The 72089-nt window shown below is 36.8% G+C and overlaps 5 protein-coding genes across 7 annotated transcripts; 2 read left to right on the top strand and 3 right to left on the bottom strand.

Annotated features, from left to right (window-relative positions):
- The first annotated feature begins 5605 nt into the window (after positions 1 to 5605).
- Positions 5606 to 8402, top strand: LOC115967807 (F-box/kelch-repeat protein At3g23880-like). Its single transcript, XM_031086958.1, has 2 exons — positions 5606 to 6771; positions 7972 to 8402. The coding sequence occupies exons 1-2, from the start codon at positions 5622 to 5624 to the stop codon at positions 8106 to 8108; spliced, it is 1287 nt and encodes a 428-aa protein (XP_030942818.1). The 5' UTR covers positions 5606 to 5621; the 3' UTR covers positions 8109 to 8402.
- A 7380-nt stretch (positions 8403 to 15782) lies between these two features.
- LOC115966258 lies at positions 15783 to 19642 on the bottom strand. Its single transcript, XM_031085511.1, has 3 exons — positions 18386 to 19642; positions 18145 to 18253; positions 15783 to 16021 (listed from the first exon to the last, which is right to left on the bottom strand). Exons 1-2 carry the CDS (start codon positions 19555 to 19557, stop codon positions 18205 to 18207), a joined length of 1221 nt encoding a protein of 406 aa, XP_030941371.1. The 5' UTR covers positions 19558 to 19642; the 3' UTR covers positions 15783 to 16021; positions 18145 to 18204.
- Positions 19643 to 36283: 16641 nt separating this feature from the next.
- On the bottom strand, positions 36284 to 37687 carry LOC115967101. Its single transcript, XM_031086183.1, has one exon. The coding sequence runs from the start codon at positions 37685 to 37687 to the stop codon at positions 36284 to 36286; it is 1404 nt and encodes a 467-aa protein (XP_030942043.1).
- A 6156-nt stretch (positions 37688 to 43843) lies between these two features.
- LOC115967100 lies at positions 43844 to 45054 on the top strand. The gene is made up of 3 exons (XM_031086181.1): positions 43844 to 44176; positions 44264 to 44283; positions 44523 to 45054. Exons 1-3 carry the CDS (start codon positions 43844 to 43846, stop codon positions 45052 to 45054), a joined length of 885 nt encoding a protein of 294 aa, XP_030942041.1.
- Positions 45055 to 50193: 5139 nt separating this feature from the next.
- LOC115968970 (G-type lectin S-receptor-like serine/threonine-protein kinase At1g11300) lies at positions 50194 to 57514 on the bottom strand. Of its 3 annotated transcripts, none has more exons than XM_031088522.1 (9): positions 57271 to 57514; positions 56987 to 57129; positions 54021 to 55405; positions 53108 to 53278; positions 52764 to 52963; positions 52332 to 52542; positions 51919 to 52156; positions 51688 to 51835; positions 50194 to 50811 (listed from the first exon to the last, which is right to left on the bottom strand). In XM_031088522.1, the coding sequence occupies exons 3-9, from the start codon at positions 55267 to 55269 to the stop codon at positions 50503 to 50505; spliced, it is 2526 nt and encodes an 841-aa protein (XP_030944382.1). In that variant the 5' UTR covers positions 55270 to 55405; positions 56987 to 57129; positions 57271 to 57514; the 3' UTR covers positions 50194 to 50502. The 3 variants fall into 3 exon arrangements, with proteins under 3 accessions (XP_030944382.1, XP_030944383.1, XP_030944381.1); XM_031088523.1 differs by lacking the exons at positions 56987 to 57129; positions 57271 to 57514 and adding exons at positions 56581 to 56636; positions 56718 to 56904; XM_031088521.1 differs by lacking the exon at positions 56987 to 57129.
- Between the last annotated feature and the right edge of the window lie 14575 nt (positions 57515 to 72089).

Raw genomic sequence — 72089 nt, 5'->3', positions numbered from 1 at the left:
TCACTGAAGGTGGTTTGAACCAGTTGAAACCACTGAAAACGATGACGGGTCTATCTTTATATTGCCTCAATAGCCTTGACGTTGACAAACTTCCCTCAGCCATAGCAGTAGCAGGTAGCTTTTCTTTTGTTTTGATTGAAGATGGTACGTAAGGGTTTGGGTTGGGAGCTGGGAAGAGTTTATACATGTCTGACAATGATCTCCAATCCTTTTCGAATTCGGAGTAAGTATATCAGCCCTGTTCTTTTTCCAAAGCTGATGAAGTAGTATTGTTGGCAGTCATGAGACCCTTGAAATAGAGTTTAAATAATTTTGTAAAAAAATTTGTGTTAATTTTTGTTGTGTTGTACAGTTTTGATTTTATTTTATTTTATTTTTTTTAATTTTTATGGGAAAGGTTTTTGTGTTTTTTTTTTTTTTTTGGTGCTATTGGGGTTTTTGAGTTTTTGGTTTCACACTTTCACGTTTGTTATCTAGGTTGTTGGATTTTAAATCCTAATCCTAAAACATGAGTGTATTTTATATTGCAGTCTAATTAAAAAATAAAACAAATTATAATAAGGTGTAAATTTGTGAGGCTTGCAAAGCTAATATGATGGTTTTATGACTAAATAAAATAAAAGAATGTTGATAGCATTGATTATTTGTTGGTTATTCTGTCTATGATTCTACGGAATAAGAGTGATGCTGGAGTGGTTATCATAGTAATTTTGATGGGGAAATTAATATTTATTTTGATTTAGGACATTCTTTCTCTTCTTGGTGGCATGATTAGTGATTTTGATGATGTTGGTGTCCCTTCACTACGGTAGTGTTGATGCTCAATTTGGCAGAAAAGATCAATAGTAGGAAGAAACCCAACAATATGGAAAGAAAAGAGCTAGTAAATTAAGAGAATAACCATTAAGCCCGAATGGCAAGAATAATGGATCATAGGCCTAGAAAATAAGAAATGGGTCTCATAGGAAGCAAGCGGGCATAAAGGAGCCCAAAGAAAGAAGTAGTAAACTCATGGGTATTATGTGAAATGGAAAGCAAGAATGGGCCAAAGAAGGTCTGAAGTAATGAAGTAAGTGAGTAAGAGATTGATGAAAAAGCTCATGAACCCTAAAAGTAAAGGATATGGTAATTAGACCGGGAAAGCTCAAAAGAGTTAGTAAAAGCACATGGAAATGTAGAATTAGAATGGGTCGAGAATGCCTAAGGAGGAAGAAATGGGCCGAGGAAGCCCATAAGCAATAGAATGGGTCGAGAAAGCCCAAAATAGCATGAATGCAAGCCCAATGACAATACGGGGTCACTGTAATTAAGTGAAAGAAAAGCATACAACAGGCCCAAAAGAGGCCCAGTAAGTACGGATCAAATAACACTATAGCAGGAATAACAAAATGACATGGCAGAAATGCTAGCAAATTCACAGAAGGAGCAAGGAGTGGGTTAAGAAAAGCAAAACCCACAATCAAGCAAGGTCCAGCATTTGAAGGAAGCAAGCCATAAAAAATGAAGGCTCAGAATGAGCAACAAAACACACAGACAAGCCTTTAAGCCATGGCAAACACATAAGTAGCTAACAAGCTTTTGACACACATGGAAGTGGAGCACGCATAAGGCTCAAGTACCACCAATCTGTACCCAACCAATACAAGAGTGGTGGGCCATGGGTCAGACGTAAGAGAGGGTATGGTCTGGTGGTATGGAGAAGGGGGGAGTCTATTTAGGGTTCCCGCTTAAACTCTTTTGGGATAAATGTTCTGCTAAGATGACATACCACCCAAAAGAGGGAAGGATGAGTTGGAACCACTAGGTGCATGCCACGAGGGATAGTGAGAGAGAATTCCCACCCTTATCCAGATGGGAATGCCACAGTAAATAAGCAAATAAAATAGAATTCTTTGTCTGGTAATGGGATATGGCACGACTAGCACAGGTAAGTGGTGGTGGCTGGGCAGCTGACAAGCCCGCGGGTGGTCTAAAAGGACACCCACACCCAGACAAAAGTGGTTAAAGGGTAAAACAGTAAAAAAAGCCAATCACGACAGGCAGTATATAAGGAGTCTTTGTCGTGCACAATAGATCATCATCCCAATTACAAGAGTATCACAGCAACAACAATCACAACGAGAGTCATAATATCACAACATAAACAACACATCACAACATTACACAAGCAAGGACTAGAAAGAAAAGAGTGAAAAAGCAGAGTAGCAGAACTGAGAAAAAGAAAGAAAGCTAGAAAGAAAAATGAAGAGAGAGAATGGCAGGCATGCATTAATAGGCTAATCCCTTCTCTTCCTCTAAAAGCCAACCTTCTGTTAAGGATTAGGGATTTTTTTTTTTTTTTTTTTGGCATAAGCCATTAAGGCCCATTCTCTTAAAGTGGGTAATTTTTACAGTAGGATCTTCTTGTGAGGTTATCCACATTGAGGAAGTAGTTCCTTCCTTGGCCTTAGTTTCGTAATGCAACTAAGCACAATAGACTAACCATTTCTTTTTTGATTTTATTAATTGTTCCGTATTATTTCTCTTTTATCTATGCCATTTCATTTATAATGCGTTTCTTGTTGTTGTGCTGTTCTTTTCTTTATATTAATTGAGTATCATTTACTTGTTTTAGCTAACAGCAAGTGCGTTTTCTTTATTGTTGTTATATTATATTTACCTGTCGTAACTTTGTAATAATTTCATCTGCCATGGACATGTGACCAAAGATTCCAACAAAGGGCCTTTAGTTTGCGCACAAGCCGGTTTGAGGTTAGTTGCAATCAGACTAGTCCCGACTCTCCAACCCAGAACATTTGGGCCATCGTGTGGTAGAGGGTAGTCCAGCCCACAAATCTCAAAAAAGGTCCACCACAGGTAGTTTAAAACATCAACTAGTTTCTCTCTCTTTGTTCTTCTGCATTTAAATGTAGGTAAGAGTCTGGTCTTGCTAGGAAAAGAAGAAGAAGAGAGAATTAGACAAAAAAGAAAAAGATTATCATAGGAAAATCTAAGAGCATTAGCATGCGATGTCAAAAAAAGTTCTATTTTACTACCTAAAAACTTACTTTATCTATTTTGCGATCTCATTTTATAACTCTCCCAACATTCCAATTTCTATTTTTAGATACATCATAATAAAATAATATAAATTTCTTAATAAAATAAATATAAAACTACCCTCTCTCTCCTCTCTTTTTCATTATCCCCAAACCTAAACCTAGAATAGAACAACCCAGATCAAGCCAACCATCGAAGCTCAGCCACCACCACCACTAAAAACAACCACCACAATCACCTACACCACCAACCACGACAACCACAAATCACCACCAAAAAACCAAAACAAAAAACCACCACAACCTCACTATAGATTAACACCACAAACCCACCACTATAAAACCCACCCCAACCAACATGACAAACCCCCACCGCCATGAATCTATAGACCTATGGCAACAACACCACTATAAAACCCACCACCACGACAGCACCATATACACAGAAACTCACAAAAAAATCAAAGGAAAATCCACACAAAACCCACAAGCACTGAGCAAGCAAACCAGCAAACACCAAACCACCAAACACCACCTAAATCTGACCAAAACACCACCCAAATGACCAATCCAAACCCCACCAAACAACCGACCCAAACTCCACCCACAGCCACCGATCGACCAAAAACTCCAACTACAGCCACCACTGACCCAAACTCCGATTTATGCCAACACTGAAACCCACCACCTAAAATCGCCAGGATCAGGAGGGAGAGTTGTGAGAGAAGAGAGCTTCAGAGAGTTGAGAGAGAAGCGAGTTGCAAAGGGTCACACAGACACAGAGAGAGAGAGAGAGAGAGAGAGAGAGAGAGAGAGAGATGAAGAAATTAATATTATTTGGGTTTAGAAACTCGTGAACAGTGGGTTGTAAATATAGGTGCCTACTGTTTACAGGTTCTAAAATTTTTAGGATCTACATACTGGGTTGGAGCACTTTTTTGAGCTCTTAGTTCCTAAAATAGCAATTGGGGTTGTTTACAATCCCAATGCTAGTGCTCGCATATTTTGTATTAAAATATTTTAGATTGGTTTTATGAGTGATAATGATGTTGGCAGTTTGCCTTTTCATTTTGAAAATTTAGGATTACCCTAATGAGCCATATGGTTTGTCTTCATTTTTTATTCAGTCGGATGATACTATAGGAAAGTCAAATGTGTATTTTACTACATCTTAAGTAATTAAATTAAACATGAATATAACTTTCTAATCATTGTGCTCAAGTGATCAAGTTGAAAGGCTTTTCAAATTATTGAAGCTGTAGCTGCACTAGAGCACCCCCTTTGGGAATTTTAGGCTTTTCAAATGTAAATAGCTTCAATGCAAATTTTTAGAAGTCTACATTTCAGATCATTATCACTCATTTTTAGGGAATTATAGAAACTATTAATTGACCAATGGATAGGACTATTTACTTCAAGATCTAGCTCTCCACAAAGAAAAGCTACAGGGGTCTGGTCTCCTACCATTTGTTGTGTAAAGATCAACTTTAAAATTAGGCTCAAGAAATTAGTTATTTTGATGCAGAAATTGGTGGTTCATGAGCTATGTTGCAAACTTTATGATTTCTAAGGGGAAAAGCAACCTGTTATACCTTCCTCAAATGCAAGATTCTTCATAGCCCCTTAGGATTAATCTCATGGAATCTGTGAGTTTCAACTAAAGCCATATGTTCAGCCCCCTATGTTTCTCAATTGATTTTTCAAGTCTCTAACATAGAAGAGGGAGCTTAAAATATTACTTAGAAATTAGAACCAACATGACAATTCAATAATAGAACTCCACAAGCGAAGTCAAACACATCGTTTAATCAAACCAAGCCGTAGGAGTATACATATTAGGGACAATTATAATATATTGGAGCAATATATTTTTCCTCTTATAATCTATCCAAAAACCAAAAAAACATATTTATTCTTTTTCTTATAGCAATGCACTCACTATTATGTTGTTGGGGGGAGGGAGTTTGGTGTACTAAATAATTACTTATTACAGGTAACTTAGGTATTAAATGAATTGAGTTCTACATAGTTATTGAATTGATGAGTTCCACACTAAGTCAACTAATCCACCACCAAATTGGGAGATGTTTAAGCAATAGAGTGGCAATTTGGTAAGAACTATAGCGGGTTGAGAGTTTGATACCGAGTTTTTATAGTTTCAGAACTCATACAATCCTTACATGATTAAAGATTTTGCATTCGAACAAAAGTTTGACAAGTTTGAAATTTGTTTTACCAAGTGGGTTTGGCAAGCTCCACTCACAAAAAGATTATCTTCCCCACCCCTCCTCTTAATTATTACTACCTTACTTTCAACAAATAGGCAATTATTAATGCATATCCAAACTAACTTTGGTATTTTGAGAGTAAAAAATGGGGTTAAAAGTGATTCATTTCAGGTAAATAAAGCCTTCTTGGGCTTAGTGGTTATTCCGAGGCTTAGGCCCAATAGATTCACTCACCAAATCTCCATTTTTTTTCCTTCACTGTTCTCCTCCGTATGAGTTTTATGACATATATAAACATATTCCTCTAGCTCCCTCCTTCATTTCACTTCTTTTCAGACTTAGAAGTCAAAACACAATGGGTGAGCGTGTTCCAGACGACGTCGTAGAAGACATCCTGGCTCACCTACCAGTGAAATCCTTAACCCGGTTCAGGTGCGTTTCGAAATCTTGGAACTCCATTATCACTGACACCACTTTCATCAACAAACACTTGAAGCTCAACCTCAACCAATCCGAATCATCAATGTCCACAAACACTCACAGTGGGTATTTGCTGTATACTACAGAGGATAAGGATAGTTCATCATCTTCCAAAGAATTGTGTACGGTTGTTTGCAACAACGACCGCACCCTGACCCAGGTTTCTAGGTTTGAAATCCCCTCTTTTTTTGACAAGTACATGATTGTTGGTTTCTGTAATGGCTTGTTCTGCCTAGCTAGTTATGAGAAAGAACTTTGCCACATTATTTATTTGTGGAACCCAAGTATTAGAATGTGTAAGAAACTTGTAGCTACTCGCTTTAATCGCAAGCATAATGAAAGAGCTGCTATTGGATTTGCTTATGATTCTCTGAACAACAACTTCAAGATTCTGAGAATTGTGTGTAACGCGATGTTCAATGAATCAGAAGCTGAAGCAGAGATTTACACGTTAAGTTCGGATTCGTGGAGAAAGGTTGTAGTATCGATGGAGTCCTTAAGAGGGTATGAACCCAACATTGGGACTATTTGTGATGTTTGGGGACCTTTCAAATTTTATAATGGAGCTCTGCACGCTTTAGCTTTTACTGTTGGCTATTCTTTCATTTTGTCCTTTGACATTAGTGATGAGAGCTTCCATGAGATAATGATGCCTCGTAATCACTTAGATGAAGTGTCTATAAATTTCACTGAACTTGCAGTGTACAAGGGATTGACAGCTGATTTTGTTTTCGCTCATGATCATGGCAATGAGCGTGGTGGGAGAATCTTATGCCACATATGGGTTATGGAGAAGTACGGTGTGGCCAAGTCTTGGACTAGAAAATTTGTGATTCCAATGGAATGGGTTTGGATAGGTCATTTCTTTGGCTGCACTAACAATGGTGAACTTCTCATTAAGAATGCCACTGGGCTGGTTTCGATTGATCCTGAGAGTCAAAATCAGAACATTCTCGCCCTTGAAGATGCTAATTGGGTGGCTTTCTTGGCTAATTCAATGGAGAGCTTGGTTTTACTTGATGGGGGTAACTAAATGTGAAAATTAACTTCAGCTATAATATCACTTTCAGTTTTGCCACTATCATTGTGAAAATTAACTTTAGCTAGTATAGCTTAATTTGTATATAACTTTGGCAAGTACTTTCGATGCAGAAACTAAGGCTGTAATTGTTTATATCCCTGAGTTTAAGAAACTTCTCAATATGAATGGGTGAAGTTCTTTAAATTACATTTGAGGAATGATAGTTGGAAGTGTTGAAATGAAGTCAATCTTTTTTATTTTGTTTTTCTTTTTTCAGTGGGCATTTCTTATTAGCAAATTTACAGCTTGAGCAGAGAATGCTAGGCTTAGGGTTGCCTTTTGCTAATCCTTGGCCCTGTTCTAATGATTCTAACTTAAGTCGATTTTGGAGTTCAAACTATAACCTATGCTTTTTTTTTTCTTTTCTTAGGCTTTCTCAGTGGCCAAATGGTGATTGTCATTAGTTAGGATTTTGGACACAAAGTTTAATAATGATTAACTTTTTTGTTTGCTTGATTTTGTTCAATATTAGCTTTGTTTTGAGTCTCATTTTGTTTGGTTCTTTTTTTATTAGCCTGCATCTGGTTGCTGTAAAATGGAAGGAAAATGATTGTTAAGTCAGTGTTTATATTAGTTTCTGCACTATCAGTTAATTGAATTAGCATCAATAGGGACTAGAGAGAATGTGGAGGTTGCAAATATTAATCGTTTTGATGTGCTTTTGTACTGTCTACCGGCAGGAGGATTTTTTAGCTGTTTGTGCCTGTGCTTGGTGAATGTAATTGTGCGTAATCAACAGTGGAAGAAACAAAAAATTGCGTTAATATCATTAGTAGGTGTTAATGTTAAAATGAAGTAGGACATATTTGAAGAATTTGTCATATGCATGTGTGATTTTAGGATAGGAAAAATTTCTATATTATTATTGTTTTTGATAAATAATAAAACTTCATTGTAAGGAAATATCAAACACAAAGAAATGTCTTGTGTGCTGAGGAAAACATGAAAACCACAAAATTAAGGTGCACTTTTATTATTAACAGGTACAGCTTTTTATTATTATTGATTTATTAGAGATCAATGGTTGAAAAATACACCACTGGCCATGGCATCACTAAAAATTTGTTAATGGCCACGTCAACAGACCTATTTAATGGCACCTTATTTTTCTCAGGCTCATTCATTACTCAAAATGTTTACACAGATAGTGAGAAAGAGAGTGAGGAGGAGAAGAAGAACTCCAATGTTTGCTCCATGGATGACCTAGGCAGTGCTTCGGGCAGCGGTGGTGGCCTAGGCAGTGGCAGCAGTGGCGATGGCGACAGCAGGGCGACTTCATAAAAATTAATTGGAAAAATCCTTGGTCTCTTTTGCTTCCTTTACACTGGTGGTTAGTGGTTAAATTTCTGCTAGCAAGAGCAGTTTTGAGAGGCAAAGCTTTATAAAGAAGCTGCCACTAAAAAGATCAAGGATTATCTTAATCCTTGAATTTGCTTATATAGTTATATGGTTATCTATGTGGTTGGATAACACTCAATATAAGGATGAACACAATTTACTTACATACAATTAAGACATAAATTGTTGCTCTGTTAGTCATACATAATGGATGTAAAAATAGTATTTCTATCTAAATTATGGTCATAAGTTTTTTTGCATTGGAATTAGATGTTACTGTTACAAAGTTCATAAACCGAAACCAACTTTTTGTTCTTGGAACTTGATGTGCTCTAGGTAAAATAGTTCTTTTGAGAATATGTTAAGAAATACAGCTGAGCTAATGATTCTTTGATTTGCACATAGTAATGGTAAGCATCTAAAAAGGATGCTTAGTTTTGCTACGATTTTCTTTTGGTCATTCGCAAAATGCTTCTTGGACTCTCCTCTTATAGCAAACAAAACCAAGTCTAGGAAAGATTTGAAAACTAGAAACATGCTTGGTCTATGGTAGTATCATCACCCTAGAACACATCATACTTGGGTCTATGGTGATACTTCTGCTGAGCAATAGCCAATGCATGCTTTCCACGCTAAATATCTTAAAACCAAAATTAGTTCCTTTTATAAAGCAGTTTCTCCTTGATGTTAGTAAGAGAAATACAACAATGTAGGGCAACAAAACTCATCTTAGATGTGTCTGTATTTTGTATTGGTATCTTGGACAGGTAATGTTGAAACCAACCTATTCCACTTCCAGGCTAAAAGAGAATCTCCCAAATCACATACATGGTACAATTGTTATTTCATAATCTTGACAATCTTGCGAAATGTATGTGTTAGAAGGAGAAAACACTATAAACAGAACAATTTTCACAATATTTCTCACAAAAATTGAGTTGAGGTTTTTATTGATTTTTGTTTGGGCTCATCAATAACTTGCCACTTCAATATTTGTATATATTTTGTGAAAAAAGGTTGTCTTTAGAGCTCTTGAATGGGTAAAGAACCTTTCTGAGCTTAGTGGAAAAAGGCAGTTGGCAACCTCTTGGGAAAGAAGTTGCTTGTCAGGTACAAGGTTTTCCTTAAAGATCTCTCATCTATGATTTAACAACTTGTCACAGCAGTTACGAAAATAGTCTGTCACAACATTGTATCTGTAATGGGCCTAAATGTTGTAACATATAACAATTGCAAGATTAGTTATAAGAAATGGCAAGGATGGATAAATCATAATTTGTAAGGCCAACTAAACCTATACAAGTACTTACTCAAAAGTGTAAAACATTAACCAAATAATCAGGCATAACTTTCTTCATTCATTTCCTCTTACTTTCTCTCTTGGAGGCTGATTATCTCAAATCAATTAAGTTTGCATTCATTTCTCCCATCACCCTAAGTCATGAACTTGAACCATTGCAGTACGCCTTAACAGCCTAATACATGTAGAAATTTTTTAAAAATCATACATACCTATAAGAGCATCAAATATGATAGCTATACCCTGAGAAGGAAATTAGATCTACCACTGATACCTCTTTATTTATGTGCAATGCCATACAACTCGGGGAAATTCTCCTATATAGGAAGGTCCGATTCCCCCAAGAATCATGCAAGAATTTAATAGAATGTCCATCCCCACCTTAAAGCTAACAAAGCGATGAAAAATATCACACGCCTTCCTTATACTTTTCCATAGGCATACCCCATATGGTCCATGTATAGTATTTGATCACGAGCCCCCCACATACTAACATATTTTTTTGTCAACAATCTGTCTCTACGAAGCATCTCTCTTCAAAGCATTTTGCCACAACCATTTACCCAACAATGCTTTATAAAGAACCAAATCTGTATGCCTAACCCCACATTTTGAAGAGGTTCACAAACATTCCTCTAACGATTCCCTTTTAATGTAGGATCATATTAGACAGATAAAAAAGAACGTTTGATTCATAATTCTCATCCCTACTTCAATTAAAAGAACATCTGAGGCATTTAAATTTTATTGGGTCGATTATTAGTGTAGGATCTTACTAGTAACTAAATTGGCAACCTCTTGAGGCCAAAGAAGTTGCTTGTGCAAGTACCAAGGGTTTTCTCGAAGATCTTACGTCCCTTGATGGTTTAAGAAGGTTTTTTAGATGGGCAAAATACAATAGACAACTCAACATAATCTCAATTTTGAGCTTCAACAGAGTCTAGAAAATGGATATCCATAATGATTCTGTATAAACCAAAAGGTTCTGTTCCCTGAGTAAACTTGAATAATTCAAGGAACAAGAAAAAAAATTACAAAAGGAAGGATAGCCCTTTTCTTCTCTTTCCAAGTCCTCAAGGCAAAAATATGGGATGGAAGAGAAGGGAATGATTCCCTCAAAGATTAAAATTTGCCTAGATCTATATAATTACACAAAATTCCAAATAGAAGAAGCTTAGCCTTTGTCTCCCATGCATATAATAAGCATGCTGGAAATAGCAGCTCTTGCACAAGCAAAAACTCTGCTCTCATCCCTGTTGACCAAAAAAAAAAAAAAAAGCATTATTAAAAAAGGTACTGCAAAATCAAGAAGAAAAAAATAAAGGGAATATTCAAACACTCATACAAAGATCATCAAAGCACTAACATAAAAAAATAGCACTCTAGTTAATTCAATTTGTCAATGGTGGTAACAAGTTCATAATTACCATATAAGAATCTCAAACCCAAACCACTATAAGGTTTCAATAGTTGACTGCATTGACACTACTGCATGGTTAGTGTTAGTCTAACAAGAGAAATATATTTCCTATATTTACCATAGTTCACACCGGAAACATGGTTAACAGCGTAACATCAATCAACTAATCATGTCAAGTAAATAACCACATTAAACATAGAGCAAAATTGATGAGGGTACATAAAGGCAGATAATACCTATTAGTTCATTGGCCATTTTGTTCAGCCCATTAGCTATTATAAGACTAGTCTTTTAGTTGTCTATGTCATATTTCGTTCATTATTATGTCTTTAACATTTTGTACCCATCTGACTTACATGTGACTCTCAATGAAATTAGATGACCAAGAGATTTACTTGTTACATGCTATTATAATTAACCTGTTTTGAATCATTGTAGGTAGCTTAAGCCTATAAATTGATAATCTATTATTTCAAATTCAATCTTATTTTATTCCTTTTGCTATGATCTTATTTTGGTTCTGAAATTTCTTCCTAGACCCGTTGTAAACATCGATTTTCATGAAAAATGGCATCTTTTAGCTTGTTCATATTAGATCTATGTTATCCTTACTACACAATAAAAAGCCTTTGCTAATTGTTTTGTTCCTTATCACTAATCGTCATCATCTCATATACATGTGGACCTTGTGTGCTGCTCCCTATACCTATGCAAAATATGCGTCCTTTAACACCAGAAACCCTTATAATTTGCTAATGAAAAAACCAAGAGATGCTTAATTCATTCATCTTAATCAATCCTAATCATCCACCTCATAACACCCCCCACCCCCTTCAAACAACTGATGCAAAAACATAAGAAAAAAAACCAAAAAAAAAAATAAATTATCCCCATCACATTCATTGTCCAATAGGTGTACAAAGTGCAGCATTTGATTTCATCATGAAAATTTTCAGGTGTTACTTTACCCGTTAGGAAAGTCTCTTGAAGAATTATATTAGTACCAAATAAGAAAATCCAGCAAATCATTTATTTTTTGTCCCTCTCGCATCTTCAAATATGAAATAAACCTTGGCAAGGATTAACAATGATGTAGGAGCATCTAAACCCATACTAAAGAAGTACAATTAATCCATTTTTCTCAATGTTGTTAGCTATTACAAGACCAATCTTTTATTGGTCTATGTTATGTATTGTCTATTATTATTTCTTCAGCATTTTATAATGTCAGTGATTCATGTATTCATCTGGGTTACATGTGGCAGTCCTTATATCTTTATGAAATTATATATATAGACCACTTACGCTCAATTTATTCATCTTAGTCAATCCTAATCATCCCACTCAAGCACCCACATAACATTCACAACGATATAGTAGATGTGCTCTGTGAAGCATTTGAACACAATTGACTACATCATGAATGTATGTTACCCATTCCCTGTGTCATTGTTTCTATTGCATATAATCTCATTGTACATACTAGATGATTGGTTGATGGGGAATAAACTAATACAAACCCCTAACATATATGTATATATACTGTTCTGTTGGAAATATTTGACAATTTTCATCAATAAAGTGGCAGCATAAGAAGATGGAAAAGAGAATACCTGTTTTGTTAAGGAAGAGAATATGTTTGCTCGTTACACTTCTAACTTTGGTTTCTTTTGCCACCATCCCTGCAAGTCAGGGCTTACACATAAGTCACTGAAAGTAATGTTATTCTTAAGTGCATATAAGACAAGCGTTACATTTAAAAGGCAATCTTGTAGAGAGATAGAAACTTACAGCAACAGAGTATCCAAGATTTCTATATCATTCTCCATGGGATATTTCTCGTTGGACACAATGGAAATATTCAAATCCCTGAAACCACCCAAGTTCTGGTCTCGGCCCTGATCTTCCTTTAACATTGGAGAAACATCAATTGTGATACAATTCAAGTATTGAAAATCCGGTCCGCGTTGCTTATAGATGCAGGATTGCAAGAGAAAGCAGAACTTGCGATCGCGTAAGTGGATAAGCCGCAGAGGATCTCTATTGCTGAGATATTCATCCTTCACAAAAATTTCTTTGGGAACATTCAGGCTACCCTTGAACCACTCGTCCTCATTTAGATCATAAGCGTGCATAACCAAATCATCCGAATCATAAGCGTGCATAACCAAATCATCCGAAGCGAACCAAACCCAGTAGAGAGTATTACCGGCTGCTACAGCTTTACGATTCGAACTCCGTTCATCACGACCATTCCAACCGTTAGAAACCGGATAACCGCCACGTAGCTTGCGCACGAAAGGGTCAAGCTTTGTCCAAGAACGTTCTGTGACATTGTATGTCAAGAATTTACAATAATCTGCAGTCCCAGGAACGCGTGAAGTAACAAGAATCTGTTTAGTGGCCTCAAGAGGAGTGGCTTCCCAAACCATGTGAATATCAGATGGATGATCGGGTAACTGTTCCCATGTTCCTAAGATCGGGTCAAACTCAAAAGCCTGAAACTCAAAAGCCTCAAACTTAACACCATCCCTTAAAACATATAATTTACCATCCAGGACGACAATGTTTAGGTCGCGTCCAGGAAGATTCAGACCATCCTTCCAACCAATACTAGGGCAAGTAACGTTGAACGTTAAAGCCTGCGTATGATCTGGTCTAAAACAATAGATAGACGTGCCTAATGCAGCAAAGTGACTTGATCTTCGAAACCCCACTATGGAAATCGGATTGGGCTTTTCATTTTCTGAAGAAAAAGAAGAAGAAGAAGAAGAAGAACGAGCCTCTTCTTCTGCGTCTGGGTTTGGGATGCCTGGAACCTTAATGGAGAACCATTGCATTGATGGTTCGGCATCAAAGATGATACTATTCCTTGGATTATGTTTGTACCAGTCCAATCCATTAAACACGATGACTGATCCATCTTTGTTAGGACACAGTTGCCTTGAATTAGTAGAAACTGCATCCTCCATGGCGGGAGCTTTTGTTTTGATACTGAGCTGAGCTTTGCGCCGAGTTAAAGGGTTTTCGGCCTTTTTAGGGTTTTATCTGAGAGAGTATGAAACTATTCAAACCTAAAATTTATAATTGTTTGAAGCCGGGTCAAATCTGACCCAGACTCGACCCAAAAAACTTGGCCCAATGGGCCTTTTTCGAAATAGAGATTGGGTTTTCTATCCTAGGATTGGAGATGGCTGAGGCCCACTTCCTCTTCTTCTTTTTCATTTTTTTTCCCCATTTTTTAGTTCTCCATAAAATATTTATTCAGGAAAAAAAAAAAAAAAAAAAACAGCATGCTTTGCACACAAAATATTATAAAACTAATATTATTCCCAAGTGATACACGGCTTGATGAATATTCCCATGTAAGCTCACAAATTTTAAAATAATTAAAACTAAATTATTAAATAAATAGTAATAATACATTATAAAATAAGTAAATATTGTTAAAAAAATTTATTTTGAGTTCCGATGATTTACAGTTTAGAGTTTATCCGTGTTTATTTATTTTTATATTTTAAAAATATTTTTGTGCTTTATGTTTGTAGGAGCCCAAAAATGCTAGGCCCACTTAGAATAGTGGAATTAGATTTTTTTCAGCCTAGTGGAACTAATTTGTTAAAGTATGGGCTTGCAAGGTCAACTTTAATGCTCTTTATGATCTAGATATGAGGTCAGTGGAGTTAGGGCTTATAAAATAGTAAAAAGAAGTACGAAATATGGAAATAACATTTCCTCGAGTCTAGCCAAGGAGGCAATGTTCATAAAAAAAAAGTGCTCAAGTTCTTGATACAAAATGATGTTCTATAATTTCTACTCTTTTCTCAATGTTTCATCCCCCTTCTTGAAGGGATTCCTTTCCTTTATGTAGTCCCTCCCATTGCATTTAAGCCTTCCACCTATACAGCTCAAGGTATTAATTTGGATGCTTGTCCCATCAGGACTCTGCTAGAAGTGGTAGAGTGTGTTGTGAGCTATGAGATTACTGTTCAGGGGTAATTTCTTCATTAAAGTGGTTAGCTGAGTTGGTTTAGTACATTATATATGGAGGTGATGGCTACTTTACCCAGATATTTCATATTTTCTTTACTTGCACGTCTTTATTTTCTTCCTTAGTATCCAGTCCTTTGGTGCAAGTGGCTAATTGAAAAATTCCCGAAGAGCACTTGCTCTTCGGGCTCCTCGGTTGATATGGGCCTCTATGTTTTCCCTCCTCGGATTCTTATCCACGTGTCTAGCCCAAACTGGTGCGCGAATGAGCCTTTTTCCATCCTTAGTCTGGGCCCATAGGCTTTATGTTACGTTCAGATCCTACCCTCCCACAATGTTAATTTTTTTAATATGAGATATGAAATCAGTTTGATCATTCTTATTTGGGTTATGTATAATCTATGCTCGAACCAGCACAAACAATAATAAACAAAATAGTTTCTCACAAATTCAGTTTCTCAGAATTACACTTATGTGGCTGAGCAATAAATTTTGAATGGCCTGATCCACCCATAACATATTATGACCCTCCAACTGTGTTTTGCTTTGCCTTTAGGGATAATCATAGACCTTCAGGACACACCAGTTTTGAGTTCGGTCAATAGCAAAAAAGCACTAAAGGTGTTGGAACTTATTGAAGAGTGTATGCAATATCCCTCTCCCTAAATGTAAAAAATTGCTTGGGATTAACCCCAACAACAATGTGTTCGATATTCTTCATTAGCCATTGAGCCACATTCTTACTCATAAAAACTGAGTTCATAAAAAATTTGTCCCATTCAAAAATCCTTTACGAAAAAAAAAAAAAAAAAAAAAACGACTTCCTTCCTCTATCACCAATTGAAAGAATTTGGACTTAACAAAGAATTAATTCAAGGATAAAAAGAAATTATAAAAAGAGTAGCCCTTTTCTTCTCTTTCCAAGTCCTCAAGGCAAAAAAGAAAATAGAAAAAAGAAAAAAAAGAAGAGAGGATGAAAGAGATGGGAATGATTCCCTCAAAGATTACACAGAAAGGGCCACAAAATTTGCCTAGATCTATATAATTACACAAAATCTCAAACAGTAGAAGCTTAGCCTCTGTCTCACATGCATCCACATGTTAGAAATAGCAACCCTTGCACAAGCAAGAACTCTGGTCTCATACCTGTTGACAAAAAAAATATATATATATTATTAAAAAGTTTCAACAAAATCAAATGCAAGGAAAAAAAAAACAATATTCAAACACATCATACAACGATCATCAAAGAACTAACAACATCGAAAAAATGACGTTGTAGCTAGTTAGTTCAATCTGTCAATAGTGGTAACAAGTTCAAAATTACCATAAGAATCTCTAACTCAAACCACTATAAGGTGTCGATAGTTGATTGTGTTGATACTACTACATGGTTAGTGATAATCTAACAAGAAATAAATGCACCATATTTACCATAGTTCACACCAGAAACATGATTAAGAAAGCGACATATCAATCAACTAATCATATCAAGTAAGCAACCACATTAAACATAGAGCACAAATGATGAGGGTACATCTAAACCAAAGGCAGACAATGGCTATTAGTCCATTGTCCATTTTATTTGACCTCATTAGCTATTATAAATATTCTAGTCTTTAATTTTTTTTATTAGTATTATGGCTTTAACATTTTGTACCCATCTGACTTACATGTGACTCTCAGTGAAATTTTACTTCTTATATGCTATTATAGGCACACTTGAGCCTAGTATTTGATCTTATATTGTTTCAACTTCAATCTTATTTTCTTCCTTTTGCTATGATCTCATTTTCAGTGAAATTTTACTTCTTATATGCTATTATTGGCACACTTGAGCCTAGTATTTGATCTTATATTGTTTCAATTTCAATCTTATTTTCTTCCTTTTGCTATGATCTCATTTTAGTTCTGGAATTTTTTCCTAGACCCTTTGCAAATAACAATCTTCAAGAAAAATTGCATCTATCAATTGATCTTCATTTTTTTTTATCAACTGATCTTCATGTTTTCATATTCATGTGGACATTGTGTGATACCCCTATACCTATGCAAAAATAAGTGGTCCTAGAAAACCAGAAACCCTTGTAATTTGCTAAGGAAAAAAGAAAAAGAAAAAGAAAAAGATATGCTCAATTTATTTGTCTTAATCAATCCTAATCATCCACCTCATAACCCAACCCCCCACCCCCTTCCCAAAAAAAAAAGTAAAAACAAAAGAAAACGAACCAAAGAAACAAATTATCGAAAAAAATTATCCACATCACATTCATAGTCCGATAGGTCAACAAAGTGTAGCATTTGATTACATCTTGAACTTTACCTATTAGAAAGTCTCTGGAAGCATTATACTAATACCAAACCAGAGAACTCAACAAAACTTTTTTTTTTCTCTCTCTCTCTTTAGCATCTATAAATAGGACATAAATCCTGATAAGGATTAACACTGATTTAAAAGCATCTAAACCAACAACAAAGAAGGCCAATTAGTCCATTTTACTTGATCATGTTAGCAATTACAAGACCAATCTTTTATTGTTCTATGTTATGTTTCTAATCCACAACCCTTGCTAATTCTCACACCATTAGCCATATTACCAATATCCTCAACCATTCTATATCAAACAACACAAAATTATTCACTTTACCAAAGTTCACCATTCATCTTACTCATTACCTAACAATTCAACAAATTACATTAAGTTATAAAAAAAATGACTGCACAACAAAAATACTACCAGAGCATGTCTCTCTCCCACGTCTCAACTCTCAACCATTTATTAATCCAATGGAATTCCATAATATTGTCCCATAACATAAACAAACATATTTTCCAATCTTTGAAGTACAAAAAGATACCACATGCTACCAATATCCCACAACAAATTTACAAATCAATAGCCAAACTACCAACCCACGGCCATTCCATTCACAGAAAACACTCGAAATTATTTACTCTTCACATTATACCCAAGTCCATTCATCCTAATTCTTATTCACTACCCTACAATTCAACAAATTAGATTTTCAAATAATAAGATAAACACGTCCTAACTTCTTTTTTTCTTAATTGGTAAGTTCACACACACGCCAATGAATTTTGAACCAACAACCTTACTTTTCACACTTTTCTTCAATAAGGAGGAGATACTGGTTGAGCTAGAACTAATTGGCCTCATGTTTCAACTATTCGTTTTTTTCATTTACGAATACTTGAAAATGTCATCAATAAAAAGTGCATGAATAAAAAGATGGAACAAAGAATATACCCTTAAAGGAAGGGAGCCACTATCACAGTCATCTTTGCTTGCTACACTAGCTGCTTCGATTTATAACTCAGTCTTCTTCTGCATTGATGTGTAAAAGGCGCCGTCGTCCCTGCAAGTCAGGGTTTACACATAAATAACTAACAATAATGCAAGCGCATATCAAGTAAGTGTTACATTTAGAAGAATACGAGTTAGCTATTTGATAAAATGTAGCCTCTTAGGATTTAGGGTAGAAACTTACAGCAATAGAATATCCATGATTTCTAAGTCGTGATCCAAGAGATATTTTTTGGTGGACACAACCGAAATATCCAACACCTTGAAACCAGCAGAGTCCTCTTCCCCCTCTAATATTGGAGAAACTTCAAGAGTGACACAATATAAATAACGGCACTCGACTTCAGGTAGCTCATGATACTTACTGCTCCTTTTATCCTTGTTCCTATTTCTATCTAAATAGGTGACGGACGTAAAGAGAATGCAGAATTTCTGATCATATAGATGGATAAGACTACGAGGAGCTCTACTAGTGAGAAATTCGTGCTTCCCAAAAAATTCATTGGGAATGTTCAAACAGCCCTCGAACCACTCATTTTTATCTATATCATAGGCGTGCATAACCAAAACATCCTTAAGAAAATAATCATCGAAGGGCAAAACCAAGTAGAGAGTATTCCCAACCGCTACAGCCTTATTATATTCTGGATCACCACACCTCCTACGTAAATTGCGCACGGGAGGATTCATAAATTTAGTCCAATAACGATCCGTGACATTGTATGTGAGGAAAAAACAATCATAATAAGTATCATCCTGACCGCAATACTTCCTCCAATGCCTAGGATGGAATGATGTAACAAGAATCTGTTTTGTGGGCTCAAGAAGAGCTGTAACCATATCAAAGGCCGTCGGCGCATATGGAGGATCGGGTAAGGGTTCCCAAGTTCCTAAGTTTGGGTCAAAAACCTCCATACAGGGAAACTGATCTCCAGCATTAGATGGTAAACCACCACCTAAAACATATAATTTACCATCCAGAATGATTTTGTGAGGCTTCCAGCCACCAATGGCTAGAGGACCTAGCTTCCAACCATCACTAACACGAGTAAGGTCTAACGTCAAAACTTGATTGGTAGATTCGCTAAGACAATAGATAGATGAGCCTGAAGCTGCAAAGTAAGTCAATTCGTCTAGCTCCACAACCGAAAACGGTTTGAGCTTTTGCTTTTGATTTTCCGAAGGAAAGTCTTTGTCTGCGCTTGAGTCTGAGATCTCTGGGACCTTAATGCAATACCATTCCATCCTTTTGTTCATCCGGTGGTCATTCTCAAACCCACCGAAAAGGATGACTGATCCATCATCCTCTGTCGGCCTCAATCCTTTTGATGTTGTCGCTGAACCTTCCTCGGCCATAGCAGGAGCTTGCTTTTGTTTTGATACGAGGCAATAAGGGCTAATTAGGGTTAGGGTTGTGAATTGGATTGAGAGTTACTTGAGAGTTTAGACAAGAGAGAGGCCGGTTTTGGCTGAAAATTTAATACTAATATATATAAAAGCCCCTTTTTTTGAGAAAATATAAAAGCCCATTTAAATTTGCTTTACATACCTTTTTTTTTTTGGGCCCCTCATTATTTACTGTTATTCTTTGGGGCTCACATCCACACGTGAAATTATTTAATAAACAGCACACTTATTTTAAATTATACTCCAGTATTAATAATATAGTAATATAAATTATTAATATAAATAAATATTTTGTATTATATATATATATAATATTTATTTGATTTGTCTTATCTCAAATTTGGTATCAGAGCAAAATTTCAATCCATTTGAAAGCATAGCTCTGAGACAAGCCAAACCCAATTAAAACTCTTCACCACATGCTACAACTTACAATAAGTCTACCATCATCATTGTCCCAAATTTTTTTAAAAATGAGTAAACATTCGGTTAGGCTTGGTGTAAAACCAGTGTTTTATGCCAGCTAATAGGAGACTGCCACATCATCTTCTTTAATATTTTTTCCTCTCTCATTCTATTCACTCCCTCACTCTTTCTAAACATCTCTCTATCCCTCACTCTCTCTAAACTCTCCCAAAGTCCCTCACTCTCTCTAAACTCTCTCTCTATTTCTCAGTCTCTAACTCAAGCTTCTCAGTTCGACTTGTTGTGGAGCTCAGTGAACTCTCTCCAAGTCCCTCACTCTCTCTGAACTCTCTCTCTCTATTTCTCAGTCTCTAACTCAAGTTTTTCAGTCCGACTTGTTGTGGAGCTCGGTGGCGTCGAAGAAGATGAGGAGGTAGTAGGGTCTTGGGGTTTTTGTGGAGGTGAGGTAGCGAGAGATGGAGGGGTCGTCGAGGTGGATTATGCCGGTTTTGGATCGGTATTGGTGGGATTGGAGCTCTAAGACTCGATCCGAGTCGAAGGAGTTGGTTGAGGTTGAGATGAGAAGAAGGGAAATGAGGAGAAGGAGGGGGAGAGAGTGAATGGGAGACATGGTTGTGGGTTTTTTGGGGTCATAGAGAGAATGAGTTTGTTTGTTTTTTTTTTTTTTTTTTTGGATCTTTGGATTTTTGAATGGGTATGTGAATTTCATTGATGGTAGCTTGGTTGAATGGGATGGTGGCTGGGTTGTTGTGTGGCTTGATGATGGTGGTTGGATGATGGTGGCTGTGTGGGTTGTCTTGGGTCTCTGAGAGAGGTGAGAGTCTGAGGTGGAGGTTTGGGCAAGCAAAGATGGAAGAGGGAGGAAGTTTTTTTCTGAGGGCTGTGGGTATTTCTTTATTCGGTCTCTGTTTCAGTATGTTTCCAAGCTCCACGCATAGCTCCGGTGAACTCGGTGTGTGGTGTGGTGGAGGTTCGGGCAAGCTTCAATCTGAGGGCTGTGGGTCTTCTTTCTCAATTCGATCTCTGTTTGAACTCTTTGGAGAGGGATTTAAGTGAGTTAGAGACTGAGAAATAGAGAGAGATTTCAGAGAGAGTGAGGGATAGAGAGATGTTCAGAAAGAGTGAGGGAGTGAACAGAATGAGAGAGAAAAAATAATAAAATATTAAAGGAGATGATGTGGTAGCCTCCTATTGGTTGGCGTAAAACACTAGTTTTACGCCAAGCTTGACCGAATGTTTACTCAAATTGATAATAAGAGAAAGAGTAAACATTCGGTCAGGCTGTGGCGTAAAACCAGTGTTTTACGCCAGCCAATAGGAGACTGCCACGTCATCTCTTTTTAAAATTTATTATTTTAATAAAAATATCTCATCATTCTCTCTCTCTTCACGGTCACTCTCTCGGTCTCTCCCTCTCTCTCTTCTCTCACTTCTTCCTTTTCTCTTCTTTCTCTCTCATTCTCACTTTTTCCTTTTCTCTGCCGTTTGTCTCCACCGCCACCACCTTGAAGGAAACCCAGTCATGGATCGTTGTTGACTAGGTTTCATCAACTCTCTCTCAAAAAACTCAGACTTCTCTCTCTAAAAATTCAAACCTCTCTCATCAAATCAGGGCTCTCTCTGCCAATCTCTCTCGATGGTGGCGATGCTGTGCTGGTGGCTTGGTCGTGGCAATGGTGGCATGAGGGTTGTGGGTTTTGTGGCATGGGTTTTTGTTGGGTTGTAGGGTGGTCCGATGGTTGTGGCGCGGTGGTGGAGTGGTCACGGGCCATGGTAGCATATGGGTTGTGGGTTGTGGGCTAGGGATCGACGTCGACGGCGAGTGGTGTGTGGCTGGGAACAGCGGCCTCTCTCTCTTCTTTCACTCTCTGATTCTCTCTCTTCTCTCTTCTCTATTTCTCTCACTCCGATTTTGTCTCTCAGATTGGGTATTGGTTTTGGTTTGATTTGGAGAGGTATTTAAGTGACTCATTAAAAGCAAGCCAGTGTAGAGTAAAGCATAATCTTTTATGGAGAATAAAAAAAAAAAGAGATGGTGGCTACCGTCGCCTTCAAGGTGGTGGCGGTGGAGACAAACGGCAGAGAAAAGAAAAAAGTGAGAATGAGAGAGAAAGAAGAGAAAAGGAAGAAGTGAAAGAAGAGAGAGAGCGAGAGACTGAGAGAGTGACCGTGAAGAGAGAGAGAATGATGAGATATTTTTATTAAAATAATAAATTTTAAAAAGAGATGACGTGGCAGTCTCCTATTGGCTGGCGTAAAACACTGGTTTTACGCCACAGCCTGACCGAATGTTTACTCTAAGAGAAAAGAAGAGAAGAGATATTCAATGCGCGACTCGTTGCTATTGCCATAACAAGAGAAGAGAAAAGATATTCAGAGCACCCTTCATTTTGCTATGGATTTTCATTTCTAATTCTACCTTTTCTTCCATGTAAAAAAAAAAAAAATTAGGCAATTCAATTGCTCATTATCTAGCCAAAAAATTCAAGTCTAATAATGAATTTCGGGTTTGGATTGAATCCATCCCTAATGATATAACTCCCCTTTAACCCGTGACTCTATGAAGTCTCTTATCTTTTTTTAATAAGGTGACCTTTGGGTTTGAAATCTCAACAATAGAAAAAATTGAAATCGAAATTTGAATATGATAGAAAAAAGAAGTGTTCAATTGTGTACAAGAAAAGTTTCTCCCAAAAAAAAAAAAAAGTGTACAAGAAGAAAAGGAAAGGTCTCTACAACTCATTGAAGAGCTTAATTTTGTTTTTATTCAAAGTTATGTATGCCTACAATAATCTTCTTCTTCATTCTTCAATTAGAAGTTGGGCAAAGTATTTTTGACACCTTACATGCTTGCAATTAATATGAGAATTGATGAACATATATTATGTAATAACTTTTATTTTTTGATAATCTAATTAATAATTCTCAAATATAAATTTCATTATTATTATTATTATTATTATTATTAAAATAAAAATGGATTACCGAGTCCAAGTATTTATCTATATATACTTATATAGTCCTAATCGCTCTCACTAGTTCACGCTCTCCATTTGTTTTGTCCCAATTCCTAACCCTAACCCTATCTCTCTTCCCGAAACGCAGTTACTCTCCATAAGAAATTTCCTTTAATTCTGCTATGGAAACATCAACGACTATCTTCAATTCTACCATGAAAACTTCAATTTTTCCATGCAAACATCAATGACTATCTTCAATTCTACCATTGAAACATTAAAGAGGAGCTTGAGACAATTGAAGCGAAAGCGATCAAGGACGAGCCTCAAACCATTGAAGCCAAAGGACGATGCTTCAAAAATCATATTTGGGGCTATAACTAACCAGTAATGGAGAACGATTAGAGTGTCGGTGAATCAACGATGGAATGGTTTTGTATTACGGTGCCAGACTATAGACGCTGCATAAGGTCAAAGAAAAAGCTCAAGAAGCTCAAGGCAAAGCAAAACCAGGCAAAAGGAAAATTTCGATCAGTTGAATTTCTTGGGGCATTACTTAGCAGTGCTCATGGCAAAGGAGAAGCTCAAGGCAAAGGCAAGGCTCAAGGCAAAGGAAAAGCTGACTCCGTTGTTAGCATTGCAGTTTCACCAATTGAATCACTCCTACTTTGCAGCCGTGGGCTCATTTCTCTATTGCATTAGCCGAATAACAAACCAAGTTTGGACGTTTGATATTAACTCTCCTAGTGATGGTTGGAAGTCAGGTCTATTCCGAGACGAAACCACCCTCCCACTTACAGCATTGTCCTCGAAGGAAAGTCGTACCTCTTAGGACCAGGAGATACTCATTGGATGGAGGTTTTCGACCCAAGTTTAGGAACTTGGGAACTCTTACCCAATCTCCTCCCTTTGTGATCACCCCTCGTATTAATATAGTTACCACTCTTCTCGAGAGCAAGAAACAGATACTTGTTGCTTCACTCTTTCCTTCTCCCGGTCATGATTGTTTTTTCTTCACATATATTGTCAAGGATCGTTGTTGGACAACATTTGAAGTGCCTATCGTGCCTGAACTACATGGTTTGGGTGGTAGTCCGAGTAAATATAAAAATGTTGTAGCCGCCGGTAATGTTCTCTACTGGATTTTGTTCGATAATTGGAATCCAAAAGAGTTGGTTATGCACGCTTATGATCTTGATAAAGGTGTGTGGTCCGAGGGCCGGCTGCACATTCACCAAGGCATTGTCGAGATGGATGACCATATCTATGATATATATTAATCCTCTTTTTTGTATTTAGGCGATAATAATTTCTGCATTCTGTTGAAGGGTGTGAAGCTCAGTTAAATGTGTGTTGTGTCGTACTTGAAGTTGCTTACCAAATTTTAGAGGCCGAGCAGCAGTCGGAGCTCAATATTTCTGTTGTGTATTGTGAGAACTATCCCATGGATCACACCGTACTTGGATTGGATGCTCAGTTGCTGTAACGTTCTCTCTCTAAAAAAGGCTACGAGCTAACCCAATGAGAAAGAAGTTCACTTAAATAGCCATTTTGTTTCATTTGAGAGGTTGTCTAGAATTTTTTAATTTTTAATTTGTTTTTTCATTTCCATTGTACTATTAATGGACTAAATTTGGATATTGATGTTAAACTTCAACTTTTTTTTTTTTTTTTAATTGTGACACTGGTGTGTGAATGAAGTGGTTTTGAAAGTTTCATGAAGAAACTTTATCAGGCATTTTGAATATGCTTCTTTTGAAGACTCTTCTCCAACTTCCCTGGGCATTGTAATACCTTTTAAAAGCACTTCTTTATGACTAATTGTAAACACAAAATTTCTCAATTGCAGAAAATCAAACAATTGAAAAGAAATATGGTTTGCAAATATAAATTTGTATTGATAAATAATGAGTACAATCTCTATTTCAATTCTTTTACAAAAGAATATACTCTGATTCTATCTTCATTAAACTTGACTCGAACAAGGAATCTTCTTGACTTTAGTTGGAAGATGGATTGAACAATCTCTACAACAAATCTCTAGCTTTAAGCTTATTAGAGATTTATTGTTCTTCAAGTCTTTGAATGTGAAGGCTCTTAGGTTGAAGTTCTTCGGGGCTTTAGAGGTTTAATCATTTGAACTTCAAAGATTTGGGTTTGTGGAGGTTTATGGAGGCTTTTCAGCTTAATTCTAATAGAACTTCAAAGAACTCAAACAAGAGATCTTCTTGACTTTGGTTGGAAGATGGATTGAACGGTCTTCACAACGAATCTCTAACCTTGAGTTTGTTAGAGATTTGTTGTCCTTTAAGTTCTTCAAGCCCTTTGAATGTTCTTCAAGTTCTTCAAAGATGCTTCAAGTTCTTCGAAGATTCTTGAGACATAATTTCTCCAGAGCTTGGGCTTCTTCAAAACTTGGTTATGAAATTGAGAGGGGTTGTCCTCTATTTATAGTGATTTTAGAAGATAAACTCCACTTCGAATTGATATACTGGAAAGTATGTAGTAGATTTTTTATTGGCCCAAATTCTTCTTAGAGATAATTATCTCTATTTATCTATTTTGATAAAGATAATAATCAATAAAGATAAATAATTATCTCTATTTAATTTATTTTAATAAAGATAATTATCTATCAGTTTTGAATAGAAAATTTATCTTTATTTTATTTATTTATAAAGATAATTATTCATAAATTTTGAATAGGAAATTTATCTTTATTTTTTGGGCCAAATGACACATGGTGAATTTCAACATGTCAATGTAATATCATGAGTTTGGATGACACATGTCATCATGTAATTTAATTAATTTAATGACATTAATTTAGAATTTGCCACTAAATTTTGATGTGGCATTTTATGATTGGCTTAAAATTTTCGCCTCCTACACTAACAATGGGAATTTATAAAGGCTTGGTGAAGTGTCATGTTTTACCCATTAGCTCACTGGTCCTCATTTTTAATTGAATTAATCGCAACTCTTTATTTGAGAAATGAATGTTGTGTATTTTTCTTGCTCTAACTTCTTTAACTAGATTATTTAGCAAAAAAATTAAAAATAAAAAACTTCTTTGCCTAGATTACTTCTTTACTTAACAAAGAAGATCTTTTGAGAGAGAGATTTCAAGTAGGGATGGCAATGGGGCGGGACAGGGCCGAAGGATGGGGTCTTCATCCCCACCCTGCATGGTTTTGTCCTGTCCCATCCCCGCCCCACCTAGCATGACGAGGAAAACTTTCACCCCATCCCCGCCCCTTGGGGCCCCGCGAAGCCCCGCCCCACCCCGCATGAAATAGGTTTCATTAAAAAAATATATATTTGAAATTACAACTAAATTTATCCCATCAAATCAAATCAATTTTTAGAAAAAATTGAATAATATATTCAAGTGTTTAACAAGACAATCAAAAAAAAAAAAAATTTAAAAAAAAAATCTCATAGTATAACACAAAAAATAAAAGCAAAGAACCATATTGGATAGATAAAATAAACTAATATTGATATGTTTATTTAAATAGTAGGGTTTTAGGGTATGAAAAATTTACAATTATAACCCTTAGCGATGCGGGGCCGGGGAAGGGTGGGATGGGGTGGATCTAAAAAGTATAAACCCATCCCCACTCCGCCTTGTGGTGTGGGGCTAACATCTTGCCCCATCCCCGCCCCATCACCTTTGCGGGGCGGGGAAAACCCACGCGGGGAGGGATGGGTTAAGCGGGGCGGGACGGGACGGAGAAAAATTGCCATCTCAGGTCTTTGTTGAGTTATTTTTAATCGACCGATATTATAACTAAGAAAAGTGAGAGTTATCTAACAATATATTTGTGGGAATAAAGTTAAATTGACTGAATTCAACTTTGGTATAGTATATCAACAAGAGCAACACCTGGACAACATGAAAGAGTGTGCGGGGGGCTCATGCATGTTGGCTTTGTTATAAAGCTATTTCAGTACAATTATTAATACTAGTCTCATCACATGCGCTTTGCGCGTGCGATGAGGTTTTTTTTTTTTTTTGGGGTTTAGTGGTCTTATTTTATAGCAAAAAAAAAGTTTGTGTCTTTATTTTTTATATATAATTTATAAGTGGATAAAGCAATTTGAAAATTAACAAAAGAGTGACCTTATTTTTTAGGCAATGTTTTAGTGAGAGTTAGAGTTTTATTTTTATCAAATTGTCCTTTAATTTTGTGTCTACTTAAACATAGGTGTGTAGGGGCATTTTTGAACAAAAAAATGAGGATCTCAAGTAGATGAAACCCCTTAAATAGTAGTATAGAAATCATGGGAAACCCCTTAAATAGTATTGTAGTATAGAAGATTTATTATTTTCCATGAGTTCATTATTAACACAAATTTTATTATACACTAATCAAAATATACTACCTCAATATATATCAAAAAATTATAAAAGATATTTAGATAGGGGTATTTTTTGACAGTAAAAGAATAATAATTAACTTTTTTTTGCCAATTTACTATTTTAACCCCATTTTAAAGTTGTTGGTTAATTAATTTAGGGATATTTTTGACAAAAAAAAAAAGCAATAACTAACTTTCTGAATCCTCTTAATATATATAGATAATATATTAAAAAGAATTATCAAGATTGAAAATTCTATCATCTTACTTGACAAATACTGTACTAAAAAGAATTAAGCCCCAAACCTATATTTGTTGATATATAATGCCTTTAATTGTTTAAGACTTTAGGTGCAGCAGATATTCTATCCTAATTTTTGCTCAAAACTTTTTATCCTTGCCAAGCAAAAAAATTGTGAATTGATTAGGCTCAATGGCTCATGAAAGATTTGGAGCAAGTGGCTGTAAGAACATAATTAAAATACAAAATATCTTCTCCATTACCTAAGGAAAAGGGTATAAAAGAAATGGGAGGTGACTAGTTGGGCAATATATAGTTAGACGTGACAAAGACTCAAGTAAGCTTTCAAATGGAGATTACAGATTCGGAGAAAGAAAGTGCACAACCACGACCAAGTAAGTTAGATCCACTTATGGTAGTCGGTCTTCCTAGATCGGTCTTACAGTACTGCTTCGAATATCTTATAGTAATAGAGTATTACTTCACGAATTTAGATTGAAAATAATTGACAAAAATCATTTGGATTAAGTTATTGCAATGATATATTCGTTGTAATTGATAATTGTTTCATACTTTTCATTGCAATAGGTTGTAAAATAATTGATATCAAGTTTTTGCAATGATATATGCTTCGTGTTTGTCATTGCAATAAATTATAAAATATTTTATACCAAGTTATTGCAATGATATATTCATTGTAATAAAATATCACTTTAAAATTTTCGTTGCAATAAATTGCAAAAATAGTTGGTATCAAGTTATTGCAACGATATCTCTTAGAGCAACCACATCAGTTGGTGTATTATACACACCTATTTTTACACTAAAAACCTACTTTTTCTATTTTACACACTCATTTTTACAAAACACCCACATCAGTTTATCTATTTTATCATCTGTTTTATTTAAATAATTATTTTCTTACTTTTCTTATTATTATTATTATTTTATCTCAAACTCTCTCTCTCCACACAAGAGTTTCTCTCTCCACTCACAAGACTCTGTTCTAGTGTCTTTTCTGAAACTCCTCTCTATTCCAACATTTTCACTCCTCTCTGAAACTCCTCTCTATTCCAAACTCTCTGAAATTTTGATCCAAGTAGGGAGCACAGTGCCGATCTGAAACTCCGATCCAAGCTGAAATTTCCATCTGAAATTCAAACGCTGATTTGAAATTTCCATCTGAAACTCTGATCCAAGCACGGCGCCAATCTGAAACTCCGATCCAAGCATGGCGAGAACTCCGATCCAAGCACGACGAGAAGAACGCCGATCCAAGCACTCTGATCCAAGCACGGCGCCGATCTGAAACTCCGATCCAAGCACGGCGAGAAGAATTCCGATCCAAGCACAACGAGAAGAACGCCGATCCAAGCACTCCAATCCAAGCACACTGATCCGCCACAAGCGCCGATCCACTCCTCTCTATCTCCGTTGGTGTGTCCGTGTGAGGGTGTGTTTGGTTTTGTGGTGTCTGTGGGTGATTTTGTTGTTGATTTTGTCTGTGGGAGTGTGTGTATTAGAGGAAGAAGCAGATGATGAGGGCGTTGGTTGTGCAAATGGAGAAGAGAGAGAAAAAAATGAGCGAAATTAGAAATTAATGTATAGACGAGCGTAAATTAGAAATTAATGTATAGACGAGCTACAGTAACCGAGCATATATGCACCGTTACTGTAGCTCATGAAATTTTTAGAAGACTTTACACAGTTTTACATGAGCTGATGTGGGAGTTTTTTTGGCCAAAATGTGTAAAATAAATGAGTTTTTGTATTATAGAAGACTATCCACCAACTGATGTGGATGCTCTAATAAATTTATAAATTTACACCAATCATACGCTAATTGATGTGGGTCATTTTTTATACAAAAATGTGTAAATTTATATATATATATATATATATATATATCCACTCATGTAAGTGCTCTTAGGATTACAAAAAATATTACCCAACTTTACACATCCCTTGAACTTTGGGATTGTTACTTGTTGCCATGACACATCCCATAAACTTTTATTCCAGCCAATTTAGTACCTGAACTTTATTCCCCAGCCAAATCACTACGTCCATTAGTCTCCCGTTAATAAACTAACGTTCAACTCACGTGTGAGGCACAAATTTTTTTTTTTAAAAAAAAAAAAAGAAAAAAAAGAAAACCCATGCCTAGATGAACCGATTGAGAGGAAAGAGAAACTGAGGGATCGAACCAGTTTTGAGAGAGGCATTCTGTGACTATATCACCGAATGAAACTGAGGCTCAGATCCCCAAGGGTGCAGGTAGGCAAGGTGGTCAAGAGGATGTGTTGGGAGAGACCGCAGTTGGGTTGGAAGAAACTTAACACTGATGGAGCCTTTAATGGTGATGTTGGGTTGGCTGGCTGTGGAGGCGTTGTTCGTGATGAGAGGGGCCGGTGGGTTAATGGCTTTAGCAAGCGGATTGGGCTATCTAATAGCTTTGAGGCTGAATTGTGGGGGCTTAGGGAGGAGCTGTTGTTATGCTGTGACTTAAATATTTCCCATCTTGAGATTGAGCTAGATGCGAAGGCCATAGTGGATGTCTTAGGCAATCCTTCTTATGTTAACCATGTTATTTCCCCTATCCTGGATGATTGTAGGATGTTGGTTTCTCGCTTTCAACAGGTTCAGATTAAGCATTGCTATAGATAAGTGAACAGATGTGCTGATAGTCTTGCTAGGCTGAGCTTTACTCTTGATGCTGATTTTTCTTCCTTTCTTAGTCCGCCTGTGGACATTTTTAGTGTGTTTGAGGATGACCTCAATGGGATGTATTTTGACAGGCTGTGTCCTGATCCTTTTGTTTTTTCTTAGTTGTTAATTGAATCGTCTGTTTACCAAAAAAAAAAAAAAAAAAAAGAAACTGAGGCTCAGATGAACCGATTTATAAATAAAAAATAAAAAGCCGGCCGCCGTCTGTGGTCTCGCCAAATCCTTGCACATCTTATCAATTTCTTTGTTGAAATGCATTCTGCGGCTATCCGACTTTGAACGGCAACGGTTTAAAGTCTAAAGAGTGTAATCCTTTTCACAACAAGACATTGAAAAGCTTAAATTATATCAGCGAATTATGAAAACATTGAAAAGTTTAAATTTATTAAGGTCCCAGATTTGAATGGCTTGCTGAAGCAAATCAGACAATATATATTAAAATAATAATCTACAAGAAGCTCCATGATGCTGCAATGATTTGAAGTCTAATATAGTCACCTCAACGCAAAAGAAACAAAGATTTCTCACCACAACAGTAATTTAAAAGAACCTTAAGCTATCAATTTAAACAATATATAGTTGAGCCCAGTGATTTTGTGCAGTTGAACGATAGAAAATGAACTGCATAGTTGAAATCTCGAGTGGTACGAAAGGTGAAGGGACATTAGCTCCGGCGAGACCACGGACAGCGAGTTTCGTTTGATCCTCTTTCTCTCTCTCTTAAAACTGCGTCCTAGGTTTCTCTTTCCTCTGAATTGGTTCATCTAGGCCTGGGTTTTCTTTAATTTTTATAATTTTAAAGAGATATTTCTTATGATAAATATTAAATAGTCCTTCTGTCCTATTTTTATTATTCATGTTTTAAGAATTAAGCCTTGGAAGGAAATCATTTGATGTATATCATTTATATAAAAATATATAAAATAACTATTGGGTTTATTAATTTTTATATTTTAAAGAGAGATTTCTTATGATAAATAGTCCTTCTGTCCTATTTTATTATTCATGTTTTAAAATCAAACCTTGGAAGGAAATCATTTGATGTATATCATTTACATAAAAATATGTAAATTTTCACAACTATTTAATTTTCTCAACAGGAAAAAAAAAAAACACTCATTTATTTAAAATTTATTAATAATTATATTGGTTTTTTAAATAAATTATAAAGCATGTTAAAAAAATTATTTTGAATAATTTGGCACATCCAAAACGAAATAAGCCCCTTCTATTATAAAACAAAAAATAAAAAAAGGAAAAATAAATCAAGCCTAATAATTTAGGACAAGAAGTAATATCTCAATATGTGATATGAAAATCTAAAAAGGACTGCTTTATTTCATTGCTCATATGCATGGGTCCATGACCATTTTTATTTCATGATATTGCTGGATTGCGCAATCTGAAGTCAACACCTTCAAGTGGGAATGGTTTCTCTTTTCCATGACCAATTCTCTCATGATACACAGTCCAAGATTTATTATCGGATACTAATCATTTTGTTTGGTAGGCCAAGAGTTATTCGTTGAAAGTACAAAAAATAATTTTGTATTGTCGGATACCAAACCAAATCATATCAAAACTCAAAAGCAAATCAAAATCACAAGATATTGTCAGATAAGAGAACTGAAACAAGATATACGGCTTGTTCGTACTGAGGAGAGTCAGATTGGTTTTCAAAGTTGGGTTACAAATGCATGTGATCCTTGGTCAAATCAACTCGAATGCGTGGCAAGCAATGAAAATGTTCTGATTAACCTTCACTAAAAACTAACAAGTCTTTTGGGAAAATCAAACTCTGAGCATATGATAAACATTATTTTTTATTTTTTATTTTTTTTTTGAGAAACCACCCCAAGAATAGGGGGGAGCAATTCATTCAAGGAAAATCAAAATAATATACAGCATATAAGTTCGGAGGAACATCCTCCATCCAGACTTGATAATCAGAAAAATTACAAGCCATACGAGCCAAACCATGCGCAACTCTATTCCCTTGTCTGCGTGTGTGGCAGAAAGATACCTGTTGAAAGGATTTGGATAGAAGATTAATGTCATTCAGAATGTGACCAAAGCTTGAGGACATAAGTTCTCCCTTATTAATGGCTTTGATGATGATCTCCGAGTCACCTTCAAAGATTACCTTGGAGAAGTTCAGATCCTTTGCCAGGCAGATTGCACTGCGCGCTGCCAACACTTCCACTGTCTCTACAGAAGTAGGCAGGGGAATAGAATGTGTATAGGCAGCCATAACTAGACCTTGGTCGTTCCGGATAATGGCTCCCAAACCAGCAAGGCCTTTGGATGAGAAAGTGGCACCGTCAAAGTTAACCTTCATCCAACCCGGAGGAGGAGGAGACCATTTAGCTGGTTTGAATGTGGGAGGAGCACGGTGGGGAGTGGAGGAAGCAAGCTGGAATTCCTGAAGGTTTTCAAGGGCCGTTGAGTTGATTTTCTCAATTGGAAGAACCTTATCACCCACACGGATCTAATTCCTTCGCGCCCAAATTAGCGCAACTGTCATGGCAAATAAATCCGATAAGTTATTATGATCTTGGCTTAGCTGAATGACATCCAGCAGAGAAGAGCAATTCACGACAAGCTTAGATAACCATCTAAAATGGACTTGCCACACCGGATACAGACAAGAGCAGGACCAAAGAGCATGGAAAGAAGTTTCTTTTCGTGAAAGCAGTGTGGGCAGGAGTCATCAGTCAGAATTTTCCTTTTCCTTAGGTTCACTCTGGTGGGTAGGGCCTCCGTACCAGCTCTCCATAGGAGAGATTTAACTCTATTTGGAATATTAAGGTTCCAAATACCTCTCCAAACTTTTTTAGACAGCGACAAGTCAGAGGAAGACGGCTCGTCATTCAATTCACACTCCAGTAGCAATTTATACCCGGATTTGACGGAGTAAAGCCCATTAGAGTTCCTAGGCCAAAATAGCACATCCTCACAGCTATCTAGGCTTAGAGGGATGGCTTTGATCAGGGAGGCTTCATGAGGCAAGAAGGAGGAGTCAATCACATATTCACGCCAGCAGCATTTATCATGGTCAATCAAAACAGAAACTTTAGCATCATAACCAAGAGGGCTGTAGGAGGAGATTACCTTTTGAGGCCGAGGGGTAGGAAGCTAGACATCATGGAAAATATGAATAGAGTCTCCATTGCCCACTCTCCATTGAAGGCCTTTTTTAATCACATCCCTGCCCTTTAAGATACTTTTCCAGGCAAAGGAACCGTTACCTTCTTTGGCCTCAAGAATGGAACCGTTGGGGAAGAACTTTGTTTTGAAAAACCGATGGAAGAGAGAGTCATTGTTGTCCAGCAGCCGCCAGACTTGTTTAGCAAGCATAGCATCGTTGAATTTTTGAAGTTCTTTGAAACCCATGCCTCCAAGGTCTTTTGGCTTACAAAGAGCACTCCATTTGGTCCAGTGAATTTTCCTTTGATTCCCCCGCTGCCCCCACCAGAATTTCCTAATCAAGGACTCAATCTCCACGCAAAGGGTAGTTGGGATTTTGAAGCAACTCATCGCAAAGGTTGGAATTGCCTGGATGACTGCCTTAAGGAGAATTTCACGCCCCGCTTGGGATAGCAACTGCTCCTTCCAGCCTTGGAGCTTAGCTAAAATCTTCTCTTTAATGAACCTCAAGCTTGCTTTTTTGTGTTTTCCAACCAAGGATGGGAGGCCGAGATATTTCTCATGGTTTTTGACCTCTTGAACTCCCAAGAATTCCTTTATTTGGTTGAGAATGATTGGAGGGGTGGACTTGCTGAAAAAAAGCCCAGTTTTGTTCCGATTGAGCTACTGCCCCAAGGCTTTCTCATAGACTTTCAGTACGTTTTGGACGTTCTGGCATTCAGTGATAGAGGCTTTGCAGAAACCAGGCTATCGTCCGCAAAAAACAGATGTGTTAATCTCGGGCCCTTCTTGCAAATGGAAACCCCTCGGATATGACCCTCCTCCGCCTCTTTATTTAATAATCCGTGAAGCCCTTCTGAGCATATAAGAAATAGGTAAGGAGACAGTGGGTCTCCTTGCCTAAGACCACGAGAAGGAAGAAAAATGTCCGAAGGATCGCCATTGACTAGAATGGAGTAGCTGACCGTTGTGATACATTCCATAATAAGGGCAATCCACCTTATATCAAAGCCCATTTGCTTCATCATTCCCTCAAGAAAAACCCATTCCACGCGGTCGTAGGCCTTGCTCATATCCAACTTGAGAGCCATAAAGCCCGATTTTCCCTTTCGGTGGTTCTTCATGTAATGGAGGGTTTCGAATGCCATGAGGATATTGTCCATAATAAGTCTCCCTGATTGAAAAGCACTCTGGTTTTCTGAAATCACTGCTAGAAGCACTGCCTTTAATCTGTTTGCCAGGACTTTTGATTCAAGTTTGTAAACAACATTACATAAACTAATTGGCCTAAATTCAGTAATAAATTTAGGAGATTTAACTTTAGGAATTAGAGTAATGTTGGTATGATTTATCTCAGTCGGAATTTTACAATTATTTAGGCAGTCAAGAACAGCAGAAGACACTTCATTATAAAAAAGATTCCAGAAAGAATGATAGAAGAGAGGCAGCATATCGTCGGGACCTGGGGCCGTAATGGGTTCCATCTGGTTAAGAGCTGCAGCAACTTCCTCCTTAGAGTACGGCTTGAGGAGTTGCTTATTCATTTCTGGAGTAACAGAGGGCTTGACAACCTCAAAGATTTTTGAAAGCTCTGTAGGGTGAGATGTTGTAAATAAGGAACGGAAGTAGCCCACTGCTATTTCTTTGATTTGCCTATCCTCTGTGCACCAAGCATTGACTGAATTCTTAAGTTCGGAAATTTTGTTTCGACGAAACCTGTGGGAAGCCTTACTATGAAAATATCCCATATTTCGGTCACCACACTTCAGAAACAGGGCACGCGCTCGTTGCTCCCACATTAGGCTTTCTTTATCCAGAAGCCCATTCAATTCGAATTTCAAATTCTTAACCACAGCATAATCCGCCTCCCCCTTCGCCACTGCCACCTCAGCTTTGTACAACAATTTCCCTTTTTTTTCAATTTGCTTCTTGATGCAGCCGAAAGAGTTTTTACTCCAAACGGCAAGCTTTTCCCCACACTTTTTTATTTTCCCAGCAACTAACGGCATGGTAGCGGTCCCTGAATTTGAGCCCCAAGCAGACACAACCGTTTCGCTACATCCATTGTCTTTGAGCCACATTTGCTCGAATTTAAACGGTCGATTTGGGCAAGGGACAATTCCATCAAATTTAATTACAATGGCTTTATGATCTGAAGAGTGAGTATTAAGGTGTCTAACCTTTGTGCCTGGGTAAAGGGCGAACCAACCATTTGTTGCAATTGCTCTGTCCAGCCGCTCAAGAACCAAACCCCCAGCTCTTTTACCTTTCCATGTAAATTTGTCCCCAACAAAACCAAGGTCCATGAATCCGCATTCGTCAAGGACATCCCTGAACGCCGACATGAGAGACTCCCGTCTAGGACTGAGGCCAAGTTTTTCATGAGACCATAGTATCTCATTAAAATCCCCTGCGCACAACCAAGGGAGGGAAGAACGCCGGTGAAGATCGCGGAGCAAGGACCATGTCTCGTGCTTTCTTGCCGCGTCGGCGAAGCTGTATACACCAGAAAATCTCCATTGGCCGTTGTCTGCGTCACCCACAATGGCATCGATGTGGTTTTGGGAGGATGAAACCACATCAATGCAAGCAGAGTTCTTCCAAAACAGAGCCAAACAACCAGACTTACCCGCACTTGGACTGATCCAACAATGATCAAATTTCAGGTCAGAACACAACTTTCTTAGCCTAGCTTCAGCTAACCACGTCTCGGCAAGGAACATGGCAGCGGGGTCTTATGCGTGAGTGACTACCTCGAGCTCTCGGACTGTGCATCGGTTTCCAAGCCCACGCACGTTCCAGCAAACCCAATTCATTGAGCTCGGCGGAGCTGAGGTACAGCCGCCGCCGTTGGGAGAGGAGTTTCATTTTGCTTTGCACCGTCTAGAGCTCTGCGTTTGGAAGGGAGAGGGGAGATTTGTGAATCAGAGGAATTTCGTTTGCCTAAGGAAGTGTCCAGAGGATGACTATCACCAAACTGTGATAGTCTTAATACACGGATCCACTTTCCACCTGCTTGGGCTTGTTTCTGAATTAGGCCAGGATCCACGTTAGTTAAATCATTAAAGGGGATGGGCTTATTGGGCTGAGTGACTAACCTTTTATTTAATGGGCCGGAGTGTTGATTTGGAAGATAAGTGGAGTCCAGAGTAGGGGCGGGATGATCAGCATTTGAATTCTGAAATTCTGACACCTCACTGTCAAATCGACTGAGGTCCTTGTCAATGTCTCGGATTAGGTCCTCGAAATCCGGCTGGATTGGAGGATTTTGTGGGTGATCCTCCGATGTGCTTTCCGTTCCGTCTGGTGATATTGTGTCCAGAGTATCGGAGCACACCTTGAGAGACACGGTAGGTTTAGCGACATGGGAGGGTGGTTTTGGGGTGGACGTCAATGGAGGTTGAGGAAGGGGGGAGGACTGGTGCTGATTGGCTTTGTCGTTGGACTTCTTCGTAAAGAAGCCAGGAACCGAAACCACCTTTTTCCTGGAGACAAGAAAGGGAGGGGCACGAAGCCATGGACCGAATTGTTGGTCCTTTGTTTTAAGAGTACCTTCACTGTCCATCCACACCTCGCAGTCTCTGTCGACGTGCGAAAGGCAGCCGCACCAGTAACAGAGATTGGCCAGTCTTTCATATTTAAACAACACCCATTGTGCTTTACCATCCTCTAAGGTAATAAGTCTTCCCCGGCATAGAGGTTGAGCGATATCGATCCGGACTCTTACTCTGATGAAACTACCTCCATCACAGTCTGGCGCATCTTCCGGGTGGAGGATGGTACCGATAGCTTCACAAATTTGTTCTGCAACTACTTTATTCCTGAACCGGATGGGAATGTCATATACTTGCACCCAAAAAGCGACCAAGGATTGATCGGATGATAGCACTATGGCATCTTTGTCGTATCGGGTTATAACCATAGTATGTTTGTCAAAGCTCCAAGGTTCCGCTGCTATTATTCGATCCACATCGGCCTTGTTGTCAAAAGAGAAGAGAACAACATGGTCTTCGATGTGTTTTATCTTGAACCCAGATTTTGTTCTCCAGAGGGGGGTGAAGGTGTTAGCTATGGCGTCCAAATTGAGGGGACGTTTGGTGAGGAATTTAGCTGCTATAGCGTGTACTGAGCTAGCTTGTTCTTTCTTCAAGCATAGGCCGGAACCTTCCCTTTCTGAAAGGGATAAGGATTTCCAGTGTTTGGTTAGAGCTTCCATTTTAGAGAGGAAGGTATTCGAGTCCCAGTGTTTCCCAAGTTCCCTGAAACAAAACCCCACTAGCCTTGCACTAAACTTGTTAGAGCAAGGGACTAAAGACTCCTTCCAATGAAGGGACGACAATGCCACGGCCTAACAGAAGTTTCCAGAGAAACCTTTGCTAGAGACGAGCAACTTTCCATTATTGTTGTTGTTATTGTTGCAAGAGGCTAAACATTATAGTTTAAACCAGTACGTGCATATACCAAAATAGCAATTAATACAACAAAGATTCAAGGTCATTCATTCATGGTGGTTTCACCTATATACTTTGTGGAAATAGAAATAAAGCACTACAGTATTAATTAAAGTAACAAATTGAGATGTGACATAATATCCAACCACTAGAGTGGTTGCTCCATTGGTTATAAGCTCACTTTTAAGGGTTTGGAAGTTGAAAGTTTCAAGTTCAAATCCTACAATGGAAAACGTTTGGAAAATAAATTCGTACTTTCAACTCATGCTCACTAGTGTTCTTGATGATGCATTGCTATGGCTCATTCGGATCCCTTGCTTCCGTAGGTCCGAGTCTAGCAAATAGAGTGTCATTATGATTACGCTTAAGTGGAAGATGTCAACTCAAATCGTCTTCATTTACTCATTTTTTTCTCAGCAAAAAAAAAATAAAAAAATAAATAAAGACATGATATCCAACTCTCCTGATGATTAATAAAACTGATTACAATAGCAAGATATGATTTTGATATAATCTGATAGTCTGGTAATTAATGGCTTTAGTTACAACTTACAAGTAAAAAATAGCAATACCTAGGTGTTGGCTTTAGAGTTTAGATACATCAACTTCCATATTTGAACCTTTTGTCAAGGTGTACTGATTGTCATTTGTTCACTTCCTCAAAAAAATTATTTATGGTAGATTGTAAAACTGTGTTGTGCCCTAAACCTAAGTCCACTAATAAAAGTTCAAATTCCCCTCAAAATTAAGAGAATATGTATTTACGACAATTATTTTTATAATGGTTGTAACTTTCTAGTCAGACTAGAGCACAATAGGTAACTACTTTAATAAAAATCTAAAATTTTAAAATGTATAAAATTGCATTTTATGTTGCTGTTAAAATTTTTTGAAGATCAAAAATATGAATATTCTAGTATCTACTTTATATCTCTCTGCAATTTTTGTTTTTGTGGTCTCATCCAAATTCCTAACCCTTTAAGCCCTATCTAGCTTTTTAGTTATTTTTACTACTTTATTGTGAATGCTCTAATGTCCTTATATATAATGTATTATAACCCTAAAGCCTCCACTTAATTTTTCCTTGCTCCATTTCTTGACTTTGTCACAATTTTAAAGTGTAGGTTTTTGCTAAAAACCTAAATTTTTGCTGTTTAAAAACTTAGAAAAATTGAGAAATAAATATTGAATTCTCTAAATATTTTTTAAATGCAATCAAGATTGTGAGACCAAGTATATTGCTCACTTTGAAAAATTTAGATTAATTTATTTTCTCAATTTATTTTGAGCAGTAAATTAGATGTCTAAAATTTATGTATTTAGATAATGTTTTACCTTGATTGTTAGTAATTATGAATTTAGTTTGTGTTTATTTATTTTAATTATATAAAATATATACTTGTAATTAATTAAACTATGTATGAAAAAATAAATAATAATTTACGTTTATATTAGATTTTGAATGACAATTACAATTGTTCAAAAATATTTATTTATTTATTATTAATACCAGTTAATATTTTGATTAAAAAAGGGTTAATATTTAATTGTTTTTTTTAAATGTTCTTTTACTACTGGCCCCTAGCTAGACTAAAATCCTCGCTCTGCCACTATTTTTCCTATTGTAAATTATCTCCTTGTCACCACCTACCAATACATAAATTTCTTGTATCTTTTTTTTCTTCTCTCTCATCTTTAATCTTACCTACTATTTCACTCTCTCTAGAAATGCAACCTCTTGCTCTCTTTGTCTACCTCTAGAATCTTTCAATATAATTATAGATACAATTGTAAAGGGTGGCTCTAATTTATGCCTAAACTTTTGCCACGAGTTTGGCACCTTAAAAAAAAATAATAAATAAAAATTTCGGTTTTTAGTCATTTTGATCCTATTTGGGGGGGTCTCTCACAATATATATCATAAAATTTTTAGCTTCAAACATGTTTAAAGCTATCATTTTGCAATTTAGTATGTAGCAATTGAAGAGGCAATTCATGTGTAATTTTAGTCATATGACCTTATTTATGATTCATTTTACTTAAAAAGAACACATAGATAATTTTATATATTATCGCACGCGCACACACACATACATAGATACATACATACATAATATATATATTCCCTTTAGTACCTTTAGCAAGTACACAAAATAGAAAATATACCAACAGCACATTTCAAAAAATAATGTATACGTATTTAATAATTAAAAATAATGAATATGCATTATGGATAATTTTAAGAGAATCCACATTAGTAGTGCTAAATAACTATATTACTATTTTTAGTACCACCAAATATCAAAATGTGACCTACAATGGTAGAGCCAAAGCTATATTTTTTGGCTCTACAGCTGCAGAACTACTTTTGGCTATGCGGTGAAAAAAAAAAAAAAAAGTTTATTTGTGCGTTCACACTGCTTTTGATTATCTTACTCATTTTTATTCTTATTTCTCTTCTTCAATGCTATTGTTTGTGCGTTCACACTTCTTTTACTAATTATTTTTTTTCTTTTTTTATATAATATTCACACGGCAATATATAGTTTGTGCGTTCACACTGTTATTATTCTTTTATTATATTTTATCTTTTCTTATATATTGTTTTTTTATTTGTGCGTTCACACTGCTATTGTAGTAGATATATTATTTTATTGTGTTGAAAGCTAAAATAGATCTACTGAAGCTGGATGTTTTGTAAAATGAGTAAGTAAAATAGATAAAATAACTTTTTATGATGCTAAATAACTAAAAAAATAGCTCTGCCAATGTGGATGCTATTTGGGGAAAAAAAATGATGCAATAAAAGGTATGTGCTCCCAAGCCTTGCAATCAAACGGTTTGGTATATGAAAAAAATAGCGATACATGCATCACAATTGTTTGACTGCCAAGGTTTGCAATCGTACACCTACATGAGTAGTCCTAGTAGAGCAATGTCTTGGTTTTCTGGACTGCTTAAAAATTTGAGCAGCCAAATTAATTTTATGATCTAAATTTTACATTTTAAGATGCAAAATTTGAAATTTCAAGGGTAATAATATGCAAATTTTCATCTAAGGGTGCATTTGTTTTGGTGGTAAATGATTTCAGGAAATCATTTTCCCCCTGACCCGCATGTTTGGCAGCTACGAAAAATAGAATTTTCTGAAAATTCATTTCCTTTGACCAGAAATTTACTCCTTTGACCCGGAAATGATTTTACACTTTCATTTTCACTTCAAACCATTTCCGGGTCACGTGCAAAAGAGAGAGAGAGAGCGAGAGAAAGAAGAGAGCTCAGCCAGCCACTAACACCGATCCAGCCACTGACACCAGTCCAGCTCATGCCGGGTCACGCTGAGCTCAACTAATCGAGCCTCTCCCTCACGGTAATCCGATCACCGAGCCAAACGCAAACCCACGGTGAGTGAGAGCTCAACCACAAACTCACACCGATCCAAACAAACGCACCTGATCCAACTCACTCCGGGTCACGCCGAGCTCAGCCAGTCGATCATCGATCCAGCCAGTCCGATCACCGAGCCAAACACAGACTCACGGTGAGTTTTCCTTCTCCTGTGGACCGTTTTACACCTCCGATCCACACACCTCACCTCACCTCCGATCCACACACAAGTCCGATCCACATCCCCTCAAACTCAGATATGCCAAAATCCACAACCCATTCTCCTGACCCACCTCCCGGATCCGATCTTAGCATTTTATATATATATATATATATTTATATAATTATTTACTTTTTTTATTTATTAATTTTTTTAATTATCCATTTTTTATTTAAACTGTGTATTATTCATGGGTTATGCGTATGAAATTTTGGAGCTTGACTGGTTTTTGCTGGTTATTCATGATTGGTTTTTGCTTTGATCTTTTTTAGAATTTTGGAGCTTGACTGGTTATTCATGATTGGTTTTTGCTGTGATTTTTTTTTTAGAATTTGGCTAGTTGGGTTATGTGTAGAAATTTTGGAGCTTGACCCATGATTGGTGTTATTATTTTCTTGCAGTAGAATATGTGTGTGTTTAAACCTTAATTGAACGTGCATTGGGTATATAGGTTATTGTAAATAGAATGCAATGTGATGGTATTGTGATGATATCAATGTGCAGTTATCAATGTAATGATATTGTGATAGTGTAAATATTGATTGTAAATAGAATGCAATGTGATTTGGTACTCGTTATCAATGTGGTTTGGATGTTTTCTGTTTGTGACTGTTTTTATTTACTGTGTAATCAATAACATGCTTGTTTACATACTTCTTAGACCATAGTGTTTGTGATTTTGTTAGATGAAGAAAAAAAACCAAAGCCGCAATTCTTGCCTCAGTTGCATCTGTCCTCCTTGTGGGGGTTGCATTGTTAAGGAAATTGTGACGTAGACGTAGACAACTGCCTAGGGCGCCTTATGTTAACCATGCCGCCGAGAGAGAGGAATACATAAATAGTATTCTGCATGGAACTGAGAGACATTGTGTGAATCAACTTAGGATGAAGCCTATAGCTTTCCACCACTTATGTCACATCCTCACTGAGGGGGAGCACGTACGCCCGACTATTCACATGTCTATTACGGAGCAAGTGTTCATTTTCTTACACATTATTGGTCATAATGTGAGGTTTCGTGTAATGGGTAGTCGGATCTATAGATCAACTGAGACTGTTCATAGATACTTCAAGGTCGTCCTTAGGGGGGTCCTGAAATTATATAGAGCTCTAATAAAATTGCGTAGCGAAGATACACCCCCAGAGATAATGAATAGCAAAAGGTTTTACCCATATTTTAAGCTAATTATTGCGACTTGTGTATTTTTGTAAATTGTGAAGATTTGTGTAATTTTAAACCATTATGTTTGTCGACAATTAGGATTGTGTTGGAGCAATAGATGGTACACATGTTTGTGCATCTGTGCCACCTGAAATACAAGATTTCGTGGTCGCAAAAATGAAACCACGCAAAATGTGTTAGCTGCCATTAGTTTTGACTTAAAGTTCACTTATGTATTGGCCGGATGGGAAGGCAGTGCACATGATTCACGTGTGTTAAATGATGCATTTGCTAGGACAGGGGGATTTTCAATTCCCGATGGTATTATACGATTACTTCACCTTTTTGGTTTATTAGTTTAATAAATATTGTGCGTTTTCCTAAGCATAGTAGTGATTTGGTTTTATTTTTTAATATATGTAGGTAAATATTATCTTGGTGATGCTGGGTATGGTAATAAAAATGGAATATTGTCACCTTATCGGAGTGTGTGATATCACTTGAAAGAGTTTAGTGATCATCCTCCTGAGAATGAGCAAGAATTGTTCAACCTCTGACACTCTTCATTGAGAACTACCATTGAGCGAGGGTTTGGAGTGTTGAAGAAACGTTTTCGAGTGTTGGATGCAGAACCATTTTGGTCTTTCCCAACCCAAGTGAAAGTAGTGTTAGCATGTTGTGTGGTTCATAATCACATTATAGGGGTTGAACCAAATGATCATATCATGGAAGATGCAATGAACCAAGTAGAGTCTAGTGACCACAAACAAGAAACACAATCACGTCGGGAGTCCGTTAAAGACAGTAGATCGTGGAATGCTAAGAGAGATGAGATATGCCAAGCTATGTGGTCTGATTATACCAGGAGTGGAGAGTAGTACTTTATTTAGATTTCTATGATTGTAATGTGTTTTTTCTTTCTGTTTTTTGTAAAGACAATGTATTTACTATAGACTTTTGGTGGTGTAATGAAAAAGTATTTTCAGCATTACATTGTTATTTGATTGTATTACATTGTCATTTCCAGTGTTAGCATGTTTCATTCTGTTATGCACATTTATAAGTGTGGTTGTATGTGTGTTTGATTTGTTGTTCATGTTCCAAGCGTAGTTACTAAATGCTACTCTCACTATACTATTTTCATATGTAATAATGTCAAAGGGCATAGAGAAAGTTAGCAGCAACAAGCAATTTAGGTGGCTGCCACCCATGCATGAAATGATGCTTAGGATACTTGCAGAGGAGGCTGCAAAGGGCAATAAGCCCTCTAGTACTTTCAAGGCCGGCTCCTTTGCTCTTGTAGCGAAGGAGATAACGGCCCAATTTGGGGTTGAGTGCCACCCATCCTATGTTGACAATCGGATGCAAACTCTAAGGACCATGTGGTCCACCATTCAGACTCTTAGAAAGAAGAGTGGATTTGGTTGGGACGATAATCTAAAAATGATAACTTGCGACGCTAAGACATACCAAGAAGAAGTTATGGTATGGCTTCCAACTATATTTTCTTAATATAGATGATAATATATGTTTTTGCCTTTTATATGAAATTTATAGTGTCATTCTTTTTAGGATTCCATTGCTTTTATAAGGTTTTTCAAATATAACTTTCATGTGCGGATCTATTGTAAAATCTGGGCTTAGCATTTGTACATTGTATTTTCTGTTGTACTTATCTTCAAAATCATAAGTTATGTCTCTTGTTCCCTAACAGATTTTTTTGTTTATCATTGACCTAAAACATTTAATGGCATCTATATTGAATTGAATATTGAATTTATGAGTGAAGTGATTATTGCATTGTTATTATACGTTCCTTTCTCCCTTACAGGCGCATCGAAAGCATTCGAAGTATCCAAACAAAAAAAATTGAGATGTATGATGAATTAGCGATTGTTGTGGGGAAGGACACAGCCACAGGTGGCTTTTCTAAGTCCTATGTGGATACTGAGAATGAGCCAGACAATGGGGACAGTGCGGAGTTTATTGCTAACAATGTAGAGAAAGGTGTGGTCGAGAAAGGGAAGAATGCAGTCGAGTCATCCACCACTGGGTCAGGAATTTCCAAGTCCCGCAAAAGAGGGAGTGCACCTTCTAATGCTGATGATAGTGTGCTGACTGATCTGTCTGATCAGCTGAAGGAAATAGCTGTGGCTCTGAAAGAAATCAATCGGGGCCCGGTGGATTACACAGCTCTCTACAATGAGGTAATAGCTATGATGGCGGATGGGTATAGCGAAGATATGCTCGCAACTGCCTTTGACCATCTTTGTGAAAATGAGAAGACAGCACGTGGATTTCTAGCCCAGAATGCTAGGTTGAGGAAGCTGTGGTTGGATGGTTTTTTGTTCTCACAAATTTGAGTTGTTTATTTCATGTTGACTGTGATGGTAGATTTAGGAATTAACTTTTGTTGTAGTACTAGTATTGACCTACCATTGTATTATATATGTAGTTTTTTGTATTATTAGGACGATACAATTGCCCAAATTGTCTTTGTACTGTTCAGATTCCACGAATAGGTATCATTTTTGTACACCATGGAAGTGTAATGCCAATAGTGAACGATTGATGTGGCTGTTTTTATATAAATATTATGGGTATATTCAAATGATTATTTTTGATGTTGAAGTGGATGATTATTTTTGTACTGTTACAGATATGTCTAGGCAATGCAGGTGCTTGAATTTGAATGATTATTTTTGATGTTGAAGTGGATGATTAGTTTTGTACTGTTACAGGTTTGTCTAGATAATGCAGGTGCTTGAATTTGTAACACATTTCATATTTTCAGTAAAATAATCCACAAACCAAACATGAGAATTGATTTTCCGTAAAAACGAATTCCATTTTTCGTAAAATGTTTGACTGAACCAAACATGAGAATTGATTTTCCGTAAAATAGAAACCATTTTCCATAAAATGTTTGAACGAACCAAACACCGGAATTGATTTTCCGTAAAACGAATTCCGAGACAACCAAATAGCCTGAATACATTTTCCTTTTCCAGAAATTAGCATTTCCGGAAAATATTTATTTTCTGGAAAACATTTTACAGGAACCAAACACACCCTAAGTTATAGGTATTTTCACCTACTCTAGGGGAAAAGCCCCCCTAGCTCCGCCTCTACCTAGGTGGCTATTATTTCTGTCAAATTAAATTATCTCTTTTTGATAATTTAACAGTTAGGAGTGTGAGGATCTGAGCTCTTTATGTCTAAGTAGGAAACACTAAGGTAGTGTTTGGATTGGTTTTTTGGGCAGCATTTCAACGCTTGCGTTTTTCTTTTTCTTTTTTAATAAAAAAAAAAGAAAGTGTTTTCACGTGGGATGTTATTTGTCAGCGGGTTCCGTGCACTGTGCACGGGACCCACTACCTCTTTGACCAGCAAATTTTACACTGAAATGTGTCTGTCAATGGGTCCCGTGCACTGTTCATGGGACCTACAAATCTTTTTTTTCACACAAACTTTCATTAAAATGAGTCCCACGAGACTATTCACATATTTAAAAATTATTTTACTACAGTATTTTTAGTTTTTAGCAAAATAAGCGGTATCTAAATGGACCCTTCCAACCTCTTTCTCTAAAATCTTTTACACTCTAGAAAATGCAAGCACTCTTCTTTTCCTATATATATCCTAGCTAAACTTGCTAGAGCTTGTCCATCACCTTTTCACGTCTTGCTCATTGCTGTAATTGTGGAAGTTGGTATGGATTTCTTCCCAAACTTGCTTCACCTTGTAATCCTTTGTATTTCGGTCTCTCTCATATTCCTTATATATAAACAAAAATCCAATCATGCCAAGTTGCCACCCGGTAAAAAGGGATGGCCTGTCATTGGAGAAACATTGGAATTTGCCATGGCTAGAAGAAGAGGAACCCATGAGAGCTTCTTTAACGACAGAATGAGAAAATATTCACAGGATCTCTTCAAAACCTCACTGTTTGGTGAGAACATGGTTGTGTTTTGTGGTGCTTCAGCAAACAAGTCACTGTTCTACAACGATAAAAAAAATTCTCTCCACTTGGTGGCCACGCTCCATGCTCAAAATTGTATCTTCTCCTGAACTTCTTGAAGATGTAGCCCAAAACGATTTTGCTCTAATGAGGAGGTCCGTGGTTGAATTTCTCAAGCCCGAAGCTCTTCAACATTTCATACCCATCATGGACTCCATGGCAATTGAACACTTGAAGACAGAGCGGTCTCCTTACAGAAAAGTCAAAGTTTATCCACTCTCCATGAAATATGCCTTTGCATTGGCTTGTAGGTTTTTTTTAAGCGTCACAACTTTAACATATTTTGAACCACCCAAAAAAAAAAAAAAAATTAACACTTCTCTTTTCTTTTTCTTTTTTGAGAAGAAAAAAAAAATAACGCTTCTTTTTTCTATAAGAAGCGGATAAAGTTGGGATTAACATATGTGTAACTAAAAATATATAAATACTAAATATACCAACAGCGAGGAGAGCTCTATGTAAAGGAAATAGTTTTTCTTTTTTTGTTGCTAAATTATGTAAAGGTAATAGTTAGTCATCATTTGGCTGATATTTTAATTTTCTTATATATATATATATATATATATATGCTGATATTTTAATGAAAATTCTATATGGTGGTTTGATTTTCCGACTTGCAATTCTCCAAAAAAAAAAAAAAAAACCTAGTATGCTTTCAATTTTCATTGCCTTCTCACTTGGAAAACCTATTACGTCTCTTTTTTATTTGAAAAAATCAAATTGAAAAAGAAAAAATTAGTGGAAAAGCGACGGAACCACTGATTTATACGAAGGAATTATCTGTAGTATTAGGCTGTGTTTGTTTTGGCTGAAAACGATTTCAGGAAATCCTTTTAATGAAACTGTGTGTTTGGTTGCGCATGGAAAATAGAATTTTCCAGAAAATCATTTACTTTGATTGTAAAATAGCCCCTTTGACTCGGAAAATATTTTCAGCTTCTGTTTTACCTTCAAATCATTTCTGGAGACGCGCAAAGAGAGAAAGAGAAAGAGAAAGGCCTCACAGATGTGCAAACAGAGAGAGTTCGAGATCACGCCATCAAGTTCGAGATTGCGTCGGTCAGATCGCCGTCCTCGTTCCCTCCACGCGACAGTGGGATCGCGCCACGAACCCATGAACTGATCACCGTCCTCATCCCTTCCACGCAACGGTGAGATCGCGCCACAAACCCACGAACCGATCGACCCACCTCCTCCACCAGCGAGATCACGCCACAAACCCACAAACCGATCGACCCATCTCTCATCCTCACCGACGAACGCACGGACCGATCGTGCCACGGTTGGTCCTGTGATTTTGATTTTTTTTTTTTTTTGTTTTGATTTTTGTTTCTTGTTTATATATTTTGATTCTCTATAATAATATTTGTTTGGATCCTAAGAAAATGTGAGAAACATGATAAAAATGGGTTTTCTAGAGCATTTTCAACAACACAACCAAACACTAGAAAATATTTTTTAGAATACAACCAAACACTTGAAAATATTTTTCTTTCCCGAAAATATTTTCACCTGAAAATATTTTACATCCAACCAAACACAGCCTTAATTTGACAGGAAAATGAGAGTCAACTGAACTAAGTAATCATAATTCCAATTTCCAAGTCATTGAGCTTTTCCAATGAAGTGAAAATGACATGAACCTGCTTTTTCTATCATAACCCAAATCATGAGTTTTTGTCTCAGAAACTACCAAGAAAATGCTAAGCTCTGGCGAGCTTATCTATATCACACTACAATTAATGTCTATTTAATTGATTATTCACTCAAACTTTACACAGCCAAAATTGTATTTTTCTCCTCACCATTGTCTTCCCTGGGACCCTGACAGTGACAGAGACAAAGCGATATTTGATTTCTCCACAACTGTTGCAAACACTATTAATTAAATAAGAAAATTTAAATGAATTGATATGATATTATTTTGTAAAACAAAGGTGATCAAACTCTAATCCATATCTTATTATAATTATTCACGTTAGCTTTTCCAGTTCTTCTAGGATTACATATATTGTCACAACTTGATGGTATATCTAAGTAAACTATTATTTTCACATAGATCCATTACTTTTTTTTTTCTATTTAAATTTACACATCTTTTAGAGCTGTGGTATAAAACTTGTGCCTATTAACTTTCTCTCTTCACTCCTTTTTTACATTATCTCCTTCGACCAAAAGTTACAAATAGTATATCAAAGATTTTTTTACTTGGTTAAGACTTAAGAAATTGTGATGTAGAATGGAAAGCATGATAGAGAAAAATCACACTGAAATTTTATTAATGAAATTCTCAACTTCGGTTTTTATGTGGTTCTCATGGATCTCATATGAGAGGCTATGCAGGTGAAGTAAAAAACACGGCAAAGGAAAAAACTCCAAAACCAAGTTGTGCTATTTTAACTTATGTGTGACCCATCAAGAAGTCTGGAATACAACAAAGAGATAATGACATGTGAGGAGAAGATTGTTAGTTACAAATGCGCGTGTGGAAGTACTGTTGGGTCTCAAATAATATTATCAACAATATTAGCAATCCAAAATAACAATCACACACAAGAACACAAAATTTATGTGGAAAACCATTTCTCTTTGAAGGGAAAAAACCACTAGACAAAGTGACAAACTCCGAATAATTTCACTATTATCAAATCAATTACAATAGTTCTTGTGTATGTCTCACGGTTAAAGAAAAATCTCTCTTATTTTTCTTTACTCTCTCACACACACACACACACACTAATTATCTCTTTCAAATGCGGCAACACTTTGCTCTCTCCTCTTTGGCTATCTTCTTAAAGGCGGCAATACCTTACTCTCTCATTCCTCTTGCATTCCTCCCAAGTAAAAATCCCTTTTCTCTCTCTTGGTTTCACGTTTTATTTTCTCTTTCCCCATAGGGAGGACCCATGAGCCAAAGCTATCAAATTCTTTGTAGCATTGTCTATTTATAAGACTTTTGCTATTCCCTTTTGGACTAAGAATTCATTACCTCTTTAACAAGGAATTTATTCCCTCTTGGATTAGGAATATATTACATTTTTAATAAGGAATAGACTTCCTTCACACCAAGGAATAGTCTTTCCTTCTATAACAAGGAAACCCAAATTAATTTTTCATTCTTCAACTAGGAAACCTAATTGACTTTCCAAGCCACAATTGGAATTTGAGGCAATTTCCCTACAAGTCCCACATGAAAAAAAAATAAAATAAAACTAGAGAAATTAATATAACATAATTTGACCGTAACACATTCTCAAACTTTTGGGTTAAATTGTTACTATATATATGTTATATTAAGGCCTCCTTTGGAGTCTCCCAACTATTATCCCCCAACAGAGCTTTTCAGCAAGGAATTACATAAAAACTTGCAAATTTAAAATATTCTTATTCACAACATTTCTCTTGAATATTATTGCAAAGCTTCTAGATTATCAACATTCATTTATGAGACAAAATTTATTACAGAAATGCAAAATTGTCCTGTCACTCAAAATCACTCTAAAATAGTCTGTTGTAGGTTTGTAACAAAAATTAAAATATACGTTCTCCAGCATAATATAGCTTCCTATATTAGCATTGCCACTTTCAAGTGACAGAAAGACCTTGAATTTCATTTCAGAAATGCGAGAAGCTAATCTCTCGAATGTCAGGTACCAACGGATCTTTTGATGATACGTTTCAGAACCATAATACATTTGAATAATGTTGTTAGGCCATAGGCAAAGAAATTGAAAGTTTATGGATGATTTACAAGGATATACTAATGCTTATGGCTTTAATTCAAAAAATGTTACCGGCCTTCGATAATTGAAACAGTTGCATGATTCACAGAACAGATTTCTGTCCTGCTAATACCAGGGTTTGCCTTTATCACACTTCTCATAGTCAAGAAAGCAGGTTGTTTGGGATAAGGTAGAGCCGTACTTTCACTGCTAAGCATTGCGACAACATCAGACATAATAGGTCTATCCGCTGCGCTTTCTTGAACACACAGGAGACCTATGTTAACATATTTCAATGCCGCACGGACAGAGGATACATCATCAAGTAGTGGATCCACCAAGTCCGATGTCCTATCACTTGTCCATAATTCCCATGCCTTCAATATCGGGGAAAGAAAATAATAAATGTTAGGCAAGATACCTATGTTCACAAGCGGCAACAAGGAGAAAACTTCACTATGAAGATGGGAAGATTACAATATTGGCATAAAGGCTCTCTTAAGAAATTCAAAGTCCAAATACACCCAAAGAACACTCTCTCTATTAAACATGAGCACACGATAAGATACCTGATTACAACATGCACATAGGAGTACTAGTTAAAAAGTTGAATATATGTTCAGCACATAGTGGACATGAGGGAACCTGGAACCCCTTGCGCAAGCCACAAGGCACATCAACAAATCTCCATCTTAGCTTGAGTTAGATCAAGTTATATAAGCAAAACTCCTATATTGCCTCGACTGAAGGCCTCAAGGGTATCATAGATCTTGGAATAATTAAATAATAAAATCTATAGTTTAAAATTATTTAAGTTTAGAACTTTGAGTTTTAGGTTCATAAATGTTCGGGGTATAATTTTATTTTTATTATTATTATTTATTTTATAATTTGGGGTCCATTTAACAACTAAAAATTATTTCATATGAATGCTGAATGAAATTCTGACTATGAAGTAATTGTAACAATAATTGATTCATGTAAAAAACCTTTCATAGAAAAACACAAATAAATTAATATATTATTATTGTGTGTGTGTGTGTGTGTGTTTTTTTTTTTTTTTTGGGCATGAAAATACTATATTCATAAGGATCTGAAATATTGCATGTGTGTGTGTGTTGGGGTGGGGAGGGGGGGGGGGGGTTGAGATGGGGGATTGTTGAATTTTTTTTTTTTTAAAAGGAGTAATTGTCAATAAAGTAAAAAGAATATTGAACTACTTTTGAAAAAATAGTGGCAAATAAAATACTCACATATCCAAGAAGATGGAAAGAATCGGTCTGATAAAATCCAGTGTTCTTCCTACCACTCACAATCTCTAACAACAAGACACCAAAACTGAAAACATCCGACTTGATGGAGAAGAGGCCCTCTAGAGCATATTCAGGAGACATATAACCACTGAAAACCATAATCAAGTTAAAATGTTATTAGTCGTGTTTTGTCTCTCTGTTTGAGCACATATCATGTTGGTTTGTACTTACTAAGTGCCAACAATTCTATTTGTATTTGCCTGTGATTCGTTTCCTTCAAATATTCTTGCCAATCCAAAATCTGATATCTTCGGATTCATTTCGGTATCTAACAAAATGTTGCTAGCCTTTAAGTCTCTATGAATAATCCTCAATCTAGAATATTGATGAAGGTAAAGAAGCCCTTGTGCAACGCCTTCAATCACACGAATCCGCATTTGCCAATCTAAAATCTTGCGCTTTTCTTGATCTATTTTACAATCATGAGAAATTAGTTGTACGCATTAATAGATCATATGCAAAGCTCGACCATGAAATCAATCACAATATCATATATGTGTGTGTGTGTATATATATATATATGTATGTATGTATGTATGTATGTATATATATATGTATGTATGTATGTATAAAACATTACTAACCAAAAATGAAAAAGTCCAAACTTTTATTTGGCATATACTCATATACTAGTATCTTTTCATCTCGTTCAATGCAGCAGCCAAAAAGTCTAACAAGATTGTTGTGTTGGAGCTTGGCTATGAGCATAGCTTCATTTTTTAGCTCCTCCCAACCTTGCCCCGATCTTCTTGAAAGCCTTTTCACAGCTACCAAATCCCCTTTCAGTAATATTCCCTGAAATTGTTTTCCTTGAACTTAGTTTTGTGGCCGCCACGAAGAAAGTAGTATAGCCCAATTATACTCGACAGAGATATATAGAGTAGAGATTATAACAGACGCAGTAACAAACTGGCAGTGCCTGTTTGTTCTCGTTAACATGGCAAGTGTAAAGTTGATAAGAGTAAACCTTTGTATACATTCCACATCCTAAGCATTGAGTTTATGGATAATCATACCTTGTAAACAGGTCCAAAACCACCCTCTCCAAGCTTATTTGCATCTGAGAAATTATCAGTTGCAGCAGAAACACTTGTAAAACTGAATAATGGCATTTTGACTTCCTTTTTCCTGATGTCTCCACTCTTATTTTCTTCCAGCAGCTCCGAATTTTCAGACTTTATGGTCATGCCCAAATCTAACTGTACCAAATCCTCACCTGAACAGTGAACAATTACAAAACACACACACACAGAGTATATATATATATATATATATATATACATATTTATTTATTTATGGCAATAATTAAGGATATACATTTTGATTGCTTAAGTAGCATTATCAGCAATTATTTTCTCACCCTTGCTTGTCATCCTGAGTTTTTTCCATACACAATAGACAAAGAGGCCCAACAAAAGCGTTGCAAGAGGCAGAGATAGTATGGCGACTAATTCCTTAGCTCGTACAAGCATTACTCCATCAATTGCTCCAGGCGTCGCTGCTGAGTTAGATTCATTCATTGAGCTTGGGCCTGTCAAAGAAAATCAGAGGAATAAATAAACTAAAAATTGGTAATGCCTACCATCTCAAGTAAAAATAATATGGCGACGCCTAGAATTATCCTGTAAAAACCTTGGGAACTCAATAAGAAGCTGTTTGGATTCAGCGTTTCCGCCGAATCCTGTGTTGCGTTTTTCTCTTATTTTATTTTTATTTATTTTTTTATTTTTTTTTTTGCTTTCACAAATTTTAGGGAGAAGACAAAATTTACTGTTCATGAGACAAATGTCACTATTCACGCACTGTACTGATACTGTTCACGTACTGTTCATGGGACTTACAGTTACTTTATTAAAAAAATAAAAATAAAAATGGATCCCACCGTACTATTTACACATTTAAAAATTATTTTGCTACAGTATTTTCAATTTCAACAAAAATAAGCTCAATCCAAACAGACCCTAAGTCTAAATGTAAAGTGGTGACCCAATTCCAAATTAAGACAATTTAGCTTAAGAGTAAAACATAGATAAAGTATCTTATATGTTATACATTAGGATGCCTAATTGAATTTTTTAACATTGACTTTTTTTATTTTTAAAATTCTATTGGTAGGGTATGGAGATTTAAACCCGGATTGTCTTCCTAGTGTACAAATTGAGCTACAAGGCTCTTGGAAGGAAAGAGTGAATTTAATAACAGAAACATATACAATTACAAATGGAACAACTAGTTATTCACTTTACCAACAAAAGTTCTTACATAATTCTTACCATGGGTGCCCGATTCCAAGGGGTCTAGTTTCAGATAGAAATCATTTCCATATTTATCTTCAATTGATGGTAGCTTCAGATATGAAAAAGAACCATGCCATTCTATGCAGACAGACTTGGTCCTATTGGGACCGAACTTTTCCTCAAAAGCATAAGCAATACAAGAACAACTGTTCAAGCAAGATGATTGACACTCCTTATTACTGCTCATCTCCAAAGGCTTCGGATTATCAAGCCAATCAACGTTAGACATGAGAAGAAACACATCATTTTGAATATCACTATTATTCTTACTGCACTGCAGAGCAGTTTTCCTCACACAGTCACTGGACACGCCTCCTTTGCTCCGAGCACCAGCAGAAACGGGTTTGAAACCTGGCAAACAGCTACATGGTTCATGTGCAGTCTCATTGCATACGCTAAAATTGCCGCACAAAGCATAATCCCCACATCTGGATGACTGTAATGTGGAATTCCACTTTTTCTTATCTTCTAACCATGACTGAAGTTTAAGCTTCCCGGATTCATGCAACACGATTCTCGAAATTTGAGTCTGAGAAGTGTAGTTAATAGGCCAAGAAACATAACCCGAATCATAAGATAAAACATCAAAGCTAGTGAGTAAACTAGTCCAATATACTTCAGACCCCTTCATTATTTTTATTATTGGTTGGACTGTACTATAAATATTAAGACCCAACTGCAGATAGAAATGACCAGGCGCAGGATCTTCTCTACTTCTCCATGATATTAATGAGGCGTTATCTACTATTAGTTTCATTCCGGGCAAAAGAGTATCAGTAGGATAGTCAAAGCTTTGCCAAAAAAGCTCCAAGACCCTGTTTGTGAGTATAAGATTACCTGTATCCAATAGCATGGCATAGGTACCGTTGCCAGCTGAAGTGTTGGTCATGGCGTATGTCATTGTGCCATCAGATATTACAAGATCTCCATCCTGATTAATATTGAGAGCAGCAGTGGAATCAGGGAATGGGTACTTTCTGTTTGCAACCCAAACTACACTCTGCTCAGAAACATTCTTGAATCGTATTGCCAAGTAATACTTTGTCGAATTTCCTGGAGAGTAGAAACAAAGTTCGAAGATTCCATTAGGCGACACAATGGTCTCCGGGTGTGTCAGTGATTGGCCAGGTAAGATGGTATCCGTGACAGTATTATTAGTGGATTGAAAACCCAGAGAGAAAAAAAGAAGCAGGAAAGCAATAAGAGGGGAAATTCTATTATTCATGTTTGTATCAGGCAGCTATGCAATGCAGCACAATTTACAATTTGCCATTTGCAGTGCAGAGGAAGGAGACTCAAAAGTCATGTCGTTAGATTGAGGAAGGAGACTAGGTCAACCGTCAGCGCTTTTCGCCCTGTCACTGAAAATGAAAAGGCATTAATCATTATGGTGACATTTCACTTAAATCGTACGATTCTAGGTTTTACTGGAATCAATTTTATAATTTTTATCCCCAGTCAACATAATATGACATGACATCTCTTCAAAAAAAAATAAATAATATGACATGACATAGTTCGTAAACTTACCAATCAGGTTTTAACTTTTGGTCCTCGTGTATTGATATGTGTGATTATTGGATCTCCATAAACGTAGGAGCAAATGATTTATTTATTTATTTATTTATTATTATTATTATTGAAAGAGAAGGAGCAAATGAATTTAGATATGCTTGGTTAGTAAGAAAGGAGAAGAAATATTAAAATAATAATAATAATAATAAGATCTTGATTTTTTTAGTTCATTTTAAATGCTGACATGAAATTTATTATTATTTATTTTTGTAGTCATGTAAGCTTTAGTGACTAGTGAGTTACCATAAGGATTAACTTCACAACAAATTAAAAATAACATAAACTAAATTTAGTTATAAAAAAAAAAAAAAAAAGGACTAGATTGAAAATAATTCCAAAATATAAGGACTATAATAGTAAATTTGTCATCTTCAAGGAAGCTAATCTTGTACCGAAACCTATACCGATTTGGCCAACGAAACGATATATTTCAGTACTGATCAATACCATTATACCATTTCGAGTTTATCGCTATTTTATATATTTAATATATATATATGCACAAAAAAAAAATTCTCCATTTACCATAAAACATTACTTCAAAAATTCATATTTACCATAAAACATTACTTCAATTCAGAACAATTTATTCATAATTTTAAACTTTACCATCAACTAAAAGAAAAAAAAATCAATATAAAAAATACAAAACCTAATTGTTGCATAAAAAAAATATATATATATATATAAATTATTAAGTTAATACAAGTTACTTCACAAGTACCGCATCAAGTGTCAAAACTTGATGGTGCACAGTAAATGCACATGATCCATCTGATGCCTCGAAGAAAAACAAAAAGTAAGCTCTGTTGAGGTGCATGTCCCAATACGTTCACCTTCAAAAATAAAAACTTGTCTCGTTTAAAAATAAAATGGGACTGTGTCTTTCAACTTTCAAGGATGTAGAGAAAACAGGGAGTTGCTCGCTGAAATGAAAACAAGAAGAGAAACGATAGTCCACCTGAACCGTCAGGTCTATTGAAAGGAGGAAGAAGAAGTGAGGGATGATCCTGCAAGCTGAAATTTGGGCTATCATGGTCATCCAACACTCCAAAAATACTCAGGAAAAAAAAAAAAAAAAAATCATTCATCTTGTACCGGCCGGAACAAGTTTCCGCCGAAACACACCGAAATTCGCCGGAGCTGCCGAAATACCCCGGTATTTTGGGCGGTATGAATCAATAGTATTTCTGTACCAATTGACCTGCCGGAACGGTAAATTCCGGCGGTACCGGCCGGTACGGTACGGAATTGTCTTTGATAAATCAAATTGGCCAAATATTACCGTTAGGAGGCTGTTTACAATTACCAAATATTTTATTGAAAACTCAATTTTGCCCTTTGATAAATCAAAGTCTGTAGCTCACCTCACAGATTCCTCTCATCTCATCTTCAGAACAAGCCTCTTTGTGCTGCTTCTTCTTCTCTTCTCTATTTTTTTTTAATTTTTTTTTTATTTACGTCCTACATACCTAATCTCAAAAAACCCTCTTACTTTGCTTCACATTGGCTGGTAAAAAAAAAAAAAAGAGCTCAAACACAAGGGACTCAAAGCTCAAAAGACAGTCACATATACACAAAACACAAAAGTCTCAAAACACATTGAAACTCACACACACAACAATGGAGTGTACTTGGCCTGAGAGCTTACCTTCTAGCAAGAAAAAGGCAATAGAAGAGCTTGTTCAAGGCCGTGATATTGCAAATCAGCTACGTTCTTTGCTTAATAAGTCAGCTGGAGACGACGACAACAACAACAACAAGGCAGCCCCGGCTGAAGATCTTGTTCTGAAAATCTTGAAGTCCTTTACTAAATATGTGGTGGAGTGTCTGGGGCTTTGCGTGGAGGAAAGTAAAAGAAAAGGAAAATAAGAAGATGAGGAAGAATTGAACGAGTGGATGAGAAAAAAGTGAAAGTAAAAAGTTTAAAAGAGTTTTTGGGTTTGGGTAAAGCAAACTGGAGGAAAATATAGAGATTAGAGACACATATTATTTTACAAATTTTTTTTTTATAACTGTAATGTTAATAAAATTTTATTTTATAAAGGTTAATTTTAAATTAGTATTGTGAAAATATTATAATATTTTATTTATTCCCCAATTTTTTAAATTAGTACTATTTTTCTTTTAAAAGAAATAGTATTATTGACAAAATATTTTTATAACAATTTTATAATAAAGTTTACATAATAAGTTGTTATTAGTTTTCATATAAATCTACTAGTGACATTTTTTTTCTACCATTAACAACTTGTCATATAGACTTTGTTGTGAAATTTTTGTTGACAAAATATTTTTATAACAATTTCATAATAAAGTTTACATAATAAGATGTTATTAGTTCTCATATAGATCCACTAGTGACATTTTTTTTTTTTACCATTAACAACTTGTCATATAGACTTTGTTGTTTCTCATATAGCTCTACTAGTGACATTTTTTTTTTCTACCATTAACAACTTGTCATATAGACTTTGTTGTGAAATTTTTGTGAAAATATTGTGTCCATAACTTGTATTAAGAAAGATAATTGAAACAAAGAATTCTCTTTATCCATACATTATCATTTTTGATAATTTATCTCTCAAATAACCACTTTTATAAGTACTAGCCAAATACTCAATTTTTTCAAAAAATACTTTTTAACCGTTTTTATCAAACACTCAATTTTTAATTTTTACAAAAAAAAAACATAATTTCTTACTACACTTTTTAAAAATTCCATTAAAAGGAAAAGCCCAATCTCAAAGCCTTCCAAAATTATATATTTTCCTACACTTTTTCCTACCAAAATTTGTCTTTTTATCCTCGCTTCACACCGACACTCACCTGACTCTCTCTTTCTCTCTCTTTGTTGATTTCTTTCTCTTTTCCTAGTGTCCAAGCTTACAGGTGGGGAGCAACAAATATCAAAAGTCAATGGCTAACTGCCCCCGAAATAAAAAGCAACGCCTATTCAAACGCAATGGAACATGAATCAAGGGTCATGGTCATCCCTTTTTTTAGCCGAGGAAAACACCTTAGTTGTATTATGTGTTAACTTTATATATTAATTGAAGAACGGTGTTTTTTTTTTTTTTTTTGGTTAACAAAGAACGGTGTTTACACATACCTTAATGCACACATTTTTAAACATAATAGAAAAGACGACTGTAATAGTTTAGTCATCATTTGGCTGATATTTTTATGAAAATCATCCAATGTGTGTGGTTGTTTGATTTTTGACTAGATAGCAACCTAAACATTGCCTTCTCTCTCAAAAAACCAATTACATCTCTCTTTGGGTGAAAATAGTCAAATAGTCCCTTTTTACAAACTATGTTGCAATCTATAACTATTTCGGAAATATGTAAGGATCTACCACTTTTTGAGTACTCGAGTTTCATGAAAATTTTTTATGGTACTCGAGTTCCATAAAAAAATGTCAAAAATTTTCAGAATATATTTTTTCAAAGAACTCGAGTTTCAAAAACTCAAATTTCAAAAAGACACAGACTTCCTCCAAACAGGTTTGCAGCAACTGCTATAAACAGGGACAGGTGTCAATTAAATAAGGAGACACCTAAGCAATCACTTAAGCAAGGGTCATGTGCGTTGCACATGACCCATTTTAAGTGGATTGCTGTTAACCCTAACGTTAACAGCGTTAGGCAGAGTCTTCTCCTCAAACACGCACCTGCTTCCTCTCAATCTCTCACCCACAGCTTCTCTCTCATCCTCCTCCTCTACAGTGCGGCGGCTCCACCTTTGTTTTTCTCAAGAACCCCAGTCCGGCCAAAGAATCACGGCCACTGAGGCCTCCATTGATTCCGCCTGTTCACCCCCTTCCCTCTTCGCCAATTCCGTCTCATTCCCTTTCCCACTCAACCATTGCCGCCCCTAACAACCTTCTCTCTCTTTGCCATTCCCATCCCGCACCCATATATTTGCCGCCAAGGACCACCACTCCTATAACTTCAACTTTTCTCAGCTGTTCTGTAATCTTTAGATTTTGCTGATGTTTTGGGTATTCATACCTAAACTTTGTTGCTAATTGCTTAATAGGACATATTGATCATTCTGCTGGATTGATGCGTGTGATTACATGGAATCGGTCATTTAGAGGGTTACCTAATGTTGATGATGGGAAGGATGACTTTGACTCAGAAGAGCATGAAACTCATGCCACGGTGCTGGATAAGTTGCTAGCCTAGGAGAAGCTATATGATGAAGTGAAGGTATATTGCAATATTTCTTTTTGCTTTGTTTTGTCACACTTTGCCCTGAAAAAAAGCTGTACCTAGTGTGGTTCCATTTTACATGAACTGATTATTAATTTTTTGCTTAATTATAAATTTATGGGCCTTCACATGTATGCTTGAGCATTTCTTGAGTATAAGTAATGGAGATCTTCTTTGAGTTAATAAGAATTGGTCCACGTAGATAAACTTCTAGTTATTACTTCTAAAAAATAAAAAATAAAAACTTCTAGTTATCTCAGCTTGCTTGTCAATTTGTCATGAAATTGGTGATGTGCTTTAGGGGTATGATGCACAATTTGAGTTTGAGAAACATTTACAGAAAAATAACAGTGAAATTGCTAGTTGCTTTAGTAGGTATCTTAAGTTAGTTTTCATATCCAAACTTAGGTATTGCAACTTAACTTCACCATTTAAATTCAGCTATGTTATAAGTTGTAATTATGAATATGAGAGCACATTCTGTAATCTGTACATGAGTTTTCCCATTCTAGAAAAGAACCCCCCCCCCCTTTTTTGGGTCAAAGAACTACTAACCATACAAATTGCTTCTTGGAATGTGAATTTTGATCGTTGTTTGTGGGTAATCATTTGCCGTTTGGCATGGTGGTGTCCAAGGACAAGTTATTTGGCAAAGAAATATTGAAAATGTCGCTTAATCATCTTTCCTTCAATTTCATGTTGTTTACCATCAAATCTCAATGTCTTTTTACATTTTTTTTACAGTGATACATTATTCTCTTTTTCATGATGTATTTTAGGGCCTAATGTCATTTACACATTATAATGATAGTTCCTGCTTTGAAGCTATATTAGATAAGTTTGGTTGTATTGCTAATGATATGGCTGTTACAATTTCTGAGCTGGTGAAGCGAGAGGGCTATCAAATTGATAGCTTTTCTCTTGAAGTGTCTATACCTCCAATTATCCTTGAAAATGAACACTCAGTTAGGTAAGAATTGTTGACTTGCTAATGTTGTAGAATCTCTGAGAATGAGTTAGTAATGGTACTTCTCCTGTTCAAATTCAAAAGCTGGGGGTGTCTGGCCTTTGGTTAATAATTTTTCTTCCAAAAAAAAAAAAAAAAGAAAGAAAAGGGAAGGAAAAAACCCTATCTACTTATTATGCTTGTCAGAAAATTTATGAGGATAAAAATTAGAATTGAAGCTCATATTCCGCTTTCATTAATTTTGTTTTTAGGACAGTTCGCTTTGGCTGATATAGGATAGTTTGCTTGTGTTCAGTAAATATAATATTTTTGTTGATATTAACTTACGCATATATCTTTATGCAAATTTTTTTTGTTCACTAAAAGTGCTGCTTCTGTAGTGCATTTATTTATAATTTTATTACAAAGTAATCATATACATTACTTATAAACTGTCTTCTTTGGGGTTGAATGTTGCTGGATAGGCAGGTGAGCTTATGAAATTTGAATACCAGAAGAAGGTTGCTTCACTGAATAGGCATAAGAAACAAGGTACCAACTCTGAAGCATTGGAGAAAGCAAAGGCTGCATTGAGTCATCTTCATACAAGATACATTATTGACATGCAATCCTTGGATTCAACAGATGAGTTGGAATAATATGAGTTGGAACAACATAGGTAGAAGAGGGGGTCAAATGAGATGGAACAAGATGGGATGGAAGATAAACCTCAAAACTATCTCATTGCGGAAGAGCAGTTTGCGATAGATGTTTTGAAGTAGAGGTTGGAAGAGGAGGAGGATTGTCAGAGTTTGCGCGTTCATGTTCAAAAATGTATAGAAGCTTGCAGTCCATATCACATCCTCAGAATTAAAGTCAAGATCACATCATGAGAATGTTTTATAAGCCTTGTATAATTTTGTCATTTGTATTAGTAATGTGTTACATTCAGAGGCGGAGCTAGGGGGGGGCGAGGGGGGGCCATTGCCCCCCCCCCCCCCTCCAATTTTCCATTAGAGTAGTGAAAAATTTAGAATCTATACAAAAAATGACTTACTGCCCCCTCTCAAAGTTCAGAATTTGGTCCTTCAAAATCTAAAATTTAGACCTTACACATGCATAATTGCCCCTCAAAATTTTCAAGTAGTTTAGAAAAACTCAACAAATTTAATTAGTGCAAAAAAACCCAGAATTTTAAATTACTACAAAGATATAGCCCATTTCATAGCCCATGGCCTTCAAGTACCAAAAAAAAAAAAAAAAAACCCAAAATTTCCTTATTATACATTCCAAATCACCGGATCAATCCTTCAAACATATCAACATAGATTTTTCTTTTCTTTTTTAAAGACCCAAAACTCTTTGAAAAAAAAAAGAAAAAAAAACCCAAAACAAATCTAACCCATCACACCGCCAGTTGCATTGCCATGAGTCCGTGGTCGTCCATTGACTCTAGCTCCTTCAAAGCACCACAGGTATCTCTCCCTCTATTTGTATCTCTTTGTTTAACCTGTGAAGGCTATGAACACCAAGTAATGTAAAGCAAAGACACTAATTAAGTAATTATGATATACTGCTTTTGTTATACTGTGTGCTGTATGGTTGTATTGTTGTACTTCAGCAATTAAATTTTAAAGGATTAAACTTGTCTGAGTTTGTTTTGTGGTGGGTCCGCCGATTTCATACATAACTTGTGGCTGTGATTTTTTTACCTATTTGTTCATAGCTTTTATATAATATATTAATAATAATAATACCGTGCTGGCGTGTTGTTGATTTTGCTCGTGAGTGAATGTATGTGTTATTGGAATTTTTTTTTTTTTTTTTTTTGAGAGGATGTATTATTGAAACTTGATACATGAAAAGTGAATGTTATGTAAGAATCCTATATAATATTAATAATGTTGTGTAGTTTATTAGTAGTGTAGACTTGATTGTTCATACATTTTTTTTTCTTCTTAAATTGACTGAATAACTAATTCATAAAATTTAATATTAATGTTTCGAAATATGAGTGATTTATGGGAAAAATGTTCACAATTTATGTATATTTTAAGGAAAGAAAATGTTTAGTATAATGAAGAATGGAGGGCACAATTTTGTTGAGTTAAAATTTATTTATGAAATATTTTTTTTTACTTAACAATTTCATTATATTTATTATTTAGTTTGCCCCCCCGGAACAAATTTTCTGGCTCCGCCACTGGTTACATTACAATTCTTGCAATATTTATTTGGGACGAGCTCTGAGAATCATATATGGTTTTTGATGATGCACAGAAAATCAGTAGGCTAAATGCTCCGGGCTTCAATGGGTTAATGGTTGCTTGGAAGGCCTGAAAAGAAAGAAACACAAGATCAAAGGTGACCGGGGTGAACCGGCCAAGAACCCTCCGATGCTTAAGTTAGTCTTTGTGTTTTGGAAACTCAGGAATTCCCAACTTTTATGTAATAGTGAAAAAAACCCCTTTCTTATTTTGCATGGATGAGTCTTTATATAGTAGGCCTTATAGCGGTTACTTGTTTAGTAACCGCCCCAATATTCATGGAGATTCCGAAGATTCAGACTCAACTCCCACAACCGCTATAGCAGTTAGAATAAGAAGTCTTATCTTCTATAACTGCCATAGCGATGAAGAAGATAAAATAGTAACGCGTGGTCTGAATTACAAGTTGGTGTAGACAAATCCATCTTCGGAATTTTTCCTAAGTGTTGGGAGATCGTCTAGGTCACTTTGTGAGCTAGACGACCCTTATGGTCTTGGACGACCCTGGTGGTCCTGGACGACCCTTTTGGTCATGGACGACCTCTCTGGTCATGGACGACCTCTCTGGTCATGGACGACTTTTCTGGTCTTGGACGACCCTTATGGTCTTGGACGACCCTTCTGGTCTTGGATGACCTTCCGGGTCTTGGATGACCCGAACGACCTTCCAGGTCTTGGACGACCCTTCTGGTCTTGGACAACCCTCCGGGTCTTGGATGACCCGAACGACCTTCCGGGTCTTGGACGACCCTTCTGGTCTTGGACGACCCTTCTGGTCTTGGACGACCTTTCTGGTCTTAGACGACCCTTATGGTCTTGGACGACCCATGTGGTCTTGGACGACCCTTGTGGTCTTGGACGACCCTTCTGGTCTTGGATGACCTTCCGAGTCTTGGATGACCCGAACGACCTTCCGGGTCTTGGACGACCCTTCTGGTCTTGGATGACCCTTCTGGTCTTGGATGACCCAAACGACCTTCCGGGTCTTGGACGACCCTTCTAATCTTGGACGACCCTTCTGGTCTTGGACGACCTTTCTGGTCTTAGACGACCCTTCTGGTCTTGGACAACTCTATGGACGAACTGGAGATGGTCCGATTTTTAGTTCACCATCAGTTGCCCCCTTTGTCCATGAGTTGTCTAAGTCACTGTAGCAAAATTCTTGTTCATTGTTCATTTTTGGCATGTGTCGATGTTTCATTAGTCAATTGGCATGCCACGTGGTGTCATTGTTGTTGTCGATTTTTGACACCTCAGATTGTGCTACATGTTATGATCTCATTGGTCAACGTATTATGTCGATTCGTTTACTGAGGAGATTGCCACATGTCAGCTACTGGTTGGTCCACATCAACCCATTGACTTGGTGCCTATAAATTGGTACAATTTCTCTCTTGCCCTCTCATTTTTCTGATATTTTCCTCTGCCATCTCGTCTAGGAGCCTTGTCTAGTCATCCTTGTCCTTAGGCTTTCGTCAGGTACTTCTTCTTTTTCTTCGTCCTTAGGTTTGCCTTAGAAAATTCTGTATTTTTCCTATCATGTCTTCATCTAGTGGTAGTACTGTGAGAGCGATAGACGAGTATCAGGATGAGTCCAATGGAAGTAGCGGTAGCACCAAGAGTAGTAGTAGTAGCTTTAGTTCCCAAGACGAGCATTATTCGTCTGGGGCTCTTGGAGTTCCTTTGGAGGTCTTCCAGGAAGAGATGAGGCGGAGGGTAACTTCCAGTTCTAGAGCTAGCTCGTCAAAGAGGGCTGAATCATCCAAGACTCCTTCTCAAGACGAGTAGGAGAATGTCATCTATAGTTGATTAGGGGTCGTAGTTCTTCTAATAGGTTACGGAAGACAAAATTTTTCTTCGTCTTTGGAAATTGGGCTGGGGACCCAATTGATGTAAATAGAACTTTGTTCCCTCCTTTTACCAGTGCTTTAGGTCGTCTTCGTCCTGAGGGTATGTTTTCTTTGAAGTTACTTCATCTTTTCATTTGCTCTTTCCCTCATCTAACAATTCTTCTCGTCCATGCAGTTGTTACTCGTCCACACTTAGACGACTATAGAAAAAGCTCGCAGTTATCTTGATAGGTCCTTCCATAATTTGGCAACGCTTCGTCGTCTTAAGCCCACTAAGGAGAATATCATTCACGAGGAGACCACACATCGAAGTAAGAGTCGTCTTTCAAAATTTTTTATTTTTATTTTTTTAGTCGTCCAATTCTTCATGCTTTCTCCAGTATAGGACTAGTCACCATGAAGGAGAACAAGGGTAAGAATGTTGCCAGTGGGATTGAGGAGGAGGAAGTCCAAGTTCTCTAGGAAAAACTAGTTCCTTTGGTCGTCTAGAGCCCCACCATCCAACCTCATGCTTGGAAGAGGAAGGGTATCTCCATTGATGTGGACCTTAGAAACCTTACTAGTCGTCGACATCTGAAGAAGGTCAGAACTAACAAGCCCCCTTCTATGACCCCCTCGTACAAGGCCCCCAAATCCAAAGATGCGATGGTATACCTGGACGGACTGGCTGTGAACTTGGTCTCTTCTGAAGTTCCTCCTTCAGCCATCCAGACTAAAGCTCTTCATCCTTTTGTTGGTAGACCTCCTCGCAAGACTCATCCTTCAACTCTTGTTTAGGCTCCTCCTATCTTGGTGTTGGACGAAGGCCATGCATTTTCTTTGTTGATTTTTTTTTTTTAAGAGAATTTTTAACTCTTCCTCGTCCATTCCTATGTCAAGCAATGGAAAAGTTTTATGCTACGTCCTAGCAGGCTAGGGAGTTGAGTGACGATGTTAAGGTTCTGGCAAAAAAGAACAAGTTGGAGGACGAGCTTCGTCTGAAAGGGAGAGAGGATCAGGCTTGGCGAGGAGCTTACTTGTCTTCTGGAAGTAGAGAGGGAGCTGGGGAATCAAGTTGAGGAGCTTAAGGAGACTCGTGTTGGTCACCTTAAAGGAAAATGCCGAGTTATCCTCGTCCTTAGAGAAAGCAATGGACAAAGCAATTGAAGCCTTCAAAATGTCTGACAAGTTCACTAGGCGTCTGGACAAGCAATATGCTGCTGGCTACGAGGACTTTCACTTCGATGCTAAGGAAGCCTATCCTAAGATGGACTTTAATGTCTTCAAGGTTCCAATTTCTACTGAGAGTTCTTTGCTTCAGACAAGCTCTGAGGATGTAAATATCATGGACGATGCCTCTACTGAGCCTTCCAAGGATGATCCAAAGTATGGGGATGCTCTCAGTGGTTTATCAAAGTAATCTTCAATTTAACTTTGTTTTTATATATTGTTCATGGTGCCCTTTTTTTTTTTGGGCTTATTTTAAGTTTTATCTAATTACAATCTTCTTGTCCAAATGTATGGATGTATGATAACAGATACAACTGCCTTTATTGGCATGTACAATTTAAGGGTTTTTGGATGATGGTCGTCTACCCTTTTTATGTTTTATGAATGAATATTTACTTCCATTTTCATTCTTCATTTGGTGTTGAATATGTTATATGCTTTATGTATGAACGAATTTTCCCTTGTTTACATCGTCCATGTTATTTCTATGGTTTTAAGTGTGGTCCATCCACTTATAAGACATTTTATCTCGTCTTAACTATATGAACGAATTTCCTTTGTTTACATCGTCCATGTCGTTTTTTATGGTTTTTAAGTGTGGTCCGTCCACTCATGAAGGCATTTAGCTCGTCCATGTTAGAATAATTATTTATGTTCAACACTTTTACCATTCTTTAAATTTTACAAGTATAACTTGTCTATGAATGGTATTTCTTTTGCTAGCTTTATTCATCCATAGATTTGACTTATAGCTTTCATTATCCCTCATCCATAGGCTGGACGGTCCTTTACTCGTCTTTGGGCAAGATGTTGCCAGCATTTACTCGTCCAAAGATTGGACTGTTTAGCTGGTCAAATTCATCCATGGATTTTGAATATTTTTACGTGCATATTTTTCCTCGTCCATTGGTTGGACAAATATATCTTAGGTTTTACCTCGTCCATTGATTAGACGAATATACCTTAGGTTTATTTTTCTTTGCTTTATCCTTATTTTAAGGAATGCTTATAGACGTTACATCCCTGCGTCCAAAGATTTTACTCGTCTTAGGCTTTTAGCCTTCTTGTGGATTAGTTTGAATGAAAACAACATGAAAATTAGGAATTCACACAACATTGTATACATTGGGAATCCAAACTGTATATACACAATATAAACATCGTCCACAAGCATGGCACATGCTTAGAAGCTAGTGCCTTTAGGGAATTAAAAATACTTATGTACAAATAGACTAAGTCCATGACTTCGTCCATCACAATTTCGTCCATAGACAGCGTAGAAGTTGGAAACTAATGCACTTTTTAGGGAATTAAAATATTAAAAACATGTAGTACTAGCAATAAACATAAATAAAAATGAGGGAAGTAACACATAACTCCAACTTCGTTCACTGATACTATCTTCTTTGATGTTCAACATTCCAAGGGTGCTCTAGCTTCTGTCCGTCTAGGGCTTCCAAGTAGTATGATCCTTGTCTTTTGCAATTGACAACCCTGTAGGGTCCTTCCCAGTTAGGCCCTAGTTTTCCATGAGCCGGGTTTCTGGTTGCCAAGGAGACCCTTTTAAGGACGAGGTCCTCAATGTTGAAACACCTAGGTTTCACCATTGCATCATATTGTCTAGCCATAAGATTTTTATATCTTGCTGTCCTCTGCTCTACATCCATCCTTACCTCGTCTATTAGATCGAGGTTAAGACAAAGTTGCTCTTCATTCTCCTCGTCTGCCCCCTTCGTCCTTAGCGGTCATCCAGAGAGTTGGACATTCTGCACCACCTTCAGGTATGTCTTTCTTGACTTGGAAGATTGCCCTATTGAAGTTCCTCCTACAATAACTCTTATTTCTCCAAGTGAGGGCCGTGATGGTTCTTCTACCTTTCCTTTCAACTTCTCATCTTTATGATCTCGTCTAAGAAAATTCCTCAACTTTCCATGCCTGATAAGATTCTCTATCTGCTACTGTAAGACATAGCACTCGTCCGTGTCATGCCCGTGGTCCCTGTGGAAGCGGCAATACTTGTTCTTATTGTGCTTATTAGGATCTCCCTTCATCTTCTCTAGCCACTTCAAGGATGGGTAATCCTTGATTTGCATAAGCACTTGATCAAGTGGAACATTCAAGAGCGTGTAGTGCTGACTCCTTCTTGAAAACAAACCTGCCTTCCTGTTGTTTTTCTTCTCTCCCATCCGGGCCTTCTTTGGACGAGGGCCTTGATCAGGATGGCATGGGAGATCAGCTTCCATTCGCTCTGCTCTCTTCCTCTTCTTGGCAATGATTGCACCCTCTGCATTCATGAAGTTTTGGGCTGAATGGACGAGTTCAGCCATGGTTTGTGGTTCCTGATCATAAAGCTTATGGATGAATACATTCGAACTAACTCCATTGTGGAAGGCTACCAACAGCAACGTGTCATCCATCTCGTCTACCATCAGGGCTTCCCTGTTGAAGCGAGTGATGAAGGACCACAAGTTCTCATTTTCTCCTTGTTCTATAGTCAACAGGCTGGACTAGAAGCGTTTATGCCTTTGTCCTCAATAAAGTTGTTGACGAACAACTTATTTAACTCCTCGAAAGAACCAACAGTATCCGGAGGTATTTTACTGATCCACACTCATGCTGGTCCCTTAAGGGTGGTTGGGAAGGCCCTACACATTATCTCATTTGGAACTCCTTGAAGGTGCATTGTGGTCTTGAAGGTTGCAATGTGATCACACGAGTCACGTGTTCCATCATACGAATCCAAGGAAGGCATCTTGAACTTGGAAGGCAAGGGATAACTATTGATGGAAGCTATGAAAGGGGAATAATATTTTCTCCTTCTCTAACTTCTTGACTCTAAGCTTGCCCTCCTACGCACCATTCATGACGTTGCCTCGTTTGGTTGATCTCCCGGGTCAGTTCTTGATTTTGACGCCATGGCGACTGCCATGGACTGTATTTGTGGGACGGAAGGCGGTTGCATGATAGGTGCTGACTGGTGAGCATTGGGGTGGCTAGAAGCGTTCCCACTCTCCTAGTGGCCTGGACTAGTGGCCATTGACCTTGTCCGGACCATACAGCCTTTTGTCTAAGAAAGATAAATTGCAAAATACAAATTTAACTTTCCCACAGACGGCGCCAACTGATGATGCACAGAAAATCAGTAGGCTAAATGCTCCGGGCTTCAATGGGTTAATGGTTGCTTGGAAGGCCTGAAAAGAAAGAAACACAAGATCAAAGGTGACCGGGGTGAACCGGCCAAGAACCCTCCGATGCTTAAGTTAGTCTTTGTGTTTTGGAAACTCAGGAATTCCCAACTTTTATGTAATAGTGAAAAAAACCCCTTTCTTATTTTGCATGGATGAGTCTTTATATAGTAGGCCTTATAGCGGTTACTTGTTTAGTAACCGCCCCAATATTCATGGAGATTCCGAAGATTCAGACTCAACTCCCACAACCGCTATAGCAGTTAGAATAAGAAGTCTTATCTTCTATAACTGCCATAGCGATGAAGAAGATAAAATAGTAACGCGTGGTCTGAATTACAAGTTGGTGTAGACAAATCCATCTTCGGAATTTTTCCTAAGTGTTGGGAGATCGTCTAGGTCACTTTGTGAGCTAGACGACCCTTATGGTCTTGGACGACCCTGGTGGTCCTGGACGACCCTTTTGGTCATGGACGACCTCTCTGGTCATGGACGACCTCTCTGGTCATGGACGACTTTTCTGGTCTTGGACGACCCTTATGGTCTTGGACGACCCTTCTGGTCTTGGATGACCCGAACGACCTTCCAGGTCTTGGACGACCCTTCTGGTCTTGGACGACCCTCCGGGTCTTGGATGACCCGAACGACCTTCCGGGTCTTGGACGACCCTTCTGGTCTTGGACGACCCTTCTGGTCTTGGACGACCTTTCTGGTCTTAGACGACCCTTATGGTCTTGGACGACCCATGTGGTCTTGGACGACCCTTGTGGTCTTGGACGACCCTTCTGGTCTTGGATGACCTTCCGGGTCTTGGATGACCCGAACGACCTTCCGAGTCTTGGACGACCCTTCTGGTCTTGGATGACCCTTCTAGTCTTGGACGACCCTTCTGGTCTTGGATGACCCAAACGACCTTCCGGGTCTTGGACGACCCTTCTGGTCTTGGACAACCCTTCTGGTCTTGGACGACCTTTCTGGTCTTAGACGACCCTTCTGGTTTTGGACGACTCTATGGACGAACTGGAGATGGTCCGATTTTTAGTTCACCATCAGTTTTGTTACATCAAATTGAGTTTTGACATAATATTATTAGTTCCTTGCCAACCAAAAGAATTATTATATGTTTTTTTTTACTTTATTTATAAAGGTAACACTGTGGTACCACTCTTTATTCCTCTCCCTTTGTTTAGATTTTGGTTGTTTAATTGATGTTACATGTGATTGAAGATTATGGACCTCTTGTAGTGGGCCATGTGATCATATACCACATGCAACTAGCTCACAACAGAAATAAGCATGTTCCAACCAAATCCAAATTGTCAGATATGGTTGCGCGCTCACCTGAAATGTTTTTTGCTAACCAAATCCATTTCTAAGTTTAAACTTCCTGAATCTTAAAAGAGAGCCAAATAAAAAGAAAAGCTCAACAAATCTATTGCTAAATTTAAAGTTCCTGAATTTAAATTTTCATTCATATCATTCTATTGCATTCATTTAAAGCTGCCTTGTTCAAATATGCAAATACATAGATACAAAAAATATAAAAATGAACTTTCCCATTGAATATGAAATTATCCAAAATCTGTCCAAATTGTTAGATATGCTGTCCAAAAATCTGTCAAAGTCAAATGTGCTGTCCAAAATACTGTCAAAGTTCTGTCCACTAAATGTTATATAACAGCCAATATGTTGTCCAAAAACTGTGCAAAACACAAAGGAAAACAGCCAATATGGTGTTTTTCAAAGGTTGTCAATATCATGATCTATTGAAACCTGCAAAATATGCCACCAAATATAAAATAAGTGTATGGAAAAAATAACTAAAAGGAAAATATAAGTTTAAGTTTTAGCAAAATTCATAACGACTATACACACCCGATTCAAGCCATATAACCCAATGTGATCTTGTCCAACCAAAATTTCACAATCAAAAGATTCCTACATATAACATTTAAACCCAAGATTTTCATAACCACCAACTTGCATGCTCAACAAATCTATGGTTTGTTTTATTGATACCCTAGATTTTTCTACATCATCTGCAAAAGCTTGTTGGGCAGGTGTAATTTTTCTATTTGATCTTAACATGTGTTTCATTGGAGAAGGAGCAAACTCATGATTATGTTGTTCATGAAAAGAAACAACTTCTAACATACCATCCTTTTGAAGCTGACAAGTCATTTGTGCTAAACAACCGATTCGTGAAATTGGGTGATGGAAAGATACCCGTTCACAACGTCTGTCAATAGCTCATTCACCTTGTTTTGAATAACAAAATGTTCTCCTCTTAACATGTCCAGCACTTCCTCGCCTAACATACTGTTTCCTTACACTGAAGCCCATTCTATGAGCATATTGTTTGTAAAACTCATATGCACTGTCATCACAATCAAATTTCATTCCAATCATTGGTGCCTTAATTTCTTTATTGTGTTTACTCAGGGTGTTTGGACTACCATCAATAGGTCTTACTTGAGTTTCTTCCTAAATCCAAAAATCAATAAAAAGCAATAGTGTTAAGAATATTCAATATGAAAAATAATATTCAATTTTTTAATAAACCTAGCAAAAAACCGTAGTTGCTTATAGTCTTACAAACAGTCACAATGAACAACAACAACAATATTCGGAACTCAAAATACCTAAATATCCTATTCAACAAAAATTATACTAAAAAACTCCCAAAAAATAAGTAGTATATAAATCCTTGCCACCAACAATAAATACCCATTCAAAACCAACAAAACCATAAGCTCTTAAGCTATAGAACTCAACTATGGTAATAATCATAAG

The sequence above is a fragment of the Quercus lobata genome, chromosome 11 (genome assembly GCF_001633185.2).
Source record: "Quercus lobata isolate SW786 chromosome 11, ValleyOak3.0 Primary Assembly, whole genome shotgun sequence".
NCBI lineage: Eukaryota > Viridiplantae > Streptophyta > Magnoliopsida > Fagales > Fagaceae > Quercus > Quercus lobata.
The sequence above is the reverse complement of the archived record's forward strand: the minus strand, read 5'-3'. Positions and strand labels throughout refer to the sequence as shown.

Excerpts from the sequence above, each read along its gene's own strand:
- LOC115967807 (XM_031086958.1), top strand. The coding sequence starts at position 5,622 with ATGGGTGAGCGTGTTCCAGACGACGTCGTAGAAGACATCCTGGCTCAC. Across the intron at positions 6,772-7,971 it reads CTTGGTTTTACTTGATGGGG|ATAGTGAGAAAGAGAGTGAG; the intron begins GTAACTAAATGT and ends ATGTTTACACAG.
- LOC115966258 (XM_031085511.1), bottom strand. The coding sequence starts at position 19,557 with ATGGCCGAGGAAGGTTCAGCGACAACATCAAAAGGATTGAGGCCGACA. Across the intron at positions 18,254-18,385 it reads ATCATGGATATTCTATTGCT|GGACGACGGCGCCTTTTACA; the intron begins GTAAGTTTCTAC and ends CCTGACTTGCAG.
- LOC115967101 (XM_031086183.1), bottom strand. The coding sequence starts at position 37,687 with ATGGAAGCTCTAACCAAACACTGGAAATCCTTATCCCTTTCAGAAAGG.
- LOC115967100 (XM_031086181.1), top strand. The coding sequence starts at position 43,844 with ATGTCAAAGGGCATAGAGAAAGTTAGCAGCAACAAGCAATTTAGGTGG. Across the intron at positions 44,177-44,263 it reads CATACCAAGAAGAAGTTATG|GATTCCATTGCTTTTATAAG; the intron begins GTATGGCTTCCA and ends CATTCTTTTTAG. Across the intron at positions 44,284-44,522 it reads GATTCCATTGCTTTTATAAG|GCGCATCGAAAGCATTCGAA; the intron begins GTTTTTCAAATA and ends TCTCCCTTACAG.
- LOC115968970 (XM_031088522.1), bottom strand. The coding sequence starts at position 55,269 with ATGAATAATAGAATTTCCCCTCTTATTGCTTTCCTGCTTCTTTTTTTC. Across the intron at positions 51,836-51,918 it reads AATAGAATTGTTGGCACTTA|TGGTTATATGTCTCCTGAAT; the intron begins GTAAGTACAAAC and ends TATGGTTTTCAG. Across the intron at positions 50,812-51,687 it reads CTTTCCATCTTCTTGGATAT|GCATGGGAATTATGGACAAG; the intron begins GTGAGTATTTTA and ends CCGATATTGAAG.